The following is a 72,089-nucleotide window of genomic DNA, read 5'->3' on the forward strand; positions in this document are numbered from 1 at the left end:
TCTTCTTTTGCTCGAGGACAAGCAAACATTTTAAGTTTGGTGTGGTAAAAGCATTGCTTTTTATTTTTCCATAACCATTTATGGCATCTAAGGCCGGAGAAACCTCTAGAAAGAGGAAAGGGAAGGCAAAAGCTTCAACCTCCGAGTCATGGGAGATGGAGAGATTCATCTCAAGGGTGCATCAAGACCACTTCTATGAAGTTGTGGCCTTGAAGAAGGTGATCCCCGAGGTCCCTTTCAAACTCAAAAAGAGTGAATATCTGGAGATCCGACATGAGATTCGAAAAAGAGGTTGGGAAGTTCTTACCAACCCTATTCAACAAGTCAGAATCTTAATGGTTCAAGAGTTCTATGCCAATGCATGGATCACCAAGAGCCATGATCAAAGTGTGAACCCGAACCCAAAGAATTGGCTTACAATGGTTCGGGGGAAATGCTTGGATTTTAGTCCAGAAAATGTAAGGTTGGCATTCAACTTGCCCATGATGCAAGGAGATGAACACCCTTACACTAGAAGGGTCAACTTTGATCAAAGGTTAGACCAAGTCCTCACAGACATCTGTGAAGAGGGCGCTCAATGGAAGAGAGATTCAAGAGGGAAGCCGGTTCAACTGAGAAGGCATGACCTCAAACCCGTGGCTAGGGGATGGTTGGAGTTTATCCAACGCTCAATCATTCTCACTAGCAACCGGTCCGAAGTTACTATAGACCGGGCCATCATGATTCATAGCATCATGATTGGAGAAGAAGTAGAAGTTCATGGGGTTATAGCCCAAGAACTTTATAAGGTGGCGGACAAGTCCTCTACCTTGGCAAGGTTAGCCTTTCCTCATCTCGTTTGTCACCTCTGTTATTCAGTTGGAATTGTCATAGAGGGAGACATCCCCATTGATGAGAACAAGCCCATTACTAAGAAAAGGATGGAGCAAACAAGAGATCCCACTCATCATGAAATCCCTGAGATACCTCAAGGGATGCACTTTCCTCCATAAAACTATTGGGAGCAAATCAACACCTCCCTAGGAGAATTGAGTTCCAACATGGGACAACTAAGGGTGGAGCACCAAGAACATTCCATCCTCCCCCATGAAATTAGAGAAGATCAAAGAATCATGAGAGAGGAGCAACAAAGGCAAGGAAGAGACATTGAGGAGCTCAATCACTCCATAAGATCTTCAAGAGGAAGAACAAGCCGCCATCACTAAGGTGAACCCGTTCTTTAATTTCCTTGTTCTTTATTTTCCTATTTTTCGAAAATTTATGCTTATGTTTATCTATGTTTGTGTCTTATGATCATTAGTGTCTTAGTGTCTATGCCTTAAAGTTATGAATGTCCTATGAATCCATCACCTTTCTTAAATGAAAAATGTTCTTAATTGAAAAAGAGAAGAATTGCATGAATTTTGAATTTTATAACAGATTAATTATTTTGATGTGGTGGCAATACTTTTGTTTTCTGAATGTATGCTTAAACAATGCATATGTCTTTTGAATTTGTTGTTCATGAATGATTGGCTCTTGAAAGAATGATGAAAAAGGAGACACGTTACTGAGGATCTGAAAAATCATAAAAATGATTCTTGAAGCAAGAAAAAGCAGTGAATATTCAAAAAAAAAAGAAGAGAAAAAAAAGGAGAAAAACGAAAAAGAAAAAAAAAGAGAGAAAGAGAAAAGGAAAAAGAAAGAAATAAAATCGTGATCCAAGACAAAAAGAGTGTGCTTAAGAACCTTGGACACCTCTACTTGGGGACTCTAGCAAAGCTAAGTCACAATCTGAAAAGGTTCACCCAATTATGTGTCTGTGGCATGTATGTATCCGATGGTAATTCTGGAAGACAGAGTGCTTTGGGCCACGGCCAAGCCTCATAAAGTAGCCGTGTTCAAGAATCATCATACTTAACTAGGAGAATCAATAACACTATCTGGATTCTGAGTTCCTATAGAAGCCAATCATTCTGAATTTCAAAGGATAGAGTGAGATGCCAAAACTGTTCAGAGGCAAAAAGCTAAAAGCCCCGCTCATCTAATTAATACTGATCTTCATAGATATTTTTGGAATTCATTGCATATTCTCTTCTTTTTATCTTATTTGATTTTCAGTTGCTTGGGGACAAGCAACAATTTAAGTTTGGTGTTGTGATGAGCGGATAATTTATACGCTTTTTGGCATTGTTTTTAGTATGTTTTTAGTATGTTTTAGTTAGTTTTTAGTATATTTTTATTAGTTTTTAGTTAAAATTTACTTTTCTGGACTTTACTATGAGTTTGTGTATTTTTCTGTGATTTCAGGTATTTTCTGGCTGAAATTGAGGGACCTGAGCAAAAATCTGATTCAGAGACTGAAAAGGACTGCAGATGCTGTTGGATTCTGACCTTCCTGCACTCGAAGTGGATTTTCAGGAGCTACAAAAGCCCAATTGGCGCGCTCTCAACGGCGTTGGAAAGTAGACATCCTGGGCTTTCCAGCAATGTATAATAGTCCATACTTTGCCCGAGATTTGATGGCCCAAACCTACGTTCCAAATCAGCTCAAGAATGCCCGGCGTTAAACGCCGGAACTGGCACAAGAATGGGAGTTAAACGCCCAAACTGGCATAAAAGCTGGTGTTTAACTCCAAGAAAAGTTTCTACACATGAAAGCATCAATGCTCAGCCCAAGCACACACCAAGTGGGCCCGGAAGTGGATTTTTATATCATTTACTCATTTCTGTAAACCCTAGGCTACTAGTTCTCTACATATAGGACCTTTTACTATTGTATTCTCATCTGGGTAGCTATCTTTGAGTAGTCTTATGCTATCTTAGATCATGAGGCTGGCCTCACGGCCATGCCTAGACCTTGTTCTTATGTATTTTCAACGGTGGAGTTTCTACACTCCATAGATTAAGGTGTGGAGCTCTGCTGTACCTCGAGTATTAATGCAATTACTATTATTCTTCTATTCAATTTAGCTTGTTCTTGTTCTAAGATATCACTTGTTCTTCAACTTGATGAATGTGATGATCCGTGACACTCATCATCATTCTCACCTATGAACGTGTGCCTGACAACCACCTCCGTTCTACCTTAGATTGAGTGGATATCTCTTGGATCCCTTAATCAGAATCTTCGTGGTATAAGCTAGAATTGATGGTGGCATTCAAGAGAATCCGGAAGGTCTAAACCTTGTCTGTGGTATTCTGAGTAGTATTCAATGATTGAATGACTGTGACAAGCTTCAAACTCCTGAAGGCTGGGCGTTAGTGACAGACGCAAAAGAATCAATGGATTCTATTCCAACCTGATTGAGAACCGACAGATGATTAGCCGTGCCGCGACAGGGTGCGTTGAACATTTTCACTGAGAGGACGGGACTGTAGCCACTGACAACGGTGATGCCCAACATACAGCTTGCCATGGAAAGGAGTAAGAAGGATTGGATGAAGACAGTAGGAAAGCAGAGAGACGGAAGGGACAAAGCATCTCCATACACTTATCTGAAATTCTCACCAATGAATTACATAAGTATCCCTATCTTTATCTTTATGCTTTATTCATATATCATTCATAACCATTTGAATCTGCCTGACTGAGATTTACAAGGTGACCATAGCTTGCTTCATACCAACAATCTCCGTGGGATCGACCCTTACTCGCGTAAGGTTTATTACTTGGACGACCCAGTGCACTTGTTGGTTAGTTGTGCGAAGTTGTGATAAAGAGTTGAGATTTCAATTGAGCGTACCATGTTGATGGCACCATTGATGATCACAATTTCGTGCACCAAAGAGCTATTTTATAATGCATACCAATTCAATGGATATGGTGGACCTCCTTTTGACTATCAACAACCACCACCATATGCCCATGAACTCCCTTCTCAACATAATTTTGAACCACCATACTCACAAGCCCCATACTACCAAACACCTCCATATGACCCTAATCTATATCCACCATACCAACCACCTTTTGAGCCATATAAACCATATATGGAACCCCCACAATATCAATACTCCCAAGAACCACCCCAATATACACCATTATCACCACACCCTTACCAAGAAGAACCACTTCCTTATTATGAACACTTCCTCCCAAATAATGAACCCTCCTATTCACCCCAAGCCTCAATGGATGATTCTCTCACTTTGTTGCTTCAAGATAAAAGAGAAATGTAAAGAGACACACTAGAATTGGTGACTACCTTGACCGAGGTAGTATACCGATTAGCCTCCCAATGCTTGAACACTTAATGTACTCCCATGGCCACATGAGGAGAATCTAAGGAAGAGCATAGCATGAAAGAGAGATTGGAAACTCCGGTGGAAAATGAGGAATGTTGCTTTGTGTTAGAGCAATTGGAGAAACCTATGATTATTAAAGAAGAGAAAGAAGTGGTTGAAGACTTAGGAGATGCGGAACCTCCATGGGAATCTAGAGTCATAGAAAATTCCTCCAAGAAAATTGAATTTAATGTTGAGGAGGAGAGTGCACAACCTCCAAAATAATTTTTGAATAAAGACTTTGAGGGAATGGAGCAAGAATTGATTTCCCTTGGTAATGAAGATCATGCATCAAACCTTCTTGGTGATGAATCCTTTGGACTTAAAGAACCTTCTCCCGATAAGATAGAAAGCAATGTGGAGGTAGATTTCTCTCATCCTCCCATTTATGATTTGAGTGATGGAGAAGAGTTAGATGAAATTGACAAACAAAGGATTGAAATTGAAGAACTTTTTGAAGGGGTGAGAGTTGTCAAGGAAGAACACAAGAGAGTAAAGCTTGCAAGGACATTGGAAACACCTCTCCTCAAGCCATCACCATCCATTCTTTTATTCAAGTGGGTAAAATTCTTAACCTTAAACTTTATTTTTGCACTTGAATATGGTTTGCTTGAGACGGATGGGCAACTTAGAGCTCCTTGTGGATTTAAGAGCAAAAGGGATATGGTTAGTGGTTGTCATTGTAAATCAAGGTTCATAATGGTTGCATGTTCAAAGCTTAATAGCAAGGTTTGGTGTAGAACTAGATTGCTTGGGTCTAGGAGAATCTTTGGTTGCTTAAATGAGAATTCTATGGTCATTCCACTCGGATGGATCAACGAAGATCGACTAGAAGACGGGTGTTAAAATAAAGTGTGTGATCCCAGATTACAGGATGAGGATCAACTTTGGGAGCCGTTAGCTTGTGAAGAACTCCATCAAGGCTTAGAGGCATTACTTTTGAATGATGGAGCTTACTGGAGATCCATGCATTGGTGGATGTTCAAGGATGGATTCAAGCACAAGCCACCATGATGAGGAGCTCCCCATAGGTCCAACTTAAGGACAATAAACAAAAGTTCTAGGCTAGAGACACCCCACCATCGTAACATCTTTTCCTTTTCTCTTTTGTAAATATTGGTAGAAATTAGTTTGATTTCATATTTTGATTAGTTAGTTGAGTCTATTTGGTAGTTTAGTATGTTAAATAAGGTTTTATGGTATTTTGGTAGTTGTTTGGAGGTTTGGAATGCTTGGTTTGGTGCAAGAACTTAGAAAAATTTTGAAAAGCACAGCACCAACCCACGCTTACGCGTCACCCACGCGTATGCGTGGCATCAAGCTTTTCGACCATCAATGCGCACGCGTGCCTCACGCGTACGGATTCAGAAGTTCCACCTTCCATACATTCACCCAAAAGTTAGGCGATTTGTGTGCTGGAGTTGTGCATTTCGCACAAACCAAGCCACGCGTATGCGTCACACCACGCGTACGCATCGCCGCTCTAAATAACTCACCACGCGTACGCGTGACCCACGCGTACACGTCGCCGCCATTTCACCCATCCACGCTTACGCATCGCTGGACGTGCGCGCGTGGATTGCCCTGTTTCAACACTTCTCTTTTCTTCTATTCTTTCCAATTCTTACCTTCTCCTCTCTTCTTCCCTTCTTTCAATCATCATCCAACACTACCAAACACCATCCAAAACCATTTCTTTTAGTTAGTTAGTTAGTTAGTTAGTTGTTTAGTTAGTTAAATTCTCATTTAATTTTCTGTTTTTCATTATAAGTGTTGGATTATTAATATTGTTGCTGTTTATTGTTGCTTATTAACTTGATGCTATTTTAGCATAATTATTCTTGTTATTCATTGTTGGATTCTTTGTTGAGGTTATAATTTTCCACTTGGTTTTGAGTTCTTCATGCTTAATTTTACGCATACCAGGTGAATGAAAACTGCCCTCAAGCTTCTTAAATCTTTTTGAATTGCATGATTTGGCCACCATGTGATTTGAATCCTTTTCTTTGATTAGGAAATTTATTGATGGATATTTTGCATTTATCTTAATGCATTGTGTTTCTTGATCATATGCATCTATATGTTATATAATTTCTTGAATGCTTTTGTGCTTCTTTATTGCTTGTCTTAACTTACAAGTTTAGAGTATTTCAAGCACACTAGGATTAGTGTAGTGCATGCTTATTTTGTGTAAATTGTGACAAAGCTTTTCATGCTAGTGTGCGTGTGTTCTAAACTGCGCGTAATTCAGAACTCACCCACTCTTTTCTTCAAAGTCATACTAATTCACTCACTCCATTCTAGTGATTATTACCTCATTCCAACAATTTACGCTTCCTTGATTTTGCATTTACTTTTCTCACTATCCTCTTTTCTATTTTTCATGGAGGAGTCATCATAAGCAAAAATAGAAGCGAGAGACAGAACATGCAGCAGCTGGTTGATCCACCAGCTGAAGGTGGCAACCTGTGTAGTCGCCGTACCCCCTTACTCATCTTAGAATGCACCGAGGACGGTGCAAACTTTTAAGTGTAGGGAGGTCGTCCAACCTGTCGGCGTTTTTGGGTGACAAGTTTCTAATCCCAACACTTTTGCATTTCATTTTTTATCTTTTAGGATTTTTTGTTGCATTCTATATATATAATAAGCTTAGTTAAAATAATGAAATTCTCCAAGAAAAATATTCTTTATAGGGCATTGACATGCCAATTGATTTGAGTAAAAAAAAATTCATTAGAACTTGCTTGAATTATATATTATGGATCATGTTTTTGAGCTAAGAATACAAGCATGTGAGTTTTGAGCCTAACTGTGTGGTTACATCTTATAACCACTTATTTCCTTCTTGTGTGCATTATTCTCTTTCTATGATTGTAATCTTTGATTTGTTTGATTCTTTATGTCCATTATTCCATGTATACATGCATTTATATGATTGAGGCCATTGTTTCATTAGCTCACTTACCCAGATAGCCTACCTTTTATCTTCCATTGTTAGCCAACTTTGAGCCTACGATTAACCCACTTTGTTCTTTAATTTTAGCACATTACAAGTCTTAAAGCGGAAAATAATAAATGTCTTTAATTTGGATCTTTGATTAGCTTAGGCTAGTGAGTGTGTGTATCATTCAAGTGAGGAGAAACTTGGGACATTGGTTGAGGTAAAAGGGTATTTTTGTATTTTGGTGAAAATATTGGGAATTGGGTACATACTCATGTGTTAATTAAATGTAAAACCATATGCATTGATGCTCTTGTATATATTTTAGTTTGAAAAAAAATAAAATAAAATAAAAAAATAAAAAGAAGAAAAATATAGAAAAAAATATAGAAAAAGAAAGAAAAAGAAATGCAATAAAAAGGGGACAAAATGCCCCAAAGTAAAGTTCAATAAGAATCAATGCATATGTGTGGTAATCAAAAGAGAATGCGTGAGTATGTGAAAAAGTGAAGAATCGGTAGTTAGGATTATTTAGAATTTTATAGGTTGTTATATAGGTTAGGTAGGAAGTTTAAGTTAATCAATGATCCAAATTTCAAGCCCACTTGATCATATACATCCTACCTTGACCCTAGCTCCATCACAACCTTGTGGAAAGACCTCATGATGATTGTATGCATGCATGAAATAATTGTTGATTGTTAGATGAAAAACAAATCTTGGAAAGCATGATTAGGGGAGAATTGAGTGAATCAATCCCAAACACTTGAGTGACTAGAGCGAATACACACACGGTGAGGGTTCAATTGCTCAATTACATGTTTTCACCTACAATCATCACTTTTCTTGCAAGTTTGTAAAATCTTTTAATAACACAATTCAATTATGGATTTGATTTAATTACTATTACTTTAGCCCTTATGCTTATGCCTTCCTGAAAATTGATTTATTTTGACCAAGTGGATACATTCATTTAGACAGATTGCATGAAGATAGGTTGCATCTAGTTAGTTTGCAATGAATAAATGTTGATACCTTTTGTTTCTTTCTTGATTCTAGCATGAGAACATGCTTGGTTTAAGTGTGGGGAGATTTGATGCACTACTATTTTGTGGTACATCTTGTGCTTAATTTGGGTGGATTTTATCCACTTTTCCCACATTTATTCAATGAAATAGCATGGTTTCATGACTTTCTCCTAATTTATTCTTAAGTGTAAAAACATACTTTTTAGGCCCTTAATTGGTTGATTTTAATTCACCTTTGATTCCACTAGATGTCTTGATGTGGTTGTTAGTGATTTCAGGTTGAAAAAGCTAGGAATGGATCAAATGAGCAAAGAGAAAAGCATGCAAAGTGGAGAAATCATTAAAAATCAAGGATTTGGGATACATTCACCAACGCACACGCGTGGAACGACGCGCACACGTAAATTTGAAGTTTCATGGTGACACGTATGTGTACATGACGCGTATGCGTGGATAGCAAAAAGTCAAGCGACGCGTACGCGTGACCCACGCGTACGTGTCGATGCTCGCACGTGACTTCATTGAAGTGAAAATATTGAGGGCAATTTTTGGGCTTCCCAGGCCCAAATCCAACTCAGTTTCTGAGCCTATTACATGCAGAAATCAAGAGGAGTCAAGGGGGGAAGCACATAGGGGAGTTTTCATCATGCTTTAGTTAGTTTCTAGAGAGAGTAGCTCTCTCTTCTCTCTAGAATTAGGTTTGATGTAGATTAGAATTTCTTAGATCTAGGTTTAATTCATGCTTTGATTTACTTTTCCTCTCTAATTTCTTGTTCTTCTACCTTTGCTTCTCTAGTTTAATATTTTACTTCTTGTAATTATTTAATTTGTTGTTGATGCACTCTTGTTCCTTCTATTTTCCTTTTAATGCAATTTATGTTTGATTTCCTTTATTGTTGATTTGAGTTGTTGTTGTTAATTTCTTGCAATTAGTAGTTGTAGATTTATATTTCTTGCACTTTTATCTTGCTTTCTTTTTATTCCTTCCAAGTGTTTGACAAAATGCTTGGAAGAATGTTAAAATAGATTTTTGTGTTCTTGGCTTGGAATGGTAACTTAGGTGAAATTGAGTTGCTAATGTCCAAGTCTTGATAATTGGTGTCCATTGACTCTAGCTTTTCCTAAATTAATTAGTGAGAAAGTTAGGACTTATGTATTAGGTTTGGTGTAGCTCATTTGACTTTCCTTTACTTGTTAGAGGATGACTTAATGGGATTAATCCTTGCATTTATCATGCTGTGGTTAGCAACAAGGATATAGATTTTTGACCATCAACCCTTGCCAAAACCTTTTATCATTTGAGTTTCTTTTACTTTTTTGTAATTTACCTCTCATGTCTCTTGTTCAAAACCCCAAAACACGTACCCATAACCGATAACAAGAACACTTTCCTGCAATTCCTTGAGAGACGACTCGAGGTTTAAATACTTCGGGTTTATTTTTATTGGGGTTTGTACTTGTGACAAACAAATTTTTGGTTGAGGAATTGTTTGTTGGTTTAGAACTATACTTACAACGAGATCTTCATTTGTGAAATTCCTTACCGACCGACAATATCCGGGCATCACGTTTTTACACAGAAATCTATGTTTTCTGACTCAAAAAAATCCACTAGGTCCAATTATCATATTTAAATTGTCAAATTCCGATTGTTAAATTTTCTAACCATTTTCGTCCATATTCAATTAATTACTTAATTAATTACGATTTGATCGGGTTTTACACTTGGGACCCAAACAATAGGCCTAAGTTGATCTTGCTCGCTTGAGCGTCTTATTGGGTACAAGTATATCTTGGGTTAATATTTTGAGTTATTGCTATAACAAATACTATATTATTAAAAAATTTTTATTACACTACTAGAAAACTAGTTATTATAGACGGATATTTCCGACGGATTTTATCCCACTGAAATACAGAGGGAATTTCAGAGGGATTTTTTGTCGGAAAACAAAAAAAATGAATTAGCATAAATTACAGACGGAAAAGAGAATCCGTCGATAATTCCGTCGAAAAAATTAATTTTTTTTAGTGAAAAATAGTTACAGACAAAAAATCCGTCTATAATTAAATAAACAAAACGCTGTGTTTTATTAAATTATTACAGACAGAAAATCCATCTGTAATTTAAATTTTCCGTCGGAAATATATTAGAATAAGGAGATGAGTCAGTTTACTCCCGAATACTTCAGTTCACTTTTTTTCACGTGAATTACTCCCATGCCTTCTCTCTCTCTCTCTCCATTGAAGCTCCATTGACGTCCTCCGCTGTTGCCGTCACCGCCGCCGCCGCGGCTCGCGTCGCACGAGCTCCTTCTACCGCCGCTCTCAATGCGTTTGCTCCTTTCATCGTCACACGAGCTCTCTCAGCCGTGCTCTTGTCTTACGAGCTCCCTCCGCCGCTGCTCTCGCGCTGCTTCTTCTCTCCTCGCCGGAGGTTTGTCATCGTCTTCTCTCATCGCTGTTAGTTCAGGTAGGCCTCCGCCTCCTTCTTTTCCCTAGCCCTAACCCTTCCATTGTGATTCTGTTCCGATTTCATTATCCCTAACCCTAACCCTGTCCCTTCCCTGTTTTTCTTAACCCTAATTCTTGTTCCTTAACCCTAATTTTCCGTTTGTTCTCTCTGGTTTAGAATTATGTTATGTGGATCGATTTTAATCCTAATTTGTTTTTTTTTTTCAGGTCCGCTGAAGGTTACACCATCTATGGTCGAGTGAAGATCCCCAGCAGTATGCTTTGTTTTTCTTTTTTGTCACTCTGATTTTTATTTTCTTACTTTTTAGTTAATTCAAAATCTAATTGTTGGATGGTGACTGATGCGAATAACCATTGCATTTGAATTGGCAGATTTTTTATATTTTGTTCAATAAACTTTAGAGTGTATCTGATAATGTTAATTGAGTGGAATTCAGCAAGGTTTTGCTAGAGTTCATTGTGGTGTGCATCCATTCCTTTGTGTGCATCCATTCCTTGCATCCATTTCTTGTTAATGGTGTGCATAAATTTGTTTGTAGATTTAGGAACAAAAGACTATATAATTCCTGGAAAAGTGTCGAATGTCAAAGTCATACTCAATGGTGGTCAGAGAGTTACTTTTTTTAGGCCTAATGGATATTTCTCATTGTATCCTTTAATTTACATCTTTATTTTAAACTCATTTCAATTTGCATGATAACTGCTATTACAATAATAAAGAAAGAGTGGAATATATTCTTAGCGTGGTGGATACTTTCCTTGAATCTACAATTTCCACCCGTGATTCCTCAGAAAACCAATTACATTAGAAAAGTATCTCTCTTTTAAAATTAAATGCGAGATTTAAACGCTTTGTTAATTAAGCTCGTCGTTTCTTGTTTGTTTGAATGGTTGAAGAGCAATCGACGAAGATAAGGAAGAAGATCGTACCACAGATTAAGACAACGCTGCTATCACTATCACTGTTAAAACTTACTCTTCTCTAATTTTACTGGTAAGTCAACGAAGACTAGTTAATTTAATTGTCAATGCTCACTACTGTTCGTTATTTCATTACTCACCGTTAAATTGATTTAATTTGATAATTGCAATTGAAATGATGGTTGATGGAGAATAATGATAATGATAATGCCACTATGAACGAATACAATAGAGAGTAACATTTACAGTGTGATCTCTCCTGCGACAGTTATTGGAAGAAGCATGAGTTATGGAAAGGACAACATAGAAGCTCCTCGGAGCTCCGGTGACATCGACGACGGAGGCTCCTCCTCCAGTCCCTTTGATATTGCCAGAACAAAAGATGCTTCCGTTCAACGACTCAAGCGTTGGAGGGTATATCTCTATATCCCTTTCTCCTCTTAATAATTTTTATATTTATTCATTTTCTTTTTTCTTTTTAAAATTCAGTGTTTGATATATTATATTCATTTGAAAATAGAGGTACTAGTTAAAAAACAAGAAGCTGAAATATTTTAGGATTATTTCATTCTTAAGTGTTCTAGGATTTGCAAAGCAAGTTTATAGAAACCCCTCTCTCATAAATTTGCCATTGATTCTGAGGTCCACAGTTGTAGTTTTTAAGATATGAGATTAAACTAGGTTCTTTCATTTATCTTCTTTAACTTTCCCCCCCCCCCCCCCCCCCCCCCCCCCTTTTTCTAACTATAAAATTTGACAAATTGAGAGAACAAGGACCTATCTACACATGAATGTTGCATTTGACTATTTTGAACTTTGAGGCATTGAAAAAAGTGAAGTAATTACATGATATAAGCTCCACTTAGCACAATATTTGGGATCTCTGGTTCTATTTATATCAGCTTGCGATTTGTGAATCTCTTCCGAAACATTGTACACCAGAGGATAGGAACAGGTGAAATTCTTGGGGGCTAACTTTGCTCTAGTGCCGTTGCTTTATCAAAATTGGATCAGCATTGTAGGAAGTGTTACATGGAATACTTTTCTATATTTACAAGGAACAAACATGTAGTTCTGTCAAGAATAACAAACCTGTTAGGTATTCATCTTTGTACCAATCCATTTAATGGAGACTAGACTTGTCTCATCCATATTTCATATTGACAAACAAACTTATGGTTCTTTAGCATACATTGGTTCTAATAATGTTCAAGTAAATTGCAATCTATTGGCAGTGTCAAGACTTGATCATTGCAGTCTAACTAAAATTTGCATTGTTTTGATTATTGTCTTTCATCATCCCTTATACTTTGTAGCTGTACTTTCATTTTGTACCTATATCTGTCTTGTATTCCAGAAGTTGTATCTAAAATCATGCTTCTTAGCAAAGGATGGTTGGAAGTGAGTCAAGTGACACTTCTATTAATTTTACTTCCTCTCATCTTCCACCTGAAAGCGCACTTTTTTTTGGCAAATTTCTGCCATTATAATATTAACCTTTCTATCAACTAATGCCACAGATGGAATTTGCCTTTCACAGTTGTACCAACTGCTATTGGAACAGCAATGGATGTTAACCTGAGCAATGCATCTCTAGTTTTTATGTCTGTCACATTTGCTACAATGGTAAGTAGGATTTATTTTCTTTTCATGTTAATTTAGATAAATGTCATTTTGAGTTTATTTTCCTGTTTTAATGGAAGTAATCATCCTTCCGGACCTTAATTGCATTCCTTTGCTCTTTTCAGTGTAAATCTGCTGCTCCAATTTTTCTACTTCTGTTTGCATTTGCTTTCAGGTGAATTTCTTGTAATTACCTCTGTAAATTATGTGATTATTTGAGAAAAGAAAAAATTAAATCTTAAGGAGCTTCTCCAAGAAAGAAAAGAAAGAATGTGCTTGTGTGCTGCATGCATAATCTTGTGTTTGTTCATAAATACTTGTTGAATCTTTTACTTATGGTTCTGATTATGCACTTCATTTTAATTTTTATTGGGTAGATAAGATACTTTATTGATTTTGATTAAGAACTAACAATATGATAAAAAATAATTTTGAATATCTGCGGAAAACAAGTTTTAGCTTGTGTTTTAGGATTCTGTTGGGAGGATGTAGAACATCTTTATGAGTAAAGTATTTTGAGTCTCTGAGACCTTTTCCTATCGAAATATTATCTGTCAATTTAAGTGTTACTTGATTATGCTAGGGTTCCTGCTTTATAGGACCTATACCTTTATGTTGCATACCCTGTTACTTTTTAATATTGAATTCTGATCTCTACCTTGTGGTCGGTAGTTCTCTTTGTTTATGACAATCTATCAATTTTATTTGACAAGCTGCGCACTAAGAAACTATAAGGTCATAGTGGTCATATGTAGTTATGTACCTTTGTTCTGATTTCTATTTCATATTTTGTAAGATTATTATGAATGCTTCATGAAATTGATTGTCAGACACTTCTTTTACAGGTTCAAGCTAATTTTTGGTTATTTGCAACTTGATAATCAGCTTCCTTTAACATTAATGCATGTGCTCTTGGCACCAGAGCAATCCCCTGATGTGCAACACCCAGTGTTCAAGATGACAATTACTATGCAGAATGAGAATAAAGATGGTATTCAAGTTTACCCATATGTTTACATACGGGTATGTTTTACCTTATTTGATGCTAAAAAATTGATCTTGGATATTCTAAAATATTTAAATATCGGGCTATCTATTATTCCTTTATATTTGACTGACACTATAGGTAACTGAGAAATGCTGGAGACTTGATATTCATGAACCTATTATCTGGGCTATTGTGGACTTCTACAATAATTTGCAGCTGGATCGATTACCTAAAAGTTCAACTGTCACAGAAGTTGATCCAGAGATACGTTTTGAGTAAGAACCTTACTTCTTTTTTATGTCTTCTTAATTACAAATCTTTGCATTTTTTATTTTTTATTTTTTTCTGCCGAGACTTCCAAGTATATTCTAGCTAGTTATATTTTTTGTTGGACTTCCAATTTCCTTCATCAGCATCAACCGGGCTCAGTGCAATTCGCTGGCAAAGCATTCATAATCTAATCTTCATTGAAAGGCTATACATCTAAATTTTTCTTTTACAATATTGCAAATTTTGTGTGTGCACTCACGTCACGCGAAGGATGTTTGGTTAATTCAGATGGTTGGACAAACAAAGGCCCTCTTTAATAAGTCACTTGGAATATAATCCATGCAAAATCCTTTTTTTCTGGATTAGTTAAATTGCATCCGTTAGTATTGATTAGCTTATTGTTTTTTTTACCATGGTTAAAAAGGGCTTTTTCATGAATACCTAACAAACTATTCCAAGGTTGCTCTGTACAGCTTATTTAAATCTAATGCCCCTTTTCTTTTGCATGAATCGGATCTTTTATGAAGGGAGGAAAATGCATCTACTGTTTTTGCATTATATATATATATATATATATATTCTTTCTTTTTTGCCAAAAATTACAGTGGTAACTGGGATAGGTTCTTGATCCACGGAGGTCAAAAGTAAAAGTAAGTTTCTATTATTGAGTTGTAAAGATTTTAGAATTAAATTATTGTGACTATAATTGGAAGTTTCCTACCAGGTCCCCTGGGAATGTTTTTGTTGAAGGCGATGCTTCTAGTGCCAGCTACTTTCTCGCAGGTGCAGCCGGTGGGATTATCACAGTTGTAGGCTGCGACACAAGTAGTTTACAGGTATGTGAATCCAATGAACTCTTATGATATGAATCCTGATCAGATTATATTTTTCAGTGGAGTCATTTTGCATTTCGCTTAAAAATGCCCTGGGTTTCTCTTAACTTGATCCTTCTCTTAACTATAATTTCCCTAGTGTTGTTGAATCTTACGATGAGTTGTATTTGCTGAACCGTCTGAGGTTTTTTGGCGTGTGCGCAGAATCATCCTGCTGTTGTTGTGCCTAGGCTTCCTGCTGGTTTGAATTTGCTTAGTCCAGGTGAGTTCTTTTAAATGTTCTTTTTCATTCCGCACTCTGTGAAGAACTCCTTAATTATTTTATTTTTGTTCTGATCTCTGTTTGCTTTTGTTGTTCTTTCTATTTTTCTATGTTTTGATTCTTTGGCATAGATTGATTTACTCCAATTCCAATTCGGATTTTAATTCTATTTCAGTCAGGAGATGTCAAGATTAACTTTCAATGTGGATCGGAGCTTGATGCTGTTAATGCAACTTAGTTATCTATTAATATTTTAGATTATTCTATCTTTAAGTGTTAAGTGTAATTTGTGACATTCATGTAACATTGGGATGGTCATCTTATTTTTTTTTGGGTATTTTTTTATTAAGACAATGAGGTATTGGCCAATGATGTTGAAAAATAACATCCAATTTTATAGGTATCATGTAATGAATATTATGTTTATTTATGTGATTTTTGGCTTTTTTTTTTTCAATTTACAGTGTTTGATGGAGTAAATTTAGAAAACAAATTTAAAGTATTCATTTTGCAATGAAAAAATTTAAAAAAAATTCTATTTTATCTTACTGACGGATTTACAGACGGATTTTCTGTCTGTAATCAGAACGGGATGATTTTTCAAAGTTCAAATTACAGACGGAAAATTTGTCGGAAAATCTGTCTGTAATTACAGATGAAAAATCTGTCGGAAAATCTGTCTGTAATTACAGACAGAAAATCTGTCGAAAAATCCGTCTGTAATTATAGACGGAAAATCCGTCTGAAAATCTGTCTGTAATTACAGACGGAAAATCTGTCGAAAAATCCGTCTGTAATTACAGACAGAAAATCCGTCGGAAAGTTCGTCGCTTTTGAAAAATGGATAGAAAATTTACAGAGGGAAAATCCGTCGGTAACTGCTAAAAATCCGTCTGTAATTTTTCGACGGAAAAAAATCTGTCGATAAATAATTTCCGACGAAGCTTTTACAGAGGGACAAAATCCGTCGGTAACCAAAAATCCGTCTGTAATAAAGACTAAATCCGTCTGTAAATCTATCTGTATTAATCCATTTTCTAGTTGTGTTATATTTAGTATATATAAAAGTTGAATATACTTACAAGATATTTTTCAATTTAAATTAAGAAATTTTTTAATTTTTCTCTATTTTAGTTTTAAATATTATTTACTAATGCAATAAAAAGTTAATAACAATAATAATTCACATAATTAAAATAGATCATCCTAATATATTAATGACATTACATATATCAAAGATTTTTATATATGAAAAATAATTTTTTTGTTTTTTGTAAAGATAATTTATGTGTAAACCAATTAATCTTTATTTATAATGTATAATTTGTTGCATAATTTTTTCTCTTAATATGGGTAAATATATGAATTTAATATACAAAATATTATTTATATTATTTAACATACAAAATAAATAACTTAAACCATCATCTAGAACAATACATATAAAAGTATAAATATCTATTTATTTATTAGTATTAAAAAATATATAAATAGTATAAACTGATTTTTTTGGTAGAGAAGCAATAATAAAAGTTATAATTAAGTTAATTACATAATAAAATAATTATGAATAACTTCTTAAATAATAATAAAAAATAGGGTTAAGTATTTTTTTCGTCCCTAAAGTTTTGGGTGAAAATAAAATTCGTCTCCGACCTTTTTTGTTATTAAAATATCCTCAACATTACAAAACGTTATAAAATCATCATTTTGTCCATAAATAACCTTTTTTGGACAATTTTACCCTTAAACAAAAAAAATCTCCCCATCCTCACCAATAATCCCCTGCATCATCAGTCATCACCACTACCACACCACTCTTTAATCTGAACCCACTACAACACTAGATTAAAACATTCTTCTCGCCGCTGCTTTCAGCTTTCTTGTCGAGGCCATAAGCAATGGCGGTAGCAGTAGGCTCATTGATGATTTGCATGACATTGAGGCCAGAGATGACGTCGGCATCTTTTGTAGCTTGACGTTGGGAGTCATTGAAGTAAGCAGGGACAGTGACCACGACATTCTTGATGGTGGAGCCTAGGTAAGCTTCTGCAATCTCCTTCATCTTCATGAGAACCATGGAGGAGATTTCCTCAGCGGAGAATTGCTTTTCCTCTCCCTTGTAGTTTAACATCATCATGGGCTTGTGATGAGCGGATAATTTATACGCTTTTTGGCATTGTTTTTAGGTAGTTTTTAGTATGATTTAGTTAGTTTTTAGTATATAATTTTTAGTTTTTATGCAAAAATCACATTTCTGGACTTTACTATGATTTTGTGTGTTTTTCTGTGATTTCAGGTATTTTCTAGCTGAAATTGAGGGACCTGAGCAAAAATCTTATTCAAAGGCTGAAAAAGGACTGCAAATGCTGTTGGATTCTGACCTCCCTGCACTTGAAATAGATTTTCTGGAGCTATGGAAACCCAATTGGTGCGCTCTCAATTGCGTTGGAAAGTAGACATCTTGGGCTTTCTAGCAACATATAATAGTTCATACTTTACACGAGATTTGATGGCCCAAACTGGCATTCCGAGTCAGCATAAAAATTCTGGCATAAAACACCCAAACTGGTATAAAAGCTGGAGTTAAACGCCCAAACTGACACCAGAGTTGGAGTTTAACTCCAAGAGAAGCCTATGCACGTGAAACCTTCAATGCTAAGCCCAAGCACACACCAAGTGGGCCCCGGAAGTGGATTTCTGCACCATTTACTTATTTCTGTAAACCCTAGGTTACTTTTACTATTGTATTTTCATTCTTTTGATCATCTTTGATCTTGGGATCAGATCTTTGAACCCTTTCTATTGTTTCATGTTATTTGGGAGGCATGGCCACTTGGCCATGCCTAGACCTTGCTCTTATGTATTTTCAACGGTGGAGTTTCTACACACCATAGATTAAGGTGTGGAGCTCTGCTGTTCCTCATGAATCAATGCAATTACTATTGTTTTCTATTCAATTCAAGCTTATTCTTGTTCTAAGATATTCACTTGTACTTCAACCTGGTGAATGTGATGATCCGTGACACTCATCATTATCCTCCCTTATGAACGCGTGCCTGACAACCACCTCCGTTCAATCTGCGAGAGCTTGAGTGTGTATCTCTTGGCCTCCTGGTTCACGATGCATGGTTGCCTCTCCTGACAACAGAGCTTCGATTCTGTGCAATCAGAGTCTTCGTTGTATAAGCTAGAATCACATGGGCAGCATTCTTGAGATCCAGAAAGTCTAAACCTTGTCTGTGGTATTCCGAGTAGGATCTAGAATGGGATGACTGTGACGAGCTTCAAACTCGCTAGTGTTGGGCGTAGTGACAGTGTGCAAAATGATCAATGGATCTTATTCCGACATGATCGAGAACCGACAGATGATTGGCCATGCAGGAAACAATACAGAACCATTTTTCACTAAGAGGATGGATGGTAGCCATTGACAACGGTGATCCACCTACATACAGCTTTCCATGGAAAGGAGTATGAATGATTGGATGAAGGCAATAGGAAAGCAGAGGCTCAGAGGGAACAAAGCATCTTCATACGCTTATCTTGAATTCCCACCAATGGATTGCATAAGTATTTCTATCCTATTTTCTGTTCTATTTCATTTTTCAATTATCAAAACCCCACATCCATTTGAATCTGCCTGACAGAGATTTACAAGATGACCATAGCTTGCTTCAAGCCGACAATCTCCGTGGGATCGACCCTTACTCACGTAAGGTATTACTTGGACGACCCAGTGCACTTGCTGGTCAGCTGCACGAAGTTGTGTATCACGATTTTATGTACCAAGTTTTTGGTGCCGTTGCTGGGGATTGTTCGAGTTTGGACAACTGACGGTTCATCTTGTTGCTTAGATTTGGTATTTTTCTTTTTATTTTCTTCTTTAGAATTTTTAAGAATGAATTCTAGAGTTTCAGATGATGCTTTTATCATCACAGGAGCTAGTTGATTCCCATCAATTTGGCTGTTGTATGCAATGTCTTGCTGAAGCTTGGCTGACCATGTTTAATCTTTTTAGACTGAAGATTTAGACTAACATTGCATGATTCCTGGAATTCTTATTAAAAATTTTTAGTTTCTTATTTTTCTTTTCCAAAAATAATTTTCGAAAAAATAAAAAAATCATAAAATCAAAAATATTTTGCGCTTCTTGTTTAAGTCTAGTGTCAATTTTTAAGTTTGGTGTCAATTGCATGTTTTCTTTTTTCTTGCAATTTTTCGAAAACTTATGCATGGTGTTCCTCATGATCTTCAAGTTGTTCTTGATGATTTTCTTTGTCTGATCTTTAAATTCTCTTATTTGGTGTCTCTTGTTGTTTCTCATGTGCATTCTGAATTTATTAGTGTCTCTAGTATGAAAATTTCTAAGTTTAGTGTCTTGCATGTCTTTCTTTTCTTAAAAATTTTCAAAAAAATACGTTCTTGATGTTTATCTTGACATTCAAAGTGTTCTTGCATGCATTGTTTATTTGATCTTAGTTTTTCATGATTAGTTTCATTTTGTTGTTTTTCTCTCTCATCATTAAAAATTCAAAAAAAATTCAAAATTATGTCTTTTCAAGTCAATAATACAGAGAATTGAAGATCCAGAACATACAGCAGAGGAATCACAGAGAAAAAGCTGGGCGTTCAAAACGCCCAGTGAAGAAGGAATTCTGGCGTTTAAACGCCAGCCAGGGTACCTGGCTGGGTGTTTAACGCCCAAAAGGTAGACAAGTGGGCGTTAAACGCTAGAATGGATACCATTCTGGGCGTTTAACGCCAGGATAGCACCAAGGAGGAAATTTTGTTTTCAAATCATATCTTTTTCAATTTTTCAAGTTTTAAAACTGATTTTTCAAAATCTTATCTTTTTCATATCTTCTCATATCAATTATATCTTTTTCAAAATCAAATCTTTTTCATTTTTTAATTTTTTTCAAAAATCCTTGCTAACAATTCATGTTGTGATTCAAAAATTTCAAGTTTGTTACTTTCTTATTAAGAAAGGTTCCATATTTGAATTTTAGAATCATATCTTTTAGTTTCTTGTTAGTCAAGTCATCAATTTTAAAAATCAAATCTTTTTCAACCATATCTTTTCAATCATATCTTTTTAAAAATCAAATTTTCTTCAATCATATCTTTTCAATCACATCTTTTCAAAATCATATCTTTTTAAAATCAAATTTTTTCAATCATATCTCTTTTAATTTGATTTCAAACTTTCTTTCTCTAACTTCTTATCTTTTTAAAATTATTTTTAAATCTTTTTCAACTAATCACTATTTCTTATCTTTTTGAAAATCACTAACCACTTTTTCAAAAATCTTTTTAATTTTTGAAAACTCCCTCTCTCATTTCTTTCTATTTAAAGACTATCACTTCTCCTCTATTATCAATTCAGACTCTCTCCCGCTTAATAAGTTTGAATTCTCTACCTCCTCCTTCTATTCTTCTTTTCCTCTGACATATCAAGGAATCTCTATACTGTGACATAGAGAATTCCGTACTTTCTTTGTTTTCTTCTCTTTCATATGAGTAGGAACAAAGATAAAGGCATTCTTGTTGAAGCTGATCCTGAACCTAAAAGGACTCTGAAGAGGAAGCTAAGAGAAGCTAAAGCACAACTCTCTGGAGAGGACTGACAGAAATTTTTGAAAAAGAAGAAGACATGGCAGCCGAAAATAACAACAATGCCAACAATGCAAGGAAGGTGCTTGGTGACTTTACTGCACCTACTCCCGACTTCTATGGGAGAAGCATCTCTATTCCTGCCATTGGAGCAAACAACTTTGAGCTTAAGCCTCAATTAGTTTCTCTGATGCAACAGAATTGCAAGTTTCATGGACTTCTATTAGAAGATCCTCATCAGTTCTTGGCTGAATTTTTGCAAATCTGTGACACTGTTAAGACCAATGGAGTTGATCCCGAGGTCTACAGACTTATGCTTTTCCCTTTTGCTGTAAGAGACAGAGCTAGTATATGGTTGAACTCACAACCTAGAGATAGCCTGAACTCTTGGGAAAAGCTGGTCAATGCCTTCTTAGCTAAATTTTTTCCACCTCAAAAAATGAGTAAGCTTAGAGTGGAAGTTCAAACCTTCAAACAGAAGGAAGGTGAATTCCTCTATGAAGCTTGGGAAAGATACAAGCAATTGATCAGAAGGTGTCCTTCTGACATGCTTTCAGAATGGAGCATTATAGGTATCTTCTATGATGGTCTGTCTAAGTTATCCAAGATGTCATTGGATCATTCTGCAGGAGGATCTATTTATCTGAAGAAAATGTCTGCAGAAGCTCAGGAACTCATTAAAATGGTTGCAAATAACCAGTTCATGTACACTTCTGAAAGAAATCCTGTGAACAATGGGACAACTCAGAAGAAATGAGTTCTTGAGATTGATACTCTAAATGCCATATTGACTAAGAATAAAATATTGACTCAACAAGTCAATATAATTTCTCAGAATTTGACTAGATTGCAAGCTGCATCTGGTAGTGCTAAAGAAGCCTCCTCTAAAGGAGAAGCTTATGACCCTGAGAATCCTGCAATGGAAGAGGTGAATTACATGGGATAACCCAATGGAAACACCTACAATTCTTCATGGAGAAATCACCCAAATTTCTCATGGAAGGATTAACCGAAGCCTCAACAAGGCTTCAACAACAATAATGGTGGAAGAAATAGGTTTAGCAATAGTAAGCCTTTTCCATCATCTTCTCAGCAACAGACAGAGAACTCTGAGAAGAATCGCTCTAGCTTAGCAACTATAGTCTCTGATCTATCTAAGACCACACTAAGTTTTATAAATGAAACAAGATCCTCAATTAGAAATTTGGAGGCACAAGTGGGTCAGCTGAGTAAGAGAGTTACTGAACTCCTCCTAGCACTCTCCCAAGCAATACAGAAGAAAATCCCAAGAGAGAGTGTAAGGCCATAACCACGTCCAACATGGCCGAACCTGTGGAGGAGGGAAAGGCAGTGATCCCCAGTGAGGAAGACCTCATGGGACGTCTACTGACCACTAGGGAGTTCCCCTCTGAGGAACCAAAGGAATTTGAGGCTCATACAGAGACCATAGAGATTCTATTGAACCTACTTTTGCCATTCATGAGCTCTAATGAGTATTCTTCCTCTGAAGAGGATGAAGATATTACTGAAGAGCAAGTTGCTATGTACCTTGGAGAAATCATGAAGCTGAATGCTAAGTTATTTGGTAATGAGATGTGGGAGGATGAACCTCCATTGTTCATTAATGAACTAAACACCTTGGCTCAGCTAAAGATACCTCAAAAGAAACCAGATCTCAGAAGATTCTTAATACCTTGCACCATTGGCACCATGACCTTTGAGAAGGCTCTGTGTGACCTAGGGTCAAGTGTAAACCTCATGCCACTCTCTGTAATGGAGAAACTAGGTATCTTCGAGGTACAAGCTGCAAGAATCTCACTGGAGATGGCAGACAATTTAAGAAAACAGGCTTATGGACTTGTAGAGGATGTCTTAGTGAAGGTTGAAGGCCTTTACATCCCTGCTGACTTCATAATCCTGGACACTGGGAAGAATAAGGATGAATCCATCATCCTTGGCAGACCCTTCCTAGCCACAGCAAAAGCTGTGATTGATGTTGACAGAGGAGAGTTGGTCCTTCAAGTGAATGAGGACTACCTTGTGTTTAAGACTCAAGGATCTCCTTCTGTACACATGGAGAAGAAGAGGAATGAAATAACCACTCAAATCGTCAAGATAATTAATCCACCACAAATTGAAGCTCCATTTATTAAGGGTCTGTCGCTAGCTAATAAATTGCTACATACACAACGTGGGATTCGAATCTTTAATACTTATTTAAGCAGAGGAATGAAATAACCACTCAACTAACTCAAATTAGTTAAGATAAATACTAATTATTTTTTATATTTTTAACATTAAAAATCGTCAAATTTTTATTTTAATTATAACTTCGTAAAATATTTAGAGTGGTAATTATTATATATATTTTCTGATTAATTTTCTTTAAACAAAAACTTCAAATATTTTTTGTTAGGGATGGCAAACAGGCCAAAATCTGCTGAGTCGGCCCATGCAATTAGCCAAAGGCAGGTCAATTTAGAAATTTGAGACCACCATAATAAAAAAGTGCGCCTAACTAACACTGCCTAACCCATAAATTTTGACAGGTTTCGGCGGGGCGGGGCAGACTTACCTAGCAGGCCCTCCATTCTATTATTTTTCTTCCAAAAACTTGGTTAATATTTATATTTATTAGATATTTAGAATTATAAAAATTTTAATATTTGTGAATTTAAAAATTATAATTTTTTTTGTCTTTAGAAATTATAAGTTAATTGAAATATTTGAAAAATTATATATTTTTTAATATTTAATGGTTTAAAAAAGTAAAAAACATAAAATTGGCGGACTTGGCCTGACGATCCGCCATTAGGTGGGACGAGGTAAAAATTTGGGACCGCCTTATTAGGCGGACCGTGGGGAGGGCTTTTGGCAAAACGGGACGGGACAGGACGGACTAGTCTGTTTGCCACTCATCCATCCCTAATATTTATGTATTATCTCGTACATTACACTGAAACGTATACTGATATTATTAAAGTTTTAGTTTTCGTCTTAAAAAATTTTAGTCCTCTATGTTTGCATTTTTTGAAGATATTAAAAGAATTGAAATTTTGTATCACAAGATTGAAATTTTAATTTTAATCTTTGACCACTAAACATAATACTGAATTATAGTATTATTAAAGTTTTAGTTTATATTTCAAAAGATTTCAGTTCTCTATTTTTATATTTTTTTAAAATACTAAAAGAACTAAATTTTGTATTACAAAACTAAAATTTTTTAATTACTAAATATAATACTTGACTACCAAACATAATAAATTTCAATCCTCAAATTTTAATTTCACACTCTACAAGCCAAAGCTATCTAAGTGAGATCAAAGACATACAATGGACTAAAATATAAATGATGCTAGTAATTATATGGATGAAGATGTAATTTTGACGCAAGAAATATAGGTCAATATCGTATGAACGCTGGGAAGATATTGGCAAGATTGATGAAAATTTATGTAGACAATGATATTGACTAAGGAGTAGGGTATTTTAGCTAAGCATTTGATGTCAGGATAGCAGCTTTTTAATGGTTATTTTATTATAATAACTGTTATAGGCTCTGATGTCTCCAACTCTCCATGGATACTTCTTTTGGCAATTTCTATGAAGCAATGAAAAATTTTCACAGCTGAAGAAGGGCTTAGACCAAAAAGAATGATATCACGCTTCTAAAGTAACATTTTGTAACTCTAATACACTCGAAGACAATTTTATAACAAAATTAAGATTATTACGGAGTAATTACGGTATATAACGATACAAAAAGTGATTATAATAAAAAAATAAAATTATTACGATGCAAAATAATATTTTATAATAATATTTATTAATATAAAAACTAAAATTTATTACAAATTTATAATAATTTTTTGGTTGTAAAATATTTTTTTATAATAATATAATTTATTATGTCATGAAATTTATCACAAAATATAACGTAATTTTATAATATTTTTTATTCTTTTAGTTATAAAAATAACGTTTATTTTACAACAAATTTTTTTAATACGGATTATATATATATAAGTTTGTCAAATTTTATTTATTTTTGATTAATTGATATATTAATTAATTTATTGACTAAATCAATATTTTATAATATATATAACTAATTCAGACATTTTATATTTTAGCGAATATTATTTTAAAATAAAAAATATCAAAGTTAGTTCCACAAATTTAACTACAAATTAATTTTATAAATTTTTCAACTAATATGCAACGATTCTAATAAAAACTAGTTATCGACTATTATATATTATTTTATATAAAAGTTACTTTAAAAAAAACCTCTCATTAACTTTAAATATCAACAACTAATATAATTTAAACAAGAGTTAAACCAAATTTAAAAATATTAGAATGTCACAGATAATATTTTTTAGAGATTTTTTTTCACGAACGACAGGATTTTTTGGATATTGAATTAATAGATAACCCTAAAAATTACTAAAACTCTTTAAAAAGTATATTCAAATGCATATATGGTTTAAATATTTTCATTGTCAGTGCAATATTAAAAAATTCACAAGAGCTTGTTGAATTTTCAACTAAAACTTCATTCAAATAGAGTTTTTTTTGGCACAACAAAGAAATACAAAAATTTTTATTTTGTACACTAAAATCAGCTGATGTATTTATGTATAAATACATGTTTAATTCAATTTTAACATGTATTTTATACTAATAACTGATTTTAGTAAGATTTTAGTGTACACCTAGTATAATGTAATGGTAAGAAATAATAGCTTAGTGATAAACTGGAGCTGGAACTGGCATATCCTTTACGATACCGCAGACTTGCTGGGTGAGGGGAAGGTTGTACTCATCCCTCAAGGACTTTTCTGGTGACAAAACGCTAACGTACATCTGTTGTCCCAAGTAGCGGTTTTCGGCATTCTCAGACCTCAAGTTCCACATTCCGGCGTTGTCGAATGTCAACAAAATGGCGGACCATGAGTTAGGGAACACTTGCACGGTGTGCCTGCTCACAGCATCAAGAAGGTTGTAGCTCTCCCTCTTGTCTGGGCTCCACCTTCCTTCCTCCATGCTACACAAGAAATATGTAATTTATTCGTCAGGAAATCTGAATTTGATGTATTTGTATATAAAATACATGTATTATTAGCCGATTGAGTGATACTTACCCGACAAGGAAGAATGAGTAACCGTCAAGGTTGTAGGACTGGACGGACACGGTGGGGTTCTCAAAGACGATCTCAACGAAATCCCTGAAGGTGGCGTTGAGGACATTAGGGGCGACGGTGATCTTGTTGATGTATTCAGCGGGGCTGTCGCTGATGAGGTTGTACTGGAAGACCTTGTCACCAACACCGTAGTACTGAGCGAGCTTGAGTGGAGTCTCGGGATCAACATGGGAAACGCCATTGATGGCATACCTGAGCTTGCCACTATCATCCCTGGCAACAGAGTTAACGATCTTGATAGTGCGAGTGATGTTGATCTGACCGTAGTGGTAAGATCCCTGAGGGTTAGGCCTGGCAGCGCTAGCGGTAAGGTTCCACCTGAATGTCCTGAACTGGTTGAGAGACCAGAACCAGGTGATGGGAGCAAGTGGAAGGAACAATGAAGCGTGTTTCTTGGCTCCTTCGTAGCTAATGATGGCTTTTCCCTCAAGGATGTAAGAAGTGAAGCGAGTTGAGGCAATAACGGCGTATTCCCTTGGCTCCTGGTTGGCGGTGATGAGAACGGTGAAGCACTGTCCGACGTGGACGTCGAGAGACTCGTAGGCGTTCTGGACGGTGTGTGAGCCTTCAGTCTCAACAAGTGTCATGGGATGACCTTGGATTCTGAAGTTCAATGAGTCTTTGCTACCAACGTTGCAGATTCTCAATTTGTAGGTCTTTCCAGGCTTCATTGTGAATTGTGGTTTGTTATCTCCATGCAAATGTTTGACATTTTCACCGTTGATAAGGACACCATTAGGCATTCCGAGGGAGCCGCCATTGTCAAGGATCTGCTTCAAGGCCGTGTGGCTCTTGGCGTAGTAGTCACCAATGAGGAACCAGTGCTCAGCCTCGGGATCTGGGTACGGAACTGGGATCAACAACCTGCTGAAGATTCTGAGACCACCAATACCACCAGCGGTTCTGTGGAGGCCAAGGCTTGGGTAGTAGAAGTAGGTACCAATTTGGTCCTTGACCTGGAACTTGTAGGTGAAGTTGGTGCCAGGAAGGATGGGGCACATGGTACCTGGGGTACCTTCTTGCCATGAGTTCTTCCTGTGTTGGATTCCGTGCCAGGTGAAGAGGAGTGGCTCGTCGAGGTTGTTGAAGACATTGACAACGATGTTGTTGTTGCTGGAGCAGTTGATTTCAGGGCCAGGGAACTGGTCGTTGATGAGGATAGCTTGTTTTGGAGCACCGAATGGAGAAATGGTGCCATAAGAGACATTCCATGTGTAGTAGACATATGGATCTTCAGCAATCACAGTTGCAGCAAAGAGGCAAAGCATCACCACTGAAATAGCTGCACGAGCCATTTCTAAAGATATATATTTCTCTCTTTTGGTGTTTTTTCCCCTCTTTTATTATATATTATTCTCTTACAGGCAAGGAAAGATCAACTCTTTTGTGAGTATCTCCCTCCTTGCCTTATTGATAGTGGGAAGAAGCTAAGAGATAGATGAATGTTTTTCTTCTTCTGATTTGGTTAGTGCCTTGCCCCTTCCCTTTTATACACCTTTTGGGGTGAATACTTGCCATTGGTTTCTTCCCATGTTGTGCTTGGTTCTCCTTGCACTTCGCTCCACCATAATATATATAGTCATTACGGTTTTATGTTTGCTTATTATTAGTCTTCCGTATGAGTTGTTAAGCGTATAAATTGTTATAAATTGATTTCTTTTCTTAAGATTGAAATGCAAATGTTATGATTGTTCCCATGTCAAATATAAAATATTTAGTTTCACTTCAAGATTCATGTTAAATATAAATTATTATTATTTTTTGGTGTTCATATTATCAAAACTAATTAAGATGGTGAATTATATTTATAATTAAATTATGTTTAAAATCTTCACTAGCATCACATATAGATTTTTCTTTAAAAAAATAAGAAACTCTTAGTTGAAAAATTAAAAACCATTTGTGTATTAGTGTAAAGTAAATTTATAATAATTTTTTACTTGTAAATTATTTTTTGTAATAATATGATTTATTGTGTCATAAAATTTTGTTATAAAATATAACTTAATTTTGTCATATTTTTTATTCATTTAGTTATAAAAACATAACGTTTATTTTACAATAAAATTTTTTTAATACAAATTACATATATAATTTGTCAAATTTTATTTATTTTTTATTAATTAATATATTAATTAATTTATTGACCAAATATATTTTATAATATATAATAAGATAAATAATTCGAACATTTTATATTTTAACGAATATTATTTTAATAAAGTCAACCACAAGTTAACTCTACAAATTTTACATAGATTAATGTCATCAATATATCAATGAATTTTGCTAAGAAGACAACGAGAAATGAATCTTAACAATGTGTACAATAGACTAGTTATTTAGCCCAATATGTTAAAATTAATTATTAATAAAAAATTAGACTTTTCATATAAAAATAATAACTAAAAATATTATTATTTAATTTTTTATCTACAGATATCTTAGTCTTCTTAACCAGAGACTTTTGTCAACTTATGACTTTTTTGTAAAAAAAAATTTGATTTTATAAATCTTTTGTGCCATGCATAATTTATACTATCAGAACAACGTGAACTATAATTTCAAAAAAAATTATTCCCATAATGTTATTACGGATAAAAATACTAGTTGTAATATAACACACAAATGCACTAATGCTAACTTAATACATAAATGATGCACAAGTGAACTAATGCTAACTTGATGCATAAATGAACTTATGCTAACTAATGCCACTGGTATGATGAAAACTGAACTAATGTAATTTAACAAATTCTAATACAATACACAAATGCACTAATTCTAACTAATGCTAACTAATGTGAGAAAACTGAACTAATGCAATTTAAGAAAAAAAAAGTAGAAACAGAACAAGCCCAATTTTTGCAATTTTAATACAAATAATCTAAATTGCAGAATACAACAAGTTAACTAGATTTCAAAATACAAGCATAATTTTATAAACTAAATTCTCATAAAAGAAGCATAATAGAAGTATAATTAACTAAATTCTCAAGGACCTATTTATCCTTCAAACTTTATTTGTAAAATGATGTCAAGGACTTATTTGTCCTTCAAACTTTATTTCTCTTCCAGCGTGGCACCGTAACGAAAATTTGGACATCGTTTCATCCACGTCAGCCAGTTCCGTTTGGTGTATGAGAGGCAAATAGACGGAAGGATTAAATTGTCCTCCGTTTGTTAAAGTTAGTGACTTTTTTTATTTAAATTTTGTTAGGGATGTATTTGTCAAAAATTTAGAAAGTCAGGAAGCTATTTGTCTTTTTCTCTTAACTAAATAATGGTACATAGTTAATTTATACTATTAATCAGTATAAATACAAGTGTATATCTACTGATCTTTTTTTCAAATTGGAGTATATATATTGTATATTTCTAATTTGGTCATGAAAAATTGAAATTGAAGTGCAAGAAGTGCTTTGATCAGAATGTCCGTAAGTTGATGTTTGCTTGAAATGTGTACCAATTTGATAATTTTAGAAGCAACTTTTTCTCAAATAAAGTGGTAGTCGATTTTAATGTGTTTGGATTTCTCATGCAAGGTTGGATTGGTAGACATCTGAATGCCTAATATGTTATCACAAAAAACTATGGCTGATTGGACCTCAACGTGCATGAATTTTAGCAAAGTAATGAGTGAAAGAACCTCACAAAGAGCATTTGCCAACGCTCAATATTCAGCCTCCATCAAGCTTCTGGAAATCACATCATGTTTCTTGCTCTTCCACGATATCAGAAAATCACCCAAAAATACGCAAATACCAGTGGTGGATCTTTTCGTGTCTAAATAGTTACCCCAGTTTGCATTAGTGTACATAGTGAGTTGAATTTGGACTTAGACAAGAAAAGGGGCTCTTGTCCCGGTGCAGCTTTAAAGTAACTAAGGACACGTGAGTTGTATTCAAACGGGGAAGGCGTGGATCAAACATAAACTGGGCCAATTTCACTATAGAAGTAATGTCTGGCCTGGAAATAGTCAAATACATGAGGCGGCCAATCAATCTTCTATAGTGGGATGGGTTAAGTACGGGATCACCTTCACCAGCTCGAAGTTTCAGAGTCACATCCATAGGCGTGGTGGCAGGCTTACATCTGAAGTAACTTGTCTCTTCCAATGACGACATCGCATACTTTCTTTAAGTAAGGGAGATGCCATCTTTAGAGCGTGCGAGCTTTAAACCCCAGAAAAAACTTGAGGTCACCCAAGATTTTGAGCTTAAAAATTGAGTGGTGTTTTAGCTTAACACTGTCAACTATCTCTTACTTGAGGATGATGAGCGGATAATTTATACGCTTTTTGGCGTAGTTTTTAGTAGGATCTAGCTACTTTTAGGGATATTTTTATTAGTTTTTATGCAAAATTTACATTTCTGGACTTTACTATAAGTTTGTGTGTTTTTCTATGATTTCAAGTATTTTCTGGCTGAAATTAAGGGACCTGAGCAAAAACTGATAGGAGGCTGACAAAGGACTGCTGATGCTGCTGGATTCTGACTTCCGTGCACTCAAAATGAATTTTCTGGAGCTACAGAACTCCAAATGGCACGTTCTCAATTGTGTTGGAAAGTAGACATCCAGGGCTTTCCAGCAATATATAATAGTTCATACTTTATTCGAGTTTAGATGACACAAACTGGCATTCAACGCCAGCTCCATGCTGCATTCTAGAGTAAAACGCCAGAAACACGTCACAAACCAGAGTTAAATGCCAAAAGCACGTTACAACATGGCGTTTAACTCCAAGAGAAGCCTCTGCACGTGTCAAGCTCAAGCTCAGCCCAAGCACACATCAAGTGGGCCCCAGAAGTCGATTTCTGCACTTAGACTTATTTTTGTAAACCCTAGTAACTAGTCTAGTATAAATAGAACTTTTTACTATTGTATTAGACATCTTTGGAATATCCTTAGATCATCTTTGAATTGGTCTTTTTCCCTATTTTCGAATTCACATGCTATTTGGGGAGGCTGGCCATTCGGCCATGCCTAGACCTTGCACTTATGTATTTTCAATGGTGGAGTTTCTACACACCATAGATTAAGGTGTGGAGCTCTGCTGTTCCTCGAGTATTAATACAATTACTACTGTTTTCTATTCAATTCATGCTTATTCTTATTCTAAAATATTCACTACACTTCAACATGATGAATGTGATGATCCGTGACACTCATCATCATTCTCACCTATGAACGCGTGACTGACAACCACTTCTGTTCTACCTTAGATCGAGCGTGTATCTCTTAGCCTCAATTCCGAAAGATCGGAGTCTTCGTAGTATAAGCTAGAATTATTGGCGGCCATTCCTGAGATTCGGAAAGTCTAAAGCTTGTCTGTGGTATTCCGAGTAGGATCTGGAAAGGGATGACTGTGACGAGCTTCAAACTCGCGAGTGTTGGGCGTAGTGACAGATGCAAAAGGATCACTGGATTCTATTCCAACATGATCGAGAACTGACAGATGATTAGCCGTGCGGTGACAGCGCATTTGGACCATTTTTACTGAGAGGACGGGAGGTAGCCATTGACGCCGGTGAAACCCGAACATACAGCTTACCATGGAAAGGAGTAAGAATGATTGGATGAAAGCAGTAGGAAAGCAGAGATGCAGAAAGAACACAGCATCTTCATGCGCTTATCTGGAATTCCCACTAATGAATTACATAGGTATCTCTATCTTTATTTTATGCTTTATTTATCTTTATATTCGAAAACCATCATAACCATTAGAATCCGTCTGACTGAGATTTACAAGATGACCATAGCTTGCTTCATACCAACAATCTCCGTGGGATCGACCCTTACTCACGTAAGGTTTATTACTTGGACGACCCAGTGCACTTGCTGGTTAGTTATGCGAAGTTGTGAAAAAGAGTGATATTACAATTGTGCGTACCAAGTTGTTGGCGCCATTGAGATCACAATTTCGTGCACCAAGTTTTTGGCGCCGTTGCCGGAGATTGTTTGAGTTTGGACAACTGACGGTTCATCTTGTTGCTCAGATTAGGTAATTTTCTTTTCAAAAAGTTTTCAAAAATATTTTCAAAATTTTTCTTCTTTTTCGTTTTTCTAAAAATAGTTTTCAAAAAAAAATTCAAAAAAATTATAAAATCATAAAATCAAAAATATTTTGTGTTTCTTGTTTAAGTCTAGAGTCAATTTTTAAGTTTGGTGTCAATTGCATATTTTTATTTTTTTTCTCAAAATAATTTTCGAAAAAACTCATGCATGGTGTTCTTCATGATCTTCAAGTTGTTCTTGGTAAGTCTTCTTGTTTGATCTTTATATTTTCTTGTTTTGTGTCTTTTGTTGTTTTTCATATGCATTTTTGAATTCTTAGAGTATAAACATTAAAAATTTCTAAGTTTGGTGTCTTGCATGTTTTTCTTGTCTTGAAAATTTTTCAAAAATAAGTCTTGATGTTCATCCTGATCTTCAAAGTGTTCTTGGTGTTCATCTTGACATTCATAGTGTTCTTGCATGCATCATGTGTTTTGATTCATAATTTTTATGTTGTGAGTCATTTTTGTGTTTTTCTCTCTCATCATTAAAAATTCAAAAAAACAAAAAAATATATTTTCCTTATTTCTCTCATAAATTTTGAAATCTTTGGGTTGACTTAGTCAAAAATTTTTTAAAATAAGTTGTTTTTTGTTAGTCAAGTCAAGATTTCAATTTTAAAAATTTTATCTTTCTAAAACTTTTTCAAAAATCAAATCTTTTTCATTTTTCTTTTGTATTTTCGAAAATTTTTTTAAAAAAATAGATTTTCAAAATTTTTTTCTTAATTTTATTTCATAATTTTCGAAAACTTTACTAACAATTAATGTGATTGATTAAAAAATTTGAAGTTTGTTACTTTCTTGTAAAGAAAGGTTCAATCTTTAAATTCTAGAATCATATCTTTTAGTTTCTTGTTAGTCAAGTAATCAATTTTAATTTTAAAAATCAATTCTTTTTCAAAATATCTTTTCAATCATATCTTTTTAATCATATCTTTTTTTTTAAATCATATCTTTTTCAAAATCAATTTTAAAAATCTTTTCTAACTCCTTATCTTTTCAAAATTGATTTTCAAATCTTTTTCAACTAACTAATTGACTTTTTGTTTGTTTTACTATTTCTTATCTTTTTCAAAACCACTTAACTACTTTCCTCTCTCTAATTTTCGAAAATCACCTTCTTCTTTTTCAAAATTCTTTTAATTAACTAATTGTTTCAAATTTTAATTTTAATTTTATTTCTTCTCTTAATTTTCGAAAATCACTAACTATTTTTCAAAAACAATTTTCGAAAACTCTTCTCTCTCATCTCTTTCTATTTATTTATTCATTTATTAACACTTCTCTTCATATTAAAATTCGAACCCTCTCTTCCTCTCTATGTTCGAATTTTTCTCTTCTCATTCTTCTATTCTCTTCTTCTTCTACTCACATAAAGGAATCTCTATACTGTGACATAGAGGATTCCTCTTTCTTTTTTGTCCTCTTCTTTTTCAAAGGAGCAGGAGCAAGGATAAGGACATTCTTGTTGAAGCAGATCCTGAACCTGAAAGGACTCTAAAGAAGAAGCTAAGAGAAGCTAAAGCACAACAATCCAGAGAAAACCTTACAGAGAATCTTGAAAAAGAAGACATGGCCGAACCCAATAACATTGGTGGAGACACAAGGAAGATGCTTAGTGATTATACTACACCTATTTCCAATTTTTATGGAAGAAGCATCTCAATCCCTGCCATTGGAGCAAACAATTTTGAGTTGAAGCCTCAACTAGTTGCTCTAATGTAACAAAATTGCAAGTTTCATGGACTTCCATCAGAAGATCCCTATCATTTTTTAACTAAGTTCTTGCAGATTTGTGATACTGTTAAGACTAATGGAGTAAATTCTGAATTCTACAGGCTCATGCTTTTCCCTTTTGCTGTAAGAGACAGAGCTAGAACATGGTTGGACTCACAACCTAAAGATAGCCTGGACTCTTGGGATAAGCTGGTCACGGCCTTCTTGGCTAAGTTCTTTCCTCCTCAAAAGCTAAGCAAGCTTAGAGTAGATGTTCAGACCTTCAGGCAAAAAGATGGTGAATCCCTTTATGAAGCTTGGGAAAGATACAAGCAGTTGACCAAAAAGTGTCCTTCTGACATGCTTTCAGAGTGGACCATTTTGAATATATTCTATGATGGTCTATCTGAGTTCTCTAAGATGTCACTGGACCATTCTGCAGGTGGATCCATTCACCTAAAGAAAATGCCTGTAGAAGCTCAAGAACTCATTGACATGGTTGCAAATAACCAATTCATATACACCTCTGAGAGGAATCCTGTGAGTAATGGGACGCCTCAGAAGAGGGGAGTTCTTGAAATTGATACTCTGAATGCCATATTGGCTCATAACAAAATGTTGACTCAGCAAGTCAACATGATTTCTCAAAGTCTGAATGGATTGCAAAATGCATCCAACAGTACTAAAGAAGCATCTTCTGAAGAAGAAGCTTATGATCCTGAGAACCCTGCAATGGCAAAGGTAATTTACATGGGTGAAGCCTTTGGCAACACCTATAATCCCTCATGGAGAAATCATCCAAATTTCTCATGGAAGGATCAATAAAAGCCTCAATAAGGCTTTAATAATGGTGGAAGAAACAGGTTTAGCAATAGCAAGCCTTTTCCATCATCTTCTCAGCAACAGACAGAGAATTCTGAGCAGAGTCCCTCTAGCTTAGCAAACATAGTCTCTGATCTATCTAAGGCCACTTTAAGTTTCATGCATGAAACAAGGTCATCCATTCGAAACTTAGAGGCACAAGTGGGTCAGCTGAGTAAGAAAATCACTGAAACTCCTCCTAGTACTCTCCCAAGCAATACAGAAGAAAATCCAAAAAGAGAGTGCAAGGCCATTGATATAATCAAAATGGCTGAATCCAAAGAGGAAGGGGAGGACGTGAATCCCAATGAGGAAGACCTCATGGGATGTCCCCCAGACAGAAAGGAGTTCCCTATTGAGGACCTAAAGGAATCTGAGGCTCATATAGAGACCATAGAGATTTCATTAAACTTCCTTCTGCCATTCATGAGCTCTGAGAACTACTCTTCCTCTGAAGAGGATGAAGATGTAACTGAAGAGCAAGTTGCTCAATATCTAGGAGCCATCATGAAGCTGAATGCCAAGTTGTTTGGTAATGAGACTTGGAAAGATGAACCTCCCTTGCTCATTAGTGAACTAAATATAGGGGTTCAGCAAACTCTACCTCAAAAGAAACAAGATCCTGGTAAATTCTTAATACCCTGTACCATAGGCACCATGACCTTTGAGAAGGCTCTGTATGACCTGGGGTCAGGTATAAATCCTATACCACTCTGTGTAATGGAGAAACTAGGGATCTTTGAGGTACAAGTTGCAAGAATCTCATTAGAGATGGCAGACAAGTCAATAAAACAAGCTTATGGATTGGTAGAGGACGTGTTAGTGAAGGTTAAAGGCCTTTACATCTCTGCTGATTTCATAATCCTAGACACTGGAAAGGATGAGGATGAATGCATCATCCTTGGAAAACCCTTCCTAGCCACAGCAGGAGCTGTGATTGATGTTGACAGAGGAGAGCTAGTCTTTCAACTGAATGGGGACTACCTTGTGTTTAAAGCTCAAGGATCTTCCTCTGCAACCATGGAAAGGAAGCATAAAAAGCTTCTCTCAATACAGAGTCAAACAAAACTCCCACAATCAAACTCTAAGTTTGGTGTTGGGAGGCCACAACCAAACTCTAAGTTTGGTGTTGAACCCCCACAACCAAACTCTATGTTTGGTGTTGGGAGGTCCCAACAATGCTCTAAACATCTGTGAAGCTCCATGAGAGCTCAGTGTCAAGCTATTGACATTAAAGAAGCGCTTATTGGGAGGCAACCTAATTTTTATTTATCTATATTTCTACTGTTCCTTTATGTTTTATTAGGTTTATGATCATGTGGAGTCACAAAACAACTGCAAAAATTAAAAATAGAATAAAAAATAGAAGAAGAAAAAGCACACCCTGGAGGAAGAGCTGTCTGGCGTTTAAACGCCAGAAACAAGCACCAAGCTGGCTTTTAACGCCAGAAACAAGCATCAGTCTGGCGTTAAATGCCAAGATTGCATACAGAAGGCGTTTTACATGCCTAAAAAGTGCAGGGATGAGAAATCCTTGACACCTTAAGATCTGTGGACCCCACAGGATCCCCACCTATCCCACTTCTCTCTTCTTCACACAACCAATAACACTATACCCTTCACCAATCACCTCAATCTCTCTTCCCCATTACCCCTTCACCAATCACATCCATCCACTCTTCCCCATAAACCCCACCTACCTTCAAATTCAAAATCTCTTTCCCACCCAAAGCCACCCTAAATGACCGAACCCACACCCCTCTCCCTCCACTATATAAACCCCTCTATCCTTCTTCATTTTCACACAACACAACCCTCTCTTCTCCCCCTTGGCCGAAACCCCCACCTCTCTCCCTCTCCTCCATATCTTCTTCTTCTTCTTCTTCTATTATTTCTTCTTTTGCTCGAGGGCGAGCAACTTTCTAAGTTTGGTGTGGTAAAAGCATAGCCTTTTTGTTTTTCCATAACCATTGATGGCACATAAGGCCAGAGAAACCTTAAGAAAGAGGAAAGTGAAGGCAATTGCTTCCACCTCTGAGTCATAGAAGATGGAGAGATTCATCTCAAAACCCCATCAAGACCACTTCTATGAAGTTGTGGCAAAAAAAAGGTGATTCGTGAGGTCCCGTTTAAGCTCAAAAAGGGCGAATATCCGGAGATCCGACAAGAAATTATAAGAAGAGGATGGGAAGTTCTCTCCAATCCCATTTAACAAGTTGGAATCTTAATGGTTCAAGAGTTCTATACAAACACATGGATCACTAGGAACCATGATCAAAGCATGAACCCAAACCCAAAGAATTGGCTTACAATAGTTCGAGGGAAATGCTTAGATTTCAATCCAAAGAACGTAAGGTTGTCGTTCAACTTGCCTATGATGCAAGAAGACGCACGCCCATATACTAGAAGGGTCAAATTTGATTAAAGGTTAGACCAAGTCCTCGTGGACATATGTGTGGAAGGAGCTCAATGGAAAAGAGACTCAAAAGGCAAGCCGGTTCAATTGAGAAGACTGGACCTTGAGCCTGTGGCTAGAGGATGGTTGGAGTTCATCCAACGCTCCATCATCCCCACTAGCAACCGATCCAAAGTAACTGTGGATCGGGCCATCATGATCCATAGCATCATGATTGGAGAGGAAGTAGAAGTTCATGGAGTCATCTCTTTAGAACTCTACAAAGTAGCCGAAAAGCCCTCCAACTTGGCAAGGCTAGCTTTTCCTCATCTCATTTGCCATCTATGCAACCTAGCTGGAGTTGTCATAGAAGGAGACATCCCCATTGAAGAGGACAAGCCCATCACTAAGAAGAGGATGGAGCAAACAAGAGAGCCCATTCATGGATCTCAAGAGACGCATGAGGAAGCTCATCATCAAGAAATCCCTGAGATGCCTCAAGGGATGCATTTTCCTCTAAACAACTATTGGGAACAACTCAACACTTCTCTAGAAGGATTGAGTCATAACATGAACCAATTAAGGGTGGAACACCAAGAGTACTCTATCATTCTCAATGAGATTAGAGAAGATCAAATAGCTATGAGAGAGGAGCAACAAAGGCAAGGAAGAGACATAGAGGAGCTCAAGAACACCATTGGTCCTTCAAGAAGAAGGCGCCACTGATGAATAGATTTTTGATGGTTTAGAATTTCACAGATGAATTCTCGTTGCAAGTATAGTTCCTAAACCAAACAATAATCTTTTCATACAAAAAGTTGTTTGTCACTAAAACAAACCCCCTAAATTTATAAACCGAAGTATTGAAACCTCGGGTCGTTCTCCCTAGGAATTACAATAAAGTGTCTTGTTATTGGTTGTGAGTTATTTTGGGGTTTTGATAAGAGGCATGAAAGTAAATGGCAATAAAAAAATAAACTAACAACTATAAAAGGCTCTTGGCAAGGTATGAAAATTAGAAGTCCTATCCTAGTTATCCTTCTCAATTGTGATGAGAATTGTTCATTGCTACCACTTAGTTAACCCTTACTAGATAAAGGAAAGTCAAGTGGATGAATTGACTTGAGCCACAAGTTCTAGCCAACTCCCAAGGAAAGACTAGCTTTAGTGCACTCCAAACCAATTAGCAATCTCTCCAATTATCAATCAACAAGGGAATTAGATAACTCAAGTGTCACTAATTACTCTACCTAGGCCAAGAGGAACAAAATCTACACTAAAACTAAAAGAGATATTTTAACAAACACATAAAGTGCAATAAAAGTAAACAACATAAATTGCAATAATTAAAGAGAGATCTAACTACAAAGGCAAGAGATTAACAATGGAAAAGCAGAGAAGAACAATTATTATGAATTACCTCTTATTGAATTGAAAGAATGTAGAAGGAACAATACTAGATCTACAACAAAATATAAGAACAACATAAAGGAAATTACAACAAAAGAATAGAAGAAGATGAATGTAGCAACAAGGAATTGAAAGGTAGAAGTGAAAGAAAGCAAAGATTAAAATCTAGATCTAAGAACTAAACCTAATCCTAATCCTAATCCTAGAGAGAAGTGAGAGCTTCTCTCTCTAGAAACTACTTCTAAAACTAAACTATGACTAATGTGTGTGTAATGAATGGAATCCCCCTTTGCTCTTCTTCCTTGGCTTTAAATAGCAGTTTAGGCGCCAAAGTTGGTTGGGATTGGGCCCCACAACCCTTGAGAATTCGTTGGTCACGTTTTCATTAAAAAATCATAAACCAGCACCGACGCGTACGCGCACCATGGGGTGATTCGCAGGTGCGCGCAAGCGCCAGGTGCGCGCGCGCGTCCATGGGCGAGTTCAACTTCTCTGACTTTTTATGATTTCTCCACTTTGCATGCTTTCCCTCTTCACTCCTTTGATCCATTCCTAGCCCCTTTCAATCTGAAATCACTAACAAACATATCAAGGCATCTAGTGGAATCAAAGGGAGATTAAAACCATCAAATTAAGGGTTGAAAAGCATGTTTTTACATCTAAGCACAAATAAGGAGACAATCACAAAACTATGCTATTTCAATGGATAAATGAGGGTAAAAGGTATTAAAATCTCTTAGAATCAATGCAAGATAAACCGTCAAAATGGGATTTATCAACCACCATCACTAAGGTGGACTCATTCCTTAACTTCCTTGTTCTTATCTCTCTATTTTTCGGTTTTTGAGCTTCATGTTTGTCTATGTTTGTGTCTTTATTACATGATCATTAGTATTTAGTAACTATGTCTTAAGGTTATGAATAATTCCATGAATCCTTCACCTTTCTTAAATGAAAAAATGTTTTTAATACAAAAGAACAAGAAGTACATAAGTTTTGAATTCATCCTTGAAATTAGTTTAATTATATTGATGTGGTGACAATACTTTTTGTTTTCTGAATGAATGCTTGAACAGTGCATATTTTTTATCTTGTTGTTTATGAATGTTAAAATTGTTGGCTCCTGAAAGAATGATGAAAAAGAGAAATGTTATTGATAATCTGAAAAATCATGAAATTGATTTTTGAAGCAAGAAAAAGCAGTGAAAAAGAAGAAGCTTGCTAAAAAAAAGCAAGCAGAAAAAGCCAATAGCCCTTAAAACCAAAAGACAAGGGTAAAAAGGATCCAAGGCTTTGAGCATCAATGGATAGGAGGGCCCAGAAAATAAAATCCAGGCCTAAGCGGCTAAATCAAGCTGTCCCTAACTATGTGCTTGTGTCATGAAGGTCCAAGTAAAAAGCTTGAGACTGAGTGGTTAAAGTCGTAATCCAAAGCAAAAAGAGTGTGCTTAAGAGCTCTGAACACCTCTAACTGGGGACTTTAGCAAAGCTGAGTCACAATCTGAAAAGGTTCACCCAGTCATGTGTCTATGGCATTTATGTATCCGGTGGTAATACTGGAAAACAAAGTGCTTAGGGCCACGGCCAAGACTCATAAAAGTAGTTGTGTTCAAAAATCAACATACTTAACTAGGAAAATCAATAACACTATCTGAACTCTGAGTTCCTATGGATGCCAATCATTCTAAACTTCTAAGGATAAAGTGAGATGCCAAAACTGTTCAGAAGCAAAAAGCTACAAGTCCCGCTCATCTAATTAGACTAATATTCATTGATATTTTGAGATTTATAGTATATTCTCTTCTTTTTAACCTATTTAATTTTCATTTTCTTGGGGACAAGCAACAATTTAAGTTTGGTGTTGTGATGAGCGGATAATTTATACGATTTTTTGGCATTGTTTTTAGGTAGTTTTTAGTAGGATCTAGCTACTTTTAGGGATATTTTTATTAGTTTTTATGAAAAATTCACATTTCTGGACTTTACTATCAGTTTGTGTGTTTTTCTGTGATTTCAGATATTTTCTGGCTAAAATTAAGGGACCTGAGCAAAAATCTGATAGGAGGCTAACAAAGGATTGCTGATGCTGTTGGATTCTGACCTCCGTGCACTCGAAATAAATTTTCTAGAGCTACAGAACTCTAAATGGCACGCTCTCAATTGTTTTGGAAAGTAGACATCCAGGGCTTTCCAGAAATATATAATAGTTCATACTTTATTCGAGTTTATATGATGTAAACTGGTGTTCAATGCCAGCTCCATGCTGCATTCTGTAGTAAAACACCAGAAACACGTCACAAACCAGAGTTAAACGCCAAAAACACGTTACAACTTGGCGTTTAACTCCAAGAGAATCCTCTGCACGTGTAAAGCTCAAGCTCAGCCCAAGCATACACCAAGTGGGCCCTGGAAGTGGATTTCTGCACTTAGACTTATTTCTTTAAACCCTAGTAACTAGTCTAGTATAAATAGAACTTTTTACTATTGTATTAGACATCTTTGAATTGGTCTTTTTCCCTATTTTTGAATTCACATGCTATTTAGGGAGGCTGGCCATTCAGACATGCCTAGACCTTGCACTTATGTATTTTCAACGGTGGAGTTTCTACACACCATAGATTAAGGTGTGGAGCTCTGCTGTTCCTCGAGTATTAATGCAATTACTACTGTTTTCTATTCAATTCATGCTTATTCTTATTCTAAGATATTCGCTGCACTTCAACATGATGAATGTGATGATCCGTGACACTCATCATCATTCTCACCTATGAACGCGTGACTGACAACCACTTCCGTTCAACCTTAGATCGAGCGTGTATCTCTTAGCCTCCATTCCGAAAGATCGGAGTCTTCGTGGTATAAGCTAGAATTATTGGCGGCTATTCCTTAGATCCGAAAAGTCTAAACCTTGTCTGTGGTATTCCGAGTAGGATCTGGGAAGGGATGACTGTGACGAGCTTCAAACTCGCGAGTGTTGGGCGTAGTGACAGACGCAAAAGGATCACTGGATTCTATTCCAACATGATCGAGAACCGACAGATGATTAGTCGTGCGGTGACAGCGCATTTGGACCATTTTCACTGAGAGGACGGGAGGTAGCCATTGACGTCGGTAAAACCCGAACATACAGCTTGCCATGGAAAGGAGTAAGAATGATTGGATGAAAGCAGTAGGAAAGCAGAGATGCAGAAGGAACACAGCATCTTTATGCGCTTATTTGGAATTCCCACCAATGAATTACATAAGTATCTCTATCTTTATTTTATGCTTTATTTATCTTTATATTCGAAAATCATCATAACCATTAGAATCCGCCTGACTGAGATTTACAAGATGACCATAGCTTGCTTCATACCAACAATCTCCGTGGGATCGACCCTTACTCATGTAAGGTTTATTACTTGGACGACCCAGTACACTTGCTGGTTAGTTGTGCGAAGTTGTGAAAAAGAGTGATATTACAATTGTGCGTACCAAGTTGTTGGCACTATTGAGATCACAATTTCGTGCACCAGAGGGCAGTAATGATAATATCATCTATGTAAAACAATGAGAAAAGTAGTTGCATCAGCTTCTCCCAGAACAAACAAAGAGTAATCCTATTTGCATTGAGTGAATCCGTGACTAAGGAGAGTGTTATAGAACATGGTAAAGCATTGCCGTGAAGCTTACCTTAGACCATACAAGGACCTTGTGAGCTTGCAAACTAATCCCCCCTTCCGTTGAGGATGGACCAAAGGTAACTCCATGTAAACTTCTTTATCTAATTCGCAGTTTAGAAATGCATTGTTGATATCTAATTGGAGAAGACTCCAATTCTTGATAGCAAAAATGGTGAAGAGAGTTCTCACTGTGGTGATTTTTGCGACCGGGCTAAAGGTATCCCTAAGTTTAATTCCAACTTGTTAAGTGTAGCCTTTGGCGATAAGGCGCGCCTTATAGCGCTCCAGTGTACCATCAGCCTTTAACTTGGCTTTGTACACTGATAAACCCCGTTTTTAGGGTTTATCTTGTGTTGAATTTAGAGCATTTTGTTAATCTTTCTTCACATTTATTCAATGAAATAGCATGATTTTGTGATTCCCCCTTAATTTGTGCTTAAATGTGAAAACATGCTTGCTTTTGGACCCTTGATTTGATAATTTTAATCTTCCTTTGATTCCACTAGATGCCTTGATATGTTTGCTAGTGATTTCAGATTGAAAAGGGCTAGGAATGGATTAAAGGAGTGAAGAGAAAGCATGCAAAGTGGAGAAATCGTGGAAAGCCAAAGATTTAGGATACGTCCATGGACGCGCACGCGCACTAGACGCATAATCGTGGATTGTTAAAACCCCATGGATGCGCACGCGTGCTGTACAAGAAGGTTGGGGTGGATGTTGTGGTGAAGTGTTGTTGAGGGATATAGAATGAATTATGTGGGTAATCAAATGTATTTTGTGGTTGGTGAAATGAGTTGTATGGATTTTAGAAAGAATTTTGTGTTAAGGAATATTCAAGTGATGGAAAATTTTTAAATGAAAGATTGTGAGGTGAGGTTGGATAATTATGCATAAATGAGTTGAAGGTTTGCTCAATTGATGATGGCTCTTGATCAATGGAGTATGAAACATTGAGTGCTCTCTGATTTTTCTTCTCACACCCACAACTTGAGTAATTGTGGGATTCATTAAAGTATGGACCATTCTGTGGTTCTGAGGAGCAACTTTGCATGAATTTATTTAAAGCACTCTCAATTGATGATGTCTCTTGATGAGCAAAACATGGATCATTAAAAATTTTCTTTTCTTGTTTTGATCTTAAAATTTTTAAGTTTGATATCTTTTGGTTGTTTTTCTTTTTAATTTTCGAAATTGTAGTGTTTTAGATCTAAAAAGTTTAAGTTTGGTGTCTTTTGGTTGTTTTTTCTCTTTCTTCATTAATTCAAAAAATAAAAATAAAAAATATCTTTTCTATCTTTATTTTAAAAAGAAATTATTTCCGAAAATTCTAACAAAAAAATTTTCAAATTTTAATTTCAAAATCATTATCTTATCTTATCTTAATTTCAAATTTCAAATTTCAAATCTTATCTTTTTATATCTTATAATATCTTTCTTTTAATTTGATTCTATCTTATCTTATCTTTCTTTTAAAATTAAAATTCAAAACTTTTTAAAATCTTTATCTTAACTTTTGTTATCTTTCATTTAATTGCAAATCATTATCTTATCTTATTTTAATTTTAAATTTCAAAATTAAATCTTTTCAAAAAAAATCAAAACTTTTTCAATTCTTTATCTTATATTGATTCAATTTCAAAATTCAAAATTCAAAATTTAAAATTCAAATTTTAAAATTCAAATTCTTATCTTATCATAATTCAAATTTAATTTTCAAAATTCAAATTTCAAAATTCAAAATGAAATCTCTTTTTTTAAATCAAATCTTATTTTCAAATCTTTCTTAATTAGTTACTTGTTTTCTCTTTCTTCCTTTTCAAAACTTCCTAACTAATTCCTCTCTTCTCTTTTTCGAAAATCATCAATTAATTTTCAATTCTTTTTAGTTAATTAGCCTTCAATTTTGAATTAAATTAATAAATAAAATAAAAGCAAAAATATTTTAATTATAATTTACATCTGTATCCCTAATTCTTCTACTTTTCCTACCTTTCTTCATCATTAACCCAAATGGGAATGGAGAGTTTAGAAGAACTCTAGGGTCCTACACAACCCCCATTGCTGACTTCTATGGAAGGAGTATTAGCATACCCCACATTAGAGCAAGTAACTTTGAGCTAAACCTTTAACTCATTATTCTGGTGCAGCAAAACTGTCAGTATTCTAGACTTCCACAAGAAGAACCTACTGAGTTTCTGGCAGATTTTTTGCAGATTGCTGACACAGTATACAATGAGGGAGTAGACCAAGATGTCTACAGACTACTACTCTTTCCTTTCGCTGTAAAGGACCAAGCAAAGAGGTTGTTGGACAACCAGCTCAAATCTAGCTTGAAAACATGGAAACAACTAGTAGATAAGTTTCTAAATCAATACTTTCCTCCAAGAAAGTTAACCCAGTTAAGACTGGATATTCAAGGCTTCAAGCAAGAGGACAGTGAATCTCTCCAGAATAGGATGGCCCATTAACCCAGCAACTACACGCCCTTGCCCAGCAACTACTGGAATTGCGAGTGGCTTTGAGAGAAACTCAGGCTTCCAATAGGAATGTAGAAGCCCAACTGAGTCAAACAAGGCAGCAGTTATCTAAACAGAAAACAGAAAAATGTCAGGCTATCCAATTGAGGAGTGGAAATTCATTAAACACCCGACCTCAGTACAGCAGGAGATCAAGGGAAGAAAACCTAATATAGGGATATCAGACTGCTATCCAAGACATCTCTGAGGACGTTGAACGCCCAAAGATGAATGTCATTGGCGTTCAATGCCAAGAAGGGGTATCCACCTCTGGCGTTGAACGCCAGGAAGGGGACAGCAACAAAGGCATTGAACGCCAGAAAGGGGGCAGCAATAAAGGAGTTGAACGCCCAAACAAGGGTGGTTAGTCACCTACTGATAACACCCCTCGAAAGCAAGCTAGCAACCCCCCTTCTAATACATCAAACACTCAGCCTACATCAACCAAGATTTATGAGTATAAGGCTAAGATGCCAATCCCTCAGAACATCTGTCAAGTGGAAAAGGATAAACAGTTTGCATGCTTTGCGGATTATCTTAGAACACTAGAGATCAATATCCCTTTTGCAGAGGCTCTTGAAAATATACCTTTTTATGCTAAGTTCATGAAGGACATCTTAAGTCATAAGAAGGATTAGAGAGAGGCAGAAACCGTCCTCCTCACTGAAGAATGCAGTGCAGTCATTCAAAACAGCTTACTAGAGAAACTCAAGGATCTTGGGAATTTTATGATACCATGCACTCTAGGGAAAGCTTGCACAAGGACAACCTTGTGTGATCTTGGAGCAAGCATTAACCTAATACCGGCTTCATTAATAAAGAAGCTCTACTTGACTCATGAAATCAAACCAACCCGCATATACCTTCAACTTGCTGATGGTTCTGTTAAGTTCCCATTAGGCGTAGTTGAGGATATGATTGTCAAGGTTGGACCCTTTGCTTTTCCCACTGACTTTGTGGTATTAGATATGGATGAGCACAAGAGTGCATTTCTGGTGGACGAAATTGTGATCCATGTTCTTTATTTATTCTTTTCACTTCAACAATCCAAGGTAATGGCTCCAAAGATTTGGTGCACAGAACCTGGTCCAAAATCAACTTCACAGTTTGTTTCACAACTCCGTTCAACTAACCAGCAAGTGTACTGGGTCGTCCAAGTAATAAACCTTACGTGAGTAAGGGTCGATCCCACAGAGATTGTTGGTATGAAGCAAGCTATGGTCACCTTGTAAATCTCAGTTAGGTAGATTAAACAGTTATGGGTTTCGAAAATTAATAATAAGAAAATAGATGATATATAGTAAAAGGGATAGAATACTTATGCAGATTCATTGGTTGGAATTTCAGATAAGCGAATGGAGATACTGTATGCTCAAGGACGCCTGCTATTCTCCTGCTTCAACTCAATCCTTCTTAATCCTTTCCATGGCGAGCTGTATATAGGGGTTCACCATCAGCGGTGGCTACTTTCAATCCTCTCGGGAAAATGGTCCTCTGCGGCTGTCACTCGCATGGCTAATCGTCTGGAGGCATCACCCATGGTTGATGGCTACATCCCATCCTCGCAGTGAAAACTACGCTCACGCACTCTGTCACAGCACGGCTAATCACTGGTTGGTTCCTGCTCCTACTGGAATAGAATCCCTTGATTATTTTGCGTTTGTCACTAACGCCCAGCACTTGCAAGTCTGAAGCACGTCACAGTCATTCATTACCGGAATCCTACTCAGAATACCACAGACAAGGTTAGACTTTCCGGATTCCCAGGATCCTACTCGGAATACCACAGACAAGGTTAGACTTTCCGGATCCTCATAAATGCCGCCATCTATCTAGCTTATACCACGAAGATTCTGTTGGGGAATCTAAGAGATACACATTCAAGCTCTGTTGCATGTAGAACGGAAGTGGTTGTCAATCACGCGCATTCATAAGTGAGAATGATAATGAGGGTTATTTACTCATCACATTCATCATGTTCTTGGGTACGAATGAATATCTTGGAATAAGAATAAGAGAGATTTGAATAAAAGAAAATAGAATTGCATTGATACTTGAGGTACAGCAGAGCTCCACACCCTTAATCTATGGTGTGCAGAAACTCCACCATTGAAAATACATAAGTAAAAGGTTCAGGCATGGCCGAATGGCCAGCCCCCAAAACGTGATCACAGGATTCAAAATACAATCCACGATCCAGGATAATAATATGATAGTAAAAAGTTCTATTTATAATAAACTAGCTCCTAGGGTTTACATGAGTAAGTAATTGATGCATAAATCCACTTCCGGGGCCCACTTGGTGTATGTTTGGGCTGAGCTTGTTCAATCCAGGAGCTGAGGCTTCTCTTGGAGTTGAACTCCGAGTTATGACGTGTTTTGGGCGTTCAACTCCGGATCATGACGTTTTTCTGGCGTTTAACTCCAGACAGCAGCATGTACTTGGCGTTCAACGCCAAGTTACGTCGTCAATTTCCGAATAATGTATGGACTATTATATATTGCTGGAAAGCCCTGGATGTCTAATTTCCAACGCCGTTGAGAGCGCGCCAATTGGAGTTCTGTAGCTCCAGAAAATCCATTTCGAGTGCAGGGAGGTCAGAATCCAACAGCATCAGCAGTCCTTTTGTCAGCCTTTATCAGAGTTTTGCTCAAATCCCTCAATTTCAGTCAGAATTTACCTGAAATCACAGAAAAACACACAAACTCATAGTAAAGTCCAGAAATGTGAATTTAACATAAAAACTAAGGAAAATATCCCTAAAAGTAGCTTGAACTTACTAAAAACTACCTAAAAACAATGCCAAAAAGCGTATAAATTATCCGCTCATCACAACACCAAACTTAAATTGTTGCTTGTCCCCAAGCAACTGAAAATCAAATAGGATAAAAAGAAGAGAATATACTATAAATTCAGAAATATCAATGAATATTAATTATAATTAAATGAGCAGGACTTGTAGCTTTTTGTTTCTGAACAGTTTTGGCATCTCACTTTTTCCTTTGAAGTTTAGAATGATTGGCTTCTCTAGGAACTTAGAATTTCGGATAGTGTTATTGACTTTCCTAGTTAAGCATGTTGATTCTTGAACACAGCTACTTATGAGTCTTGGCTGTGGCCCTAAGCATTTTGTTTTCCAGTATTACCACCGGATACATAAATGCCACAGACACATAACTGGGTGAACCTTTTCAGATTGTGACTTAGCTTTGCTAAAGTCCCCAGTTAGTGGTGTCCAGAGCTCTTAAGCACACTCTTTTGCCTTGGATCACGACTTTAACCACTTAGTCTCAAGCTTTTCACTTGGACCTTCATGACACAAGCACATGGTTAGGGACAGCTTGATTTAGCCGCTTAGGCCTGGATTTTATTTCCTTGGGCCCTCCTATCCATTGATGCTCAAAGCCTTGGATCCTTTTTACCCTTGCCTTTTGGTTTTAAGGGCTATTGGCTTTTTCTACTGCTCCTTCTTTTTCTATATACTCTTTTTAGCCATTTTTTTTCACTGCTTTTTCTTGCCTCAAGAATCAACCTCATGATTTTTCAGATCATCAATAACATTTCTCTTTGTTCATCATCCTTTCAAGAGCCAACAATTTTAACATTCATAAACAACAAGATCAAAAGACATATGCACTGTTCAAGCATTCATTCAGAAAACAAAAGTATTGTCACCACATCAATATAATTAAACTAAATTCAAGGATAAATTCGAAATTCATGCACTTCTTGTTCTTTTGAATTAAAACATTTTTATTTTAAGAGAAGTGAAGGATTAATGGAATTTATTCATAGCTTTAAGGCATGGTTACATACTAATGATCATGAAATAAAGACACAAAACATAGATAAACACAGTATTAAAAACCGAAAACAGAAAGAAATAAAGAACAAGGAATGAATCCACCTCTAGTGGCGTCTTCTTCTTGAAGGACCAATGATGTTCTTCAGCTCTTCTATGTCCCTTCCTTGCCTTTGTTGCTCCTCCCTCATTGCTCTTTGATCTTCTCTTATTTCTTGGAGAATGATGGAGTGCTCATGATGTTCCACCCTTAATTGTTCCACATTATGGCTCAGATCTTCTAAGGAGGTGTTGAGTTGCTCCCAATAGTTGTTGGGAGGAAAGTGCATTCCTTGAGGCATCTCAGGGAATTGTTGATGATGAGCTTCCTCATGCACTTCTTGAGGGCCGTGAGGAGCTTCTCTAGCTTGCTCTATCCTTTTCTTGGTGATGGGCTTGTCTTCTTCAATGGAGACATCTCCTTCTATGATAACTCCAGCTGAGTAACATAGATGGCAAATAAGGTGAGGGAAGGCTAGCCGTGCCATGGGTGAAGGCTTGTCGGCTATTTTGTAGAGTTCATTGGAGATGACCTCATGAACTTCTACTTCCTCTCCAATCATGATGCTGTGAATCATGATGGCCCAATCCACATTAACTTCAGATTGGTTGCTTGTAGGGATGATGGATCTTTGGATGAACTCCAACCATCCTCTAGCCACAGGCTTGAGGTCCAGTCTTCTTAATTGGACTGGCTTGCCTTTGGAGTCTATTCTCCATTGGGCGCCTTCCATACAAATGTCCATAAGGACTTGGTCCAACCTTTGATCAAAGTTGACCCTTCTAGTGTAGGGGTGTTCATCACCTTGCATCATGGGCAAGTGAAACGCCAACCTCACATTCTCCGGACTAAAATCCAAGTATTTCCCCCTAACCATTGTGAGATAATTCTTTGGACTTGGGTTCATACCTTGGTCATGGTTCTTAGTGATCCATGCATTGGCATAGAACTCTTGAACCATTAAGATTCCAACTTGTTGCATGGGGTTGGCTAGGACTTCCCAACCTCTTCTTTGAACTTCATGTCGGATCTCCGGATACTCATTTTTCTTGAGCTTGAAAGGGACCTCAGGGATCACTTTCTTCTTTGCCACAACATCATAGAAGTGGTCTTGATGGCTCTTGGAGATGAATCTTTCCATCTCCCATGACTCGGAGGTGGAAGCTTTTGCCTTCCCTTTTCCTTTTCTAGAGGATACTCCGGCCTTAGGTGCCATTGGTAATGGAAAAACAAAAAAGCTTATGCTTTTACCACACCAAACTTAAAATTTTGCTCGTCCTCGAGCAAGAAAGAAAAGAAGAGTAGAAGAAGAAGAAGAAAATATGGTAGAGAGGGAGAGAGGTAGGTTCGGCTATGTGGCAGAAGAAGGGGTTGTGTTTTGTGAAAATGAAGTAGAAGGGAAGGGTATTTATAGGGAAAGGGGAGGGTGGGTGTTCGGCCAAATTGGGTAGGAATGGGTGGGAAATTGAATTTGAATTTTATGAAGGTAGGTGGGGTTTATGGGGAAGAGTGGGTTGATGTGAATGGTGAATGGGGTAATTGGGAAGAGGACTTGAGGTGATTGGTGAAGGTTTTTGGGAAGTGTGATATGGGGAAGAGTGAAATGAGATTTGGATTAGGAGAGTGTGATTAGGATTAAAAGGTAAGGTGGGAATATGGTAGGTGGGGATCCTGTGGGGTCCACAGATCCTGAGGTGTAAAGAAATACCATTCCTTCACCCTATAGGCATGTAAAATGCCTACATGCATCATTCTGGCGTTCAAACGCCCATTGGTGCATGTTCTGGGCATTCAACGCCCATGTAATGCATGTTTCTGGCGTTGAACGCCAGTTTCATGCTTGTTTCTGGCGTTCAGCGCCAGTTTGTCCTTTCTGTGCACGTTCCTGGCGTTTAACGCCAGGTTGTTGCTTGTTTCTGGCGTTCAGCGCCAGAATGGTGCTCTGTTCTGGCGTTGAACGCCGGCCAGATGCACCTTACTGGCGTTGAATGCCAGTCTGCGCTACCTCCAGGGTGAAAAATTTTTTTCTTCTGTTTTTTTTACTCTGTTTTTAATTTTTTTGATTTTTTCGTGACTCCTCATGATCATGTACCTAATAAAACACAAAAATAACAATGAAACAAAATAAAACAAAATTAGATAATTAAAATTGGGTTGCCTCCCAACAAGCGCTTCTTTAATGTCAATAGCTTGACAGTGGCTCTCATGGAGCCACAAGGTGATCAGGTCAATTTTTGTGTGGTCCCAACACCAAACTTAGAGTTTGGATATGGGGTTTGAACACCAAACTTAGAGTTTGGTTGTGGCCTCACAACACCAAACTTAGAGTTTGACTGTGGAGGCTCTTCTTCTTGACTCTGAACTGAGAGAAGCTCTTCATGCTTACTCTCTTTTGTCACAGAGGGATGGCCATGTGCCTTAAACACAAGGTAGTCCCCTTTCAATTGAAGGACTAACTCACCTCTGTTGACATCTATCACAGCTCCTGCTGTGGCTAGGAAAGGTCTCCCTAGGATGATGCATTCATCATCTTCCTTCCTAGTGTCTAGGATTATGAAATCAGTAGGGATGTAAAGGCCTTCAACCTTTACTAGCACGTCCTCTACTATTCCATAAGCTTGTCTCATGGACTTGTCTGCCAATTGTAATGAGAACAAGGCAGGTTGTACCTCAATGATCCCCAGCTTCTCCATTACAGAGAGTGGCATAAGATTTATCCCTGATCCCAGGTCACATAGAGCTTTTTCAAAGCTCATGGTGCCAATGGTACAAGGTATTGAGAACTTGCCAGGATCTTGCTTCTTTTGAGGTAGAGTTCTCTGAATCCAAGTATCTAGTTCACTGATGAGCAAGGGAGGTTCACTTTCCCAAGTCTCATTACCAAACAGCTTGGCATTCAGCATCATGATGGCTCCTAAATATTGAGCAACTTGCTCTCCAGTCACATCTTCATCCTCTTCAGAGGAAGAATAGTCTTCAGAGCTCATGAATGGCAGAAGGAGATTAAATGGAATCTCTATGGTCTCTAGATGAGCCTCAGATTCCTCAGGATCCTTAATAGGAAACTCCTTCTTGCTTGAGGGGCGTCCCAGGAGGTTTTCCTCACTAGGATTTTCGTCCTCCTCCTCCCTAGTGCATTCGGCCACTTTGATTAAATCAATGGCCTTGCACTCTCCTTTTGGATTCTCTTCTGTGTTGCTTGGGAGCATACTGGGAGGAGTTTCAATAACTTTCTTACTCAGCTGGCCTACTTGTGCCTCCAGATTTCTGATGGAAGATCTGGTTTCATTCATGAAACTGAAAGTGGCCTTTGACAGATCAGAGACTATATTGGCTAAATTAGAATTGTTTTGTTCAGAATTCTCTGTCTGTTGCTGAGAAGATGATGGATATGGCTTACTATTGTTCAGCCTATTGCGTCCACCATTGTTAAAACCTTGTTGAGGTTTTTGTTGATCCTTCCATGAGAAATTTGGATGATTTCTCCATGATGAGTTATAGGTGTTTCCATAAGGTTCACCTATGTAATTAACCTCTGCCATGGCAGGGTTCTCAGGATCATAAGCTTCTTCAGAAGCTACCTCTCTAGTACTGTTGGATGCATGTTGCAATCCATTCAGATTTTGAGAGATTATGTTGACCTGTTGAGTCAACATTTTGTTCTGAGCCAATATGGCATTCAGAGCATCAATTTCAAGGACTCCTTTCTTTTGAGGTACCCCATTGCTCACGGAATTCCTCTCAGAAGTGTACATTAACTGGTTATTTGCAACCATGTCAATGAGTTCTTGAGCCTCTTCAGGCGTTTTCTTCAGGTGAATAGATCCACCTGCAGAATGGTCCAATGACATTTTCGAAAATTCAGAGAGACCATAATAGAATATATCTAATATGGTCCATTCTGAAAACATGTCAGATGGACATCTTTTGGTCAGCTGCTTGTATCTTTCCCAAGCTTCATAGAGGGATTCACCATCTTTTTGTTTGAAGGTTTGAACATCCACTCTCAGCTTGCTCAGCTTTTGAGGAGGAAAGAACTTATCTAAGAATGCAGTGACAAGCTTATCCCATGAGTCCAGGCTATCCTTGGGTTGTGAATCCAACCATACTCTAGCTCTGTCTCTTACAGCAAAAGGGAAAAGCATGAGTCTGTAGACTTCAGGATCAACTCCATTCGTCTTTACAGTCTCACAGATCTGCAAGAACTCAGTTAAAAACTGATAAGGATCTTCAGATGGAAGTCCATAAAACTTGCAGTTTTGTTGCATTAAAGCAACTAGCTGAGGTTTCAGCTCAAAGTTATTGGCTCCAATGGCAGGAATGGAGATGCTTCTTCCATCAAACTTGGACGTTGGCTTTGTGAAGTCACCAAGCATTCTCCTTGCATTATTATTATTATTTTCGGCTGCCATCTCCTTCTCTTGTTCGAAAATTTCTAAAAGGTTGCTTCTGGATTGTTGTAATTTAGCTTCTCTTAATTTTCTCTTCAGAGTCCTTTCAGGTTCTGGATCAATTTCAACAAGAGTGCCTTTATCCCTGTTCCTGCTCATATGAAAGAGAAGAGAACAAGAAAAGAAAGAGGAATCCTCTATGTCACAGTATAGAGATTCCTTTATGTTAGTAGAAAAAGAAAGGGGTAGAAGAATGAAAAAGGAGATTCGGATTTTTGGGTGAAGAGAGGTGAAGAGAAGTGTTTGTAATTAAATAATTAAATAGAAGAAGAAAAGAGAAGGGAGAATTCGAAAATAATTTTGAAAAAGAGGTTAGTGATTTTCGAAAATTAGAGATAAATTGTAATTAAAATGAAAACATGAAACAATTAGTTAATTAAAAATAATTTTTGAAAAAGAGAGAGATATTTTCGAAAATTGAAGAGGGAAAATTAGTTAAGTGGTTTTGAAAAAGATAAGAAACAAACAAAAAGTTAAGTAGTTGATTGAAAAAGATTTGAAATAAAAATTGAAAAAGATAAGAAGATAAGAAGTTAGATAAGATATTTTGAAATCAAATTTTGAAAAATATAAAAATTTTTGAAAAAGATCAAATTAAAAGATAAAAAGATTTAATTCAAAAATTTTGAAATTATTTACTTCACTAACAAGAAACTACAAGATAAGATTCTAGAATTTAAAGATTGAACCTTTCTTAACAAGAAAGTAACAACTTCAAATTTTTGAACCAATTACATTAATTATTAGTGAATTTTCGAAAACTAAATATAAAAGATGAAAAAAACAGATTTTTGAAAATTAATTTTTAAAATTTTCGAAAAATAGAAAAAAAATGAAAAAGATATGATTTTTGAAAAAGATTTTGAGAAGATAAGATTTTTAAAATTGAAATTTTGACTTGACTTGTAAGAAACAACTAATTTTGAAAATTTTTGACCAAGTCAACCCAAAATTTCGAAAATTTGGAGGGAAATAAGGAAAAGATATTTTTTTTGAATTTTTGAAATTTTTTATTATGAGAGAGAAAAACAACAAAAATACTTAATGCATGAAATTTTTAGATCAAAACCATGAATGTATGCAAGAATGCCATGAATGTCAAGATGAACACCAAGAACACTTTGAAGATCATGATGAACATCAAGAACACAATTTTAAAAAATTTTTGATGCAAGGAAACATGCAAGACACCAAACTTAGAAATCTCTAATGCATGGACTCTAACAAACAAAAAATGCATATGAAAAACAACAACCAACACAAAACAAGAAAACATCAAGATCAAACAAGTAGACTTATCAAGAACAACTTGAAGATCATGAAGAACACTATGAATGCATGGATTTTCGAAAAAAATGCAAGAAAAATTTTTAAGCATGCAATAGACACCAAACTTCAAAATTGACTCAAGACTCAAACAAGAAACACAAAATATTTTTGATTTTTATGATTTTCTAATTTTTTTTTTGTATTTTTATTAATTTTTTTTCGAAAATATAGTTTTGAAAACGAAAAATAAAAAGAAAAATTTTGAAAAAGAATTTTGAAAAAAAAAATTACCTAATCTGAGCAACAAGATGAACCGTCAGTTGTCCATACTCGAACAATCCCCGGCAACGGCGCCAAAAACTTGGTGGACGAAATTGTGATCCATGTTCTTTATTTATTCTTTTCACTTCAACAATCCAAGGTAATGGCTCCAAAGATTTGGTGCACAGAACCTGGTCCAAAATCAACTTCACAGTTTGTTTCACAACTCCGTTCAACTAACCAGCAAGTGTACTGGGTCGTCCAAGTAATAAACCTTACGTGAGTAAGGGTCGATCCCACAGAGATTGTTGGTATGAAGCAAGCTATGGTCACCTTGTAAATCTCAGTTAGGCAGATTAAACAGTTATGGGTTTCGAAAATTAATAATAAGAAAATAGATGATATATAATAAAAGGGATAGAATACTTATGCAGATTCATTGGTTGGAATTTCAGATAAGCGAATGGAGATACTGTATGCTCAAGGACGCCTGCTATTCTCCTGCTTCAACTCAATCCTTCTTAATCCTTTCCATGGCGAGCTGTATATAGGGGTTCACCATCAGCGGTGGCTACTTTCAATCCTCTCGGGAAAATGGTCCTCTGCGGCTGTCACTCGCATGGCTAATCGTCTGGAGGCATCACCCATGGTTGATGGCTACATCCCATCCTCGCAGTGAAAACTACGCTCACGCACTCTGTCACAGCACGGCTAATCACTGGTTGGTTCCTGCTCCTACTGGAATAGAATCCCTTGATTCTTTTGCGTTTGTCACTAACGCCCAGCACTTGCAAGTCTGAAGCACGTCACAGTCATTCATTACCGGAATCCTACTCGGAATACCACAGACAAGGTTAGACTTTCCAGATTCTCATAAATGCCGCCATCTATCTAGCTTATACCACGAAGATTCTGTTGGAGAATCTAAGAGATACACATTCAAGCTCTGTTGCATGTAGAACGGAAGTGGTTGTCAATCACGCGCATTCATAAGTGAGAATGATAATGAGGGTTATTTACTCATCACATTCATCATGTTCTTGGGTACGAATGAATATCTTGGAATAAGAATAAGAGAGATTTGAATAAAAGAAAATAGAATTGCATTGATACTTGAGGTACAGCAGAGCTCCACACCCTTAATCTATGGTGTGCAGAAACTCCACCGTTGAAAATACATAAGTAAAAGGTTCAGGCATGGCCGAATGGCCAGCCCCCAAAACGTGATCACAGGATTCAAAATACAATCCACGATCCAGGATAATAATATGATAGTAAAAAGTTCTATTTATAATAAACTAGCTCCTAGGGTTTACATGAGTAAGTAATTGATGCATAAATCCACTTCCGGGGCCCACTTGGTGTATGTTTGGGCTGAGCTTGTTCAATCCACGAGCTGAGGCTTCTCTTGGAGTTGAACTCCGAGTTATGACGTGTTTTGGGCGTTCAACTCCGGATCATGACGTTTTTTTGGCGTTTAACTCCAGACAGCAGCATGTACTTGGCGTTCAACGCCAAGTTACGTCGTCAATTTCCGAATAAAGTATGGACTATTATATATTGCTGGAAAGCCCTGGATGTCTACTTTCCAACGCCGTTGAGAGCGCGCCAATTGGAGTTCTGTAGCTCCAGAAAATCCATTTCGAGTGTAGGGAGGTCAGAATCCAACAGCATCAGCAGTCCTTTTGTCAGCCTTTATCAGAGTTTTGCTCAAATCCCTCAATTTCAGTCAGAATTTACCTGAAATCACAGAAAAACACACAAACTCATAGTAAAGTCCAGAAATGTGAATTTAACATAAAAACTAAGGAAAACATCCCTAAAAGTAGCTTGAACTTACTAAAAACTACCTAAAAACAATGCCAAAAAGCGTATAAATTATCCGCTCATCAATTTCTTATCCTAGAAAGACCCTTCCTAGTTACAGGCAGAACCCTCATTAATATCCAAAGAGGGGAAGTAGCCCTAAGAGTCAATGAAGATGAGTATGTGCTAAATGACGTCAAAGCCATGCAGCATCCAGACACCTTAGAGGAGTGCATGAGCATTGATATCATCGACTCCCTGGTGGAAGAAATGAACATGGTTATAAGACTCGAGGAAGAGCTGGATGACATCTTCTATGTTGCCCAGCTCGAGTTGGAGGTGGCAGACAAAATACAGGAGACTTTAAGTGCTCCTAAAGAAGAGGATAAACCTCCAAAGCTCGAGCTCAAGCCATTACCATCGTACCTAAAATTTGCATTTTTGGGAAATGGAGACACTTATCCTGTGATCATAAGCTCTGCCTTAGAGCAACAGGAAGAAGTACTAATTTAAGTGCTCAAGACACACAAAACTGCCCTTGAGTGGACTATAAATGACCTTAAGGGCATTATCCCGACCCGATGCAAGTACAAAATCCTGCTGGAGGATGATGCCAAACAAGTGGTACAACCACAAAGGCGACTAAATCCAACTATGAAGGAAGTCGTGCAGAAGGAAGTCACTAAATTATGGGAGGCTGGGATTATTTATCCCATCTCAGACAGCCCTTGGGTGAGCCCTGTTTAAGTTGTTCCCAAAAAGGGAGGCATGACAGTAGTTCATAATGAAAAGAATGAACTGATTCCTACAAGGACAGCTACAGGGTGGAGCATGTACATTGACTATAGAAGGCTCAATGACGCCACCAAAAAACATCATTTTCCTTTACCATTCATTGTTCAAATGCTAGAGAGACTAGCGGGACATGCCTTTTATTATTTTCTGGATGGTTATTCCGGATACAATCAAATCGCAGTAGATCCACAAGATCAAGAAAAAATAACATTTACATGCCCATATGGCGTGTTTGCTTATAGACGGATGCCATTTGGCCTATGCAATACACCTGCTACCTTTCAAAGATGTATGCTCTTTATCTTCTCTGATATGGTAGAGAAGTTCCTTGAAGTATTCATGGATGACTTCTCTGTCTTTGGAGATTCATTTGAATCCTTCCTTGACCATCTGGCCCTAGTTCTTAAATGATGCAAAGAGACAAACCTGGTTTTAAACTGGGAGAAATGTCACTTCATGGGGACTGAAGGAATTGTCCTTGGGCATCAAATTTCGAACAAGGGAATAGAAGTGGATCAAGCTAAAGTGGAAGTAATTGAGCGATTACCACCACCCACTAATGTCAAAGGAATCAAAAGTTTCCTGGGACATGCAGGATTCTACAGGAGGTTTATAAAGGATTTTTCCGAAATCTCAAAACCCCTGTGCAACTTACTCACTACTGACACTTCTTTTGTCTTTGAGCAAATGTCTGCAGGCCTTTGAGACTTTAAAAGCTAACCATATCACTGCGCCTATAATCTCTGCACCCAACTGGGACTTACCATTCAAGCTGATGTGTGATTCCAATGACCATGCCATTGGCGCAGTACTAAGGTAGAGGCATGACAAGCTTCTGCATGTCATTTATTATGCCAGTCATGTTCTAAATGATGCACAGAAGAACTATACCACCACAGAAAAGGAATTACTTGTAGTAGTTTATGCCATTGACAAGTTTAGATCCTATTTAGTAGGATCTAAAGTAATCATCTATACTGACGATGCTGCTCTAAAAAATATCCTCACCAAGCAAGATTCTAAGCCCAGACTTATAAGATGGGTGTTACTTCTACAAGAGTTTGATATAGAAATTAGAAACAGAAAGGGGACAAAAAATCGAGTGGCTGACCACTTATCTCGGATTGAACCAGTAGTAGGGTATTTTCTCCCCTCCACTGACATATCTGAAACCTTTTCAGATGAGCAACTCTTTTCCATTCGAATAGCACCATGGTTTGCAGACATTGCAAACTACAGAGCTATACGATTCATTCTTAAAGAGTACAATAGGCAGTAAGCTCGAAAACTCATGCATGATGCAAAGTACTATTTGTGGGAGGAACCATATCTCTTTAACAGATGCTCGGATGGGATCATCCGACGAAATGTGTTTGAAGAAGAAGCACACAAACTCCTATGGCATTGCCGTGGCTCAAACTATGAAGGACACTTTGGAAGTGAGCGAACAGCCACAAAGGGTCTCCAAAGTGGCTTCTACTAGCCCACACTCTTTAAGGACTCTAGAGAGTTTGTCTGTAACTGTGACAGCTGCCAAAGGGCTGGAAATCTCCCTCATGGTCACGACATGCCTCAGCAAAAAATCCTAGAGATTGAGTTGTTTGACGTATGGGGTATAGATTTCATGGGACCCTTCCCACCTTCATACTCACACACGTACATCTTGGTAGCAGTAGATTATGTGTCTAAATGGGTTGAATCAATAGCATCACCCACTAATGACACTAAAGTAGTAATGAAGTTCCTCCAAAAGAACATCTTCAGCAGGTTTGGTGTTCCTTGGACATTGATTAGTGATGGAGGTACTCATTTCTACAATAGACAGCTAGACTCTATTCTGAGCCATTACGAAATTCGCCATAAAGTGGCAACACTATACCATCCTTGGACAAATAGGCAAGATGCAGTCTCAAATAGAGAACTAAAGCGAATTCTAGAGAGGACAGTATGCACCTCTAGAAAGGATTGGGCTAGAAAGCTTGATGATGCTCTATGGGAATATAAAACAGCTTTCAAAACCCCTATAAGAGCATCACCATATCAATTGGTGTATGGAAAATCCTGTTATCTGCCTGTGGAACTAAAACACAAGGCCTATTGGGCAACCAGATTCCTCAACCTTGATGCTAAAGCAGCAGGAGAATAATGGCTACTCCAACTGAATGAGTTAGACGAGTTCTGCTTAGCTGCATTTGAAAATGCAAAGATCTACAAAGAAAAAGCAAAAAGGTGGCATGACAGGAAAATAGCTTCGAGAGTCTTTGAACCATGCCAAAAGGTTTTGCTCTTCAACTCAAGACTCATGTTATTTCCTGAGAAACTCAAATCCCGTTGGAAAGGACCGTATGTGATTACTAGTGTATCACCTTATGTGCACATAGAACTTCAAGGAAAAGATCCAAACAACAAGTTCACTGTCAATGGAAACAGAATCAAGCATTACCTTGAAGGAGATATTGAGCCAGAAGGCTCAACACTGCTACTAAGTTAAGTATAATGAAGTCCAGCTAAAGACATTAAAAAAACGCTTATTGGGAGGCAACCCAATTATCAAAGTGCGTATTATTTTCTATTTCTTTAACTATTCTTGTTTGATTTAGTTTCTTCATAATTAGTTTCTATTAATTTATTTTTTTTATGTTAGTGATTATAAACAGTGTTTAAACAGACACAGAAGGATGCAGAATAAAAAATAGAACACTCTAGAGGAAGCACCTCTCTAGCGTTGAACGCCAGAAAAGGGTAGAGAATGGGCATTTAATGCCCATAAAGGGAAGAACATCTGGCGTTGAACGCCAGCCAGGGAGTACTGTCTAGGCGTTCAATGCCCAAGAAAGGAGGCAGGACCAGCGTTAAATGCTAGCCAGTGGGCACTGGCTGGGCGTTCAACGCCCACGAAGGAAGGCAGCCTAGCGTTGAACGCCAGAATGGGTGCCATTCTGGGCATTCAATGCCCAGCAATTGGGCACAGCCAGCGTTAAACGCCAGAATCCAGCCATTCTGGGTGTTTAACGCCAGATAGAGGGCCATGGAGGTAACTTTTCCCCCAAACCTTATCTTTTCTTCATCTTCTCTTATTTTCTCATTCAACCTATCATTTTAAATTTCAAATTCATGATCTACAAACTTCAAATTGTTTTTTTATTTTCATTTCAAATCTTTTAAATCTTTTCATATCTTTTGTAATTCTTGTTCATATCTTTTGAACTTTAAAACCTTTTTCTTATTTTCTAACTTATTTTTTATATCTTTTTCATATCTTTGATGATTAACCTAATTTTAAAAACAAAACTTATCTTTCTTTATATTTTTTAAATCTATTTTATCTTTATTTGAAATTAAATTCAAAAATCCCTATCTCTCCTTCACCTCCTCTCCATTCAAATACTCTTCTCCTATACTCCTCTCTCTTTCACTTTCTCCATCTTCCTTTCTTCCTTTTGCTTGAGAACGAGCAAACCTTTTAAGTTTGGTGTGGAAGGAGCCTTGTTCTCTCATTGAAATTCAAACCCCATGGCTCCGAGAAGTGGCAAAACCGCTCCAAGAAACAAGAAAGAAGATTACTCAACAGTTGTTTTCAAACCTGTCAGATTCTACACCAAGCAACATGAAGAACACTATCACAAAATAATGAGTAAGAGGCCAGTAATCCCTGAGGCAAGATTCGAATTAGGAGAAGATGAATACCCGAAGATCCAAGAGCAAATTCGAAAGAGAAGATGGGAGATTTTAGCCAACCTTGAGATCAAAGTTGGAACAAACATGATCATGAATTTTATGCAAATTTGTGGATGATAGATAAGCAAAAGAAAGATTGACAAGCATTCCATACTTTTCGCACTATGGTCAGGGGAAAGATCCTCTATTTTCATGTTGATAGAGTGAGAGAGATCTTTAAATTATCCTAACAAAACGATGACCCTGATTCCTACCATAGAAGAGTAGTAGCTAATCCAAAGCTAGATCAAATCCTAGAGGATATATGCTGATGAGCGGATAATTTATACGCTTTTTGTCATTGTTTTTAGGTAGTTTTTAGTATAATCTAGTTACTTTTAGGGATGTTTTCATTAGTTTTTATGCTAAATTCACATTTCTGGACTTTATTATGAGTTTGTGTGTTTTTCTGTGATTTCAAGTATTTTCTGGCTAAAATTGAGGGACCTAAGCAAAACTCTGATAGGAGGCTGACAAAAGACTGCTAATGCTGTTGGAATCTGACCTCCCTGTAATCGAAATGAATTTTCTGGAGCTACAGAACTCCAAATGACGCTCTCTCAACGGCGTTGGAAATTCGACATCCAGAGCTTTCCAGTAATATATAATATTTGATACTTTATTCGTAAATAGATGACGTAAACTGGCGCTCAACGCCAGTTCCATGCTGCATTCTGGAGTCAAACACCAGAAACACGTCACGAACCAGAGTTGAACACCCAAAACACGTTACAACTTGGTGTTCAACTCCAAGAGAAGCCTCAGCTCGTGGATAGATTAAGCTCAGCCCAAGCACACACCAAGTGGGCCCCGAAAGTGGATTTATGCATCAATTACTTACTTCTGTAAACCCTAGTAGCTAGTTTAGTATAAATAAGACATTTTACTATTGTACTAGTTGTCTTTTGACCACGTACATCTTTGGTCTCAGTTTTATTTTATTATTCATCTTAGGAGACTATTGATCACGTTTGGGGGGGGGGGGGGGCTGGCCATTCGGCCATGCCTGGACCTTCATCACTTATGTATTTTCAACGGTGGAGTTTCTACACACCATAGATTAAGGGTGTGGAGCTCTGCTGTACCTCAAGTTTTAATGCAATTACTACTATTTTCTATTCAATTCGACTTATTCCTATTCTAAGATATTCGTTGCACTTCAACATGATGAATGTGATGATCCGTGACACTCATCATCATTCTCACCTATGAACGCGTGACTGACAACCACTTCCGTTCTACCTTAGACCGGGCGCATATCTCTTAGATTCCTTAATTAGAATCTTTGTGGTATAAGCTAGAATTGATGGCGGCATTCATGGGAATCTGGAAAGTCTAACCTTTTCTGTGGTATTCTGAGTAGGATTCCGGAATTGAATGACTGTGACGAGCTTCAAACTCGCGATTGCTGGGCGTGATGACAAACGCAAAAAAAATCAAGGGATTCTATTCCAACATGATCAAGAACCGACAAATGATTAGCCGTGCTGTGACAGAGCATTTGGACCATTTTCACTGAGAGGATGAGAAGTAGCCATTGACAACAATGATGCCCTACATACAGCTTGCCATAGAAAGGAGTGACAAAGATTGGATAAAAGGAGTAGAAAAGCAGAGATTCAGAAGGAGCACAACATCTCCATGCACCTATCTGAAATTCCCACCATTGAATTATATGAGTAACTATTTTTATTTATTTATTATTATTATCCGAAAAACCAATAATCTCTTAATACAGTTAAATCCGCCTGACTGGGATTTACAAGATGACCATAGCTTGCTTCATACCAACAATCTCTGTGGGATCGACCCTTACTCACGTAAGGTATTACTTGGACGACCCAGTACACTTGCTGGTTAGTTGTGCGGAGTTGTGACTAAGTGTGATTCACGTTTGAGAGCGCTACCAAGTTTATTGGCGCCATTGTTGATTATCAGAATTTCGTGCACCAAGTTTTTGGCGCCGTTGCCGGGGATTGTTCGAGTATGGACAACTGACGGTTCATCTTGTTGCTCAGATTTGGTAATTTTCTTTTTATTTTCTTTTCAAAAAAGTTTTCAAAAATCTTTCAAAAATTTGTCTTTATTTTCGTTTTTCTAAAGAATATTTTCAAAAAAATAATAAAAATCCAAAAAAATTCATAAAATCATAAAAACCAAAAATATTTTGTGTTTCTTGTTTGAGTTTTGAGTCAATTTTTAAGTTTGGTGTCAATTGCATGCTCTAAAAATTTTTTCTTGCATTTTTTGAAAATTCATGCATTCATGGTGTTCTTCATAATCTTCAAGTTGTTCTTGGTAAGCCTTCTTATTTGATCTTGACGTTTTCTTGTTTTGTGTCTTTTATTATTTTTCATGTGCATCTTTGCATTCATATTGTCTAAGCATTAAAGATTTCTAAGTTTGGTGTCTTGCATGTTTTCTTTGCATAAAGAATTTTTCAAAAATATGTTCTTGATGTTCATCATAATCTTCATAGTGTTCTTGGTGTTCATCTTGACATTCATAGTATTCTTGCATGCATCATGTGTTTTGATTCATAATTTTCATGTTGTGAGTCATTTTTATGTTTTTCTCTCTCATAATTAAAAATTCAAAAATAAAAAAACTTTTCCTTAATTTTCTCATAATTTTCAAAAATTTGAGTTGACTTAGTCAAAAATTTTTAAAATTAGTTGTTTCTTACAAGTCAAGTCAAAATTTCAATTTTAAAAATCTTATCTTTTCAAAATCTTTTTCAAAAATCATATCTTTTTTCATTTTTTTTACTATTTTTCGAAAATTCTTTAAAATATTTTTTCAAAAATCTTTTTCTTAATTTTATCTTTATTTTCGAAAATTATGCTAACAATTAATGTGATTGGCTCAAAAATTTGAAGTTTGTTACTTTCTTGTTAAGAAAGGTTCAATCTTTAAATTCTAGAATCATATCTTTTAGTTTCTTGTTAGTCAAGTAATTAATTTTAATTTTAAAAATTAAATCTATCTTATCTTATCTTTTATATCATATCTTTTTCAAAAATTTTATCTTAAAATATCTTATCTAACTTCTTATCTTCTTATCTTTTCAAATTTGATTTTAATATCTCTTCCAACTAATTATTTGACTTTTTGTTTGTTTCTTATCTTTTTCAAAACCACCTAACTACTCTTCCCTCTCAACTTTTCAAAAATATCTCATCCCTTTTTCAAAATTCTTTTTAATTAACTAATTGTTTTAAATTTTAATTTTAATTCTATCTCATCTTTAATTTTCGAAAATCATTAACTCCTTTTCAAAATTAATTTTCGAATTCTCTCTCTCATCTTCTTCTATTTATTTATTCATTTACTAACACTTCTCTTTACCTCTCTTCATCTCCAATCACTGCCTCTATCCTTACCCTTGTGTTTGGATTCTCCTTTCTTTATTCTTTTCTTCTTCTACTAATAATAAGGATCCTCTTTACTATGACATAGAGGATTTCTCTTCTTTTTTCTGTTCTCTTCTCTTTCATATGAGCAGGAACAAGGAAAAAGGCATTCTTGTTGAAGCTGATCCAGAACCTGAAAGGACCCTGAAAAGAAAACTAAGAGAAACTAAATTACAACAATTCAGAGACAACCTTGCTGAAATTTTCGAACAAGAGAAGGAGATGGCTGCCGAACCCAACAACAATAATGCAAGGAGGATGCTTGGTGATTTTACTAAACCCACGTCCAAGTTTGATGGAAGAAGCATCTCAATTCCTGCCATTGGAGCAAACAATTTTGAGCTGAAACCTCAATTAGTTGCTCTAATGCAACAGAACTGCAAGTTTCATAGACTTCCATCTGAAGATCCTTACCAGTTTTTAACTGAGTTCTTGCAGATTTGTGAGACTGTTAAGACGAATGGAGTAGATTCTGAAGACTACAGGCTCATGCTTTTCCCTTTTGCTATAAGAGACAGAGCTAGAACATGGTTAAACTCACAACCTAAAGATAGCCTGGACTCTTGGGATAAGCTGGTCACGGCCTTCTTGGATAAATTCTTTCCTCCTCAAAAGTTGAGCAAGCTTAGAGTGGATGTTCAAACCTTCAAACAAAAAGATGGTGAATCCCTCTATGAAGCTTGGGAAAGATACAAGCAGATGACCAAAAAGTGTCCTTTTGACATGTTTTCAGAATGGACCATATTAGATATATTCTATTATGGTCTATCTGAGTTTTCCAAGATGTCATTGGACCACTCTGCAGGTGGATCCATTCACCTAAAGAAAATGCCTGCAGAAGCTCAGGAACTTATTGACATGGTTGCAAATAACCAATTCATGTATACTTCTGAGAGGAATTCCATGAATAATGGGACGCCTCAGAGGAAGTGAGTTTTTGAAATTGATGCTCTGAATGCCATATTGGCTCAGAACAAAGTGTTGACTCAGCAAATCAACATGATTTCTCAAAGTCTGAATGGATGGCAAAATGCATCCAACAGTACTAAAGAGGCATTTTCTGAAGAAGAAGCTTATGATCCTGAAAACCCTACAATGGCAGAGGTAAATTACATGAGTGAACCTTATGGAAACACCTATAATTCATTATGGAGAAATCATCCGAATTTCTCATGAAAGGATCAACAAAAGCCTCAACAAGGCTTTAATAATGGTGGAAGAAATAGGCTCAGCAATATCAAGCCTTATCCATCATCTTCTCAGCAACAGACAGAGAATTATGAACAGAATACCTCTAACTTAGCAAACTTAGTCTCTGATCTGTCTAAGGCCACTTTAAGTTTCATGAATGAAATAAGGTCGTCCATCAGAAATCTGGAGGCACAAGTGGGCCAGCTGAGTAAGAAAATCACTGAAACCCCTCCTAGTACTCTCCCAAGCAATACAGAAGAGAATCCAAAAAGAGAGTGCAAGGCCATTAATATAATCAATATGGCCGAATGCAAGGAGGAGGGAGAGGACGTGAATCCCAATGAGGAAGATCTCATGGGACATCTCTCAAGCAGCAAGGAGTTCCCTATTGAGGATCCAAAGGAATCTGAGGCTCATATAGAGACCATAGAGATTCCATTAAATCTCCTTTTTCCATTCATGAGCTCTGAAGATTATTCTTCCTCTGAAGAGGATGAAGATGTAACTGGAGAGCAAGTTGCTCAATATCTAGGAGCCATCATGAAGCTAAATGCCAAGTTATTTGGTAATGAGACTTGGGAAGGTGAACCTCCCTTGCTCATTAGTGAACTTGATACATGGGTTCAGCAAACTCTACCTCAAAAGAAACAAGATCCTGAAAAATTCTTAATACCCTGTACCATAGGCACCATGACCTTTGAAAAAGCTATGTGTGACCTAGGGTCAGGCATAAATCTTATGCCACTCTCTATAATGGAGAAGCTGGGGATCATTAAGGTACAACCTGCCTTATTCTCATTACAAATGGCAGACAAGTCAGTAAGACAAGCTTATAGATTAGTAGAGGACGTGTTGGTAAAGGTTAAAGGCATTTACATTCCTACTGATTTCATAATCTTAGACACTAGGAAGGAGGAGGATGAATGCATCATCCTTGGAAGACCTTTCCTAGCCACAGCAGAAGCTGTGATAGATGTTAACAGAGGAGAATTAGTCTTTCAATTGAATGGGGACTACCTTGTGTTTAAGGCACACGGCTATCCTTCTGTAACAAGGGAGAGTAAGCATGAAAAGCTTCTCTCAGTACAGAATCAAACAGAGCCCCCACAATCAAACTCTAAGTTTGGTGTTGGGAGGCCACAACCAAACTCTAAGTTTGGTGTTGGGACTATACAACATTGACCTGATCACCTGTGAGGCTCCATGAGAGCCCACTGTCAAGCTATTGACATTAAAGAAGCACTTATTGGGAGGCAACCCAATTTTTATTTATCTAATTTTATTTTATTTTCATTATTCTTTCATGTTTTATTAGGTACATGATCATGTGGAGTCATGGAAAAAATACTAAAATTAAAAACAGAATCAAAAATAGTAAAAGAAAAATCACACCCTGGAGAAAGGAGTTACTGGCATTTAAACGCCAGTAAGGAGCATCTGGCTGGTGTTCAACGCCAGAACAGAGCATGGATCTGGCGCTGAACGCCAGAAACATGCAGCAATTTGGCGTTTAAACACCAGGATTGCACACTAAGGAAAGTTGGCGTTCAACGCCAGAAACATGCTGCAAATGGGCGTTGAACGCCCAGAACAAGCTTAGAGCAGGCGTGTAACGCCAGAAACAAGCACCAATCTGGCGTTAAACGCCAGGATTGCATGCAGAGGGCATTTTACACGCCTCATTGGTGCAGGGATATAAATCCTTGACATCTTAGGATCTGTGGACCCCACAGGATCATCTCAGGATCTGTGGACCCCACAGGATCCCCACCTACCTCAACTCACCTTCTCTCTTCACCACTCACATCCATCCTTAACACTAAAACCCACCCACATGGCCGAAACACAAATATCTCTCCCTCTCCCCAATATCTTCTTTTCTTTCTTCTATTCTTTCTTCTTTTGCTCGAGGGCGAGCAACATTCTAAGTTTGGTGTGGTAAAAGCATAACTTTTTTACTTTTCCATAACCATCGATGGCACCTAAGGCCAGAGAAACCTCAAAAAAAAAAGAGAATAGAAAAGGGAAGACAATTGCTTCCACCTCTGAGTCATGGGAAATAGAGAGATTCATCTCAAGGGTCCATAGCTCAGTAATAGAGCATTTAACTGCACATCAAGAGAGCAAGAGGAATTCCCTCATCAAGAAATCCCTGAGATACCTCAGAGGATACATGTTCCTCCACATAATTATTGGGAGCAACTAAGGATAGGAACACCAAAATCACTAGGGATCATGCAACAGAAGTAAGGAAGAAACATAAAGGAGCTCAAAAAGCACCATTGGTCCTTCAAAAGGCGCCACCCTCACTAAGGTGGACTCATTCCTTAACTTCCTTGTTCTTATTTCTTTGTTTTTTGATTTTTATGCTATATTTTTGTTTATGTTTTGTGTCTCTACTTCATGATCATTAGTATTTAGTAAAATATGTCTTAAGCTATGAATAATTCCATGAATCCTTCACCTTTCTTAAATGAAAAATATTTTTAATTCAAAAGAACAAGAAGTACATGAATTTCAAATTTATCCTTGAATTTAGTTTAATTATATTGATGTGGTGACAATACTTTTTGTTTTCTGAATGAATGCTTGAACAGTGCATATTTTTTATCTTGTTGTTTATGAATGTTAAAATTGTTGGCTCTTGAAAGAATAATGAACAAAGAGAAATGTTATTGATAATCTGAAAAACCATGAACTTGATTCTTGAAGCAAGAAAAAGCAGTGAAGAACAAAGCTTGCGGAAAAAAATATTTTGCGAAAAAAAATAAAAAGCAAGCAGAAAAAGCCAATAGCCCTTAAAACCAAAAGGCAAGGGTATAAAGGATCCAAGGCTTTGAGCATCAATGGATAGGAGGGCCCAAGGAACTAAAATCCAGGCCTAAGCGGCTAAATCAAGCTATCCCTAACCATGTGCTTGTGGCATGCAGGTCCAGGTGAAAAGCTTGAGACTGAATGGTTAAAGTCGTGATCCAAAGCAAAAAGAGTGTGCTTAAGAGCTCTGGACACCTCTAACTGGGGACTCTAGCAAAGCTGAGTCACAATCTGAAAAGGTTCACCCAGTCATGTGTCTGTGGCATTTATGTATCCAGTGGTAATACTGGAAAACAAAGTGCTTAGGGCCACGGCCAAGACTTATAAAAGTAGCTGTGTTCAAGAATCAACATACTTAACTAGGAGAATCAATAACACTATCTGAAATTCTAAGTTCCTAGAGAAGCCAATCATTCTAAACTTCAAAGGAAAAAGTGAGATGCCAAAATTGTTCAGAAGCAAAAAAGCTACAAGTCCCGCTCATCTAATTAGAATTAATATTCATTGATATTTTGGGATTTATAGTTTATTCTCTTTTTTTATCCTAATTGATTTTCAGTTGCTTGGGGACAAGCAACAATTTAAGTTTGGTGTTGTGATAAGCGGATAATTTATACGCTTTTTGGCATTGTTTTTAGGTAGCTTTTAGTATGATCTAGTTACTTTTAGGGATGTTTTCATTAGTTTTTATGATAAATTCACATTTCTGGACTTTATTATGAATTTGTGTGTTTTTCTGTGATTTCAGGTATTTTCTAGCTGAAATTGAGGGACCTGAGCAAAACTCTGATAGGAGGCTGACAAAGGACTGCTGATGCTGTTGGAATCTAAACTCCCTGCACTCGAAATGAATTTTCTGAACTACAGAACTCTAAATGGCGCGATCTCAATGGCCTTGGAAAGTAGACATCCAGAGCTTTCCAGAAATATATAATAGTTCATACTTTATTCGTAATTAGATGACGTAAACTGGCGCTTAACTCCAGTTTCATGCTGCATTCTGGAGTCAAACGCCAGAAACACGTCACGAACTAGAGTTGAACGCCCAAAACACGTTACAACTTGGCGTTCAACTCCAAGAGAAGCCTCAGCTCGTGGATAGATCAAGCTCAGCCCAAGCACACACCAAGTGGGCCCTGGAAGTGGATTTATGCTTCAATTACTTACTTCTGTAAACCCTAGTAGCTAGTTTAGTATAAATAAGACATTTTACTATTGTACTAGTTGTCTTTTGACCACGTACATCTTTGGTCTCAGTTTTATTTTATTATTCATCTTAGGAGACTATTGATCACGTTTGGGGGGGGGGGGGGGGGGCTGGCCATTCGGCCATGCCTGGACCTTCATCACTTATGTATTTTCAACGGTGGAGTTTCTACACACCATAGATTAAGGGTGTGGAGCTCTGTTGTACCTCAAGTTTTAATGCAATTACTACTATTTTCTATTCAATTTAACTTATTCCTATTCTAAGATATTCGTTGCACTTCAACATGATGAATGTGATGATCCGTGACACTCATCATCATTCTCACCTATGAACGCGTGACTGACAACCACTTCCGTTCTACCTTAGACCAGGCGCATATCTCTTGGATTCCTTAATCAGAATCTTCGTGGTATAAGCTAGAATTGATGACGGCATTCATGGGAATCCGGAAAGTCTAACCTTGTCTGTGGTATTTCGAGTAGGATTCTGGAATTGAATGACTGTGACGAGCTTCAAACTCGCGATTGCTGGGCGTGATGACAAACGCAAAAAAGAATCAAGGGATTCTATTCCAACATGATCGAGAACCGACAGATGATTAGCCGTGCTGTGACAGAGCATTTGGACCATTTTCACTGAGAGGATGGGATGTAGCCATTGACAACAGTGATGCCCTACATACAGCTTGCCATAGAAAGGAGTGACAAAGATTGGATAAAAGCAGTAGGAAAGCAGAGATTCAGAAGGAACACAACATCTCCATGCACCTATCTGAAATTCCCACCATTGAATTATATGAGTAACTATTTTCTATTTATTTATTATTATTATCCGAAAAACCAATAATCTCTTAATACAGTTAAATCCGCCTGACTGGGATTTACAAGATGACCATAGCTTGCTTCATACCAACAATCTCTGTGGGATCGATCCTTACTCACGTAAGGTATTACTTGGAAGACCCGGTACACTTGCTGGTTAGTTGTGCGGAGTTGTGACTAAGTATGATTCACGTTTGAGAGCGCTACCAAGTTTATTGGCACCATTGTTGATGATCACAATTTTGTGCACCATATTCCTGCCTGAAATTCAATGGATTGAGGATGCAAAAGGCAAGCCAAGCCAGTTGAAAAAGAATGAACCTCAAGCCTATGGCTAGGGGATGGCTAGACTTCACTGGACGCTCTATACTCCCTACTAGTAACCACTCGGAAGTCACTATTCCAAGAGCTGTGATGATTCACTACATCATGATGGGAAATGAGGTAGAAGTTCACCAAATAATCCCCGGTGAGATGTACAAGTTTACAAACAAGATGTCTACTCAAGTCAGGCTGGCCTATCCAAGTCTTATCTTTTGCTTGTGCTAAGAGGCTAAAGTCATGATTCAAGTAGACACATTTATTCCAGTAGAAAGCCCAATCACCAAACATATGATGGAAAGCTCCAAGATACCAGAGGATCATCCCAAAAGGAAGACACCTGAGCCTCCACAAGGGATCCCTCTAATTGAATATTGGGATCAGTTGAAAGCATCTGTGATGCATCTGCAAACTACCTTGGATCAACTAAGAGAGGAGCAGAAAGATCATACTAGCATGATTTGTACACTGGTCAAGGAATAAGAGAGGCAAGGGCGTGAAATAGAAGAGTTGAAATGCCAGAAACTCTCCCCCAAAGAACCCAGCGCCTCATAGGATTATGTTGGTTGAGTTCCACCTCTTATATTTCTATTATTCTAATTTCTGTTTCTCATATTTAGGTTTACATGATCACTACTAAAGTTTAACTTTCTATTTTAATTTTCTGTCTTTTAATTTAAGAATTCCATAAGCATTAATAATAATTTAATTTTTATTTCTGTCAATTAATTATAAAATATTCCTCTTATCATCATCAAACTTGAATAAAATAGTGATTTTTTTAGAAGAATTAAAGATGCATGAATTTTCGAGTTTATCTTAAGAATAGTCAATTTTTTGATGTGTTGGCATTGCTTCTGTTTTCTAAATGCATGAATAAACAGTGCATATTTGAAGTTGGAATTAAGAATGTTGGATCTTGAAAGAATGATGAAAAAGGAGAAGTATTATTGGTAATCTAAAAAATCCAAAATTTGATTCTTTAACCAAGAAAAACCAACAAGAAAGCAAGATGCAGAAAAACAATTATATGCGAAAAAAAGAAATAAAAAGAAGAAAAAGCCAATAGCTCTTTAAACCAAAAGGCAAGAGCAAAAAGCCAATAACCCTTTGAACCAAAAGGCA

General features: G+C 36.8%; 1 protein-coding gene, 1 long non-coding RNA gene and 3 other non-coding genes across 5 annotated transcripts; 1 reads left to right on the forward strand and 4 right to left on the reverse strand.

The window, feature by feature from the left end:
• Positions 1-10,624: 10,624 nt before the first annotated feature.
• Positions 10,625-11,682, forward strand: LOC130973197 (uncharacterized). Its single transcript, XR_009084048.1, has 3 exons — positions 10,625-10,708; positions 10,918-10,964; positions 11,608-11,682. It is a non-coding gene; the product is annotated as an uncharacterized LOC130973197 (long non-coding RNA).
• A 9,986-nt stretch (positions 11,683-21,668) lies between these two features.
• LOC130977222 (small nucleolar RNA R71) lies at positions 21,669-21,776 on the reverse strand. The gene has a single exon (XR_009084924.1). It is a non-coding gene; the product is annotated as a small nucleolar RNA R71 (small nucleolar RNA).
• A 4,199-nt stretch (positions 21,777-25,975) lies between these two features.
• On the reverse strand, positions 25,976-27,728 carry LOC130974889 (L-ascorbate oxidase homolog). The gene is made up of 2 exons (XM_057899728.1): positions 26,374-27,728; positions 25,976-26,276 (listed from the first exon to the last, which is right to left on the reverse strand). Exons 1-2 carry the CDS (start codon positions 27,726-27,728, stop codon positions 25,976-25,978), a joined length of 1,656 nt encoding a protein of 551 aa, XP_057755711.1.
• Positions 27,729-34,466: 6,738 nt separating this feature from the next.
• LOC130977403 (small nucleolar RNA R71) lies at positions 34,467-34,574 on the reverse strand. The gene has a single exon (XR_009085094.1). It is a non-coding gene; the product is annotated as a small nucleolar RNA R71 (small nucleolar RNA).
• A 30,654-nt stretch (positions 34,575-65,228) lies between these two features.
• Positions 65,229-65,332, reverse strand: LOC130977243 (small nucleolar RNA R71). Its single transcript, XR_009084944.1, has one exon. It is a non-coding gene; the product is annotated as a small nucleolar RNA R71 (small nucleolar RNA).
• Between the last annotated feature and the right edge of the window lie 6,757 nt (positions 65,333-72,089).

This window comes from Arachis stenosperma, chromosome 4, assembly GCF_014773155.1.
Source record: "Arachis stenosperma cultivar V10309 chromosome 4, arast.V10309.gnm1.PFL2, whole genome shotgun sequence".
In the NCBI taxonomy this organism is placed as follows: domain Eukaryota; kingdom Viridiplantae; phylum Streptophyta; class Magnoliopsida; order Fabales; family Fabaceae; genus Arachis; species Arachis stenosperma.

What these genes read in the sequence shown, in the direction of transcription:
- LOC130974889 (XM_057899728.1), bottom strand. Translation starts at nt 27,728, where the DNA reads ATGGCTCGTGCAGCTATTTCAGTGGTGATGCTTTGCCTCTTTGCTGCA. An exon ending in TACTCATTCTTCCTTGTCGG is followed by an intron (nt 26,277 to 26,373) that starts GTAAGTATCACT and finishes TTTCTTGTGTAG; the next exon opens with CATGGAGGAAGGAAGGTGGA.